General features: G+C 38.6%; 1 protein-coding gene across 2 annotated transcripts; it reads left to right on the plus strand.

The window, feature by feature from the left end:
- The first annotated feature begins 2,403 nt into the window (after nucleotides 1-2,403).
- On the plus strand, nucleotides 2,404-47,994 carry LOC131060214 (soluble starch synthase 1, chloroplastic/amyloplastic). 2 transcript variants are annotated; one of them, XM_057993374.2, is made up of 15 exons: nucleotides 2,404-2,822; nucleotides 13,927-14,285; nucleotides 20,279-20,356; nucleotides 20,447-20,571; nucleotides 20,813-20,894; nucleotides 21,041-21,250; nucleotides 21,683-21,764; nucleotides 21,871-21,962; nucleotides 22,075-22,137; nucleotides 22,216-22,305; nucleotides 46,609-46,733; nucleotides 46,823-46,931; nucleotides 47,027-47,082; nucleotides 47,408-47,447; nucleotides 47,564-47,994. In XM_057993374.2, the coding sequence occupies exons 1-15, from the start codon at nucleotides 2,609-2,611 to the stop codon at nucleotides 47,723-47,725; spliced, it is 1,887 nt and encodes a 628-aa protein (XP_057849357.2). In that variant the 5' UTR covers nucleotides 2,404-2,608; the 3' UTR covers nucleotides 47,726-47,994. The 2 variants fall into 2 exon arrangements, with proteins under 2 accessions (XP_057849357.2, XP_057849358.2); XM_057993375.2 differs by having other exon boundaries at nucleotides 2,405-2,822; nucleotides 21,077-21,250.
- Nucleotides 47,995-72,089: the final 24,095 nt, after the last annotated feature.

Raw genomic sequence — 72,089 nt, forward strand, 5'->3', positions numbered from 1 at the left:
AACACGTCTATTAAAAAAATATTTGTGTTGGACATATTTGATCGAACATGAGTTCGATTGAATGTCATAGGGTTCGATCAAACCCCCTTTGTTCGAAGTGGTGTTTGATCGAACACCCTTTCTATGAATCTCTCCCCCAATCTCTGCAAATTTTTGCAGTTTTTAAACTTTCAAACCTCTGGTTGAAGGCTCAAATGGAACAATATTGACAAACCACAATGCGGGATGGTAGTCCTCTAAGCAAGCTTTCCAATGACTATAATTTTATTACATATTGAGTTTATTATTAACTTGTTTTTTAATTTTACTAAACATAGGTTTTTCACCGAACATCAACTTCTTTGTTCAATGCATTTCAAAAAATAGTAAACTAATTTATAAAAATTCTAAAAATATCTATGCCCTAGATATTGATGTCCTCTTTCCAACCAAAATAAATAAATTAAATTTTGATATATACATAACAAGTTATGAGTTCAAACATACACCTATGTCTAAATTATAGTTAGTTTGACTTCAAAACTTATAAATAAAAAATATTCAACATATCATAATGAAACTAACTGCATGCCTTAGGTATCGATGTTACAAACCTAAATTCAAAAGAATCAAGTTTTTTATATCTTTAGAAAAAAAGTTATGCATTATGGGAAGCACATCACTCTTTAAAAATGTTGTTTGTTGTTAAAAACTAGTTATCGAAGGAGATGGAAAAATGAATACAAATTGATTCAATTTTTTTTGAAAAAAATATATTTAGAATATGCAGACAAAATGTCACAAATCACTAGTGTACATCGTCTTCAAATTCTTATCGATTTAGCAGTTATAGGTGTTAGAAAGTGAAGTTTTTTTTTTCAAAATGTTCATTTAAGTGTCAAAGTTTGTCAAAAAGTGTAACCCTACTATTGTGGAATACAATTTTTGCTAGTCTTAATGTTGGGTGTTCTCGCTCCTCATGAGACCCTTTCATGTGCCACCTGACTGTTATGTAAGGGTTTAGGCCCTCTCCCTCTTTATCTAATCAAAACATTATATGAATGATTCTCTAGTTTTTCTCACACAAACATTGCATATGACATCATGATAACTAAGCATGGCTCGTAATCGAAAGATATATGTCTCTTGATTGAGAGCCATGCTTAGCTATCATCATATAATCTCCAAAAGAAATGAGGTTAGCATCATACACGATCACAATAATTATTCCATTGCATACACCCACATAAAACATATACCCATTGAAAAGGGCCCTAAACATGCCAAGTCATAACATCATAATAAACCAAGATATGTCAAGAGCCATAGGATGGGGTGGCCCTTACAAAAAAAGAGTGTATAATTGAGAAGGAATATGCACAAATAATAGAAAAGGCTAATAATACTACAAGAGAAGTTTCAAGATGACTGAAATCAAGTTTTAGAAACATCACAAGCAAAAACATCTCATAATTTATAACAATGTCTAATAAATCTCTTAAGTGCCCTATAGTAGTATGGATGTGTCTTTTAGGTGCAAAAATCTATTTGCATGAAAATGCCTTGTATGCTTCTAAATGTATCCTCTATGTTTGTTGACATAAAAACTCATGATTGTCAACATTTGTATTACTTGCTATAATGCTTATCAGTTTGAAAAATAAGGAAAAAAGAATATTCATGCCACATTTATAAGCTTGCCTTCATCAAGACCCTAGCGAGTATGTTTCAACATAAAGTATTAGAAGAGTTGAAAATGTGTGACCCAAAATATTGATATATAAAGATATAAAAGTAAAGATAAAAGTGTATTTAATATCTTTGAAAGATAATTTTAGTAGTCTAGATACTTAAAAGGATTCCTAATTTTTATAATATATTTAAAACTTAAACATCGATTAAAATAAAATTTAAAGGGAAAATTTTTTTTTTTGATGAAAAAAACAAGTTTGAATTTGTAGGACATAGTGGCATTTAGGAGGAAACATCATAATCAGCTGAGATCATCATTTAAAAAAAAATGTAAACCAAGCTTAATATGGTGTTTAAGAGTAAACTTCATACTCAGCTGAGATCATCAAAATTAATTCAAATGAAGCTTAATTTAATAGTTTCACGAGATCCTACTTTTTTTTTTTCTTAACGTCATGTATTGCATTTAGGTTAAGAAGTGCTTGTTCTTAACGTCATGTATTGCATTTGGGTTAAGAAGTGCTCGTAGACATTTGGGTTAAGAAGTGCTCGTCTACAAGCACTTAACCCAAATGCAATACATGACGTTAAGAAAAAAGTAGGATCTCGTGAAACTATTAAAAAATGGTGAACGTGGCGTGCATCCAGCCCGGTAGGTCCCACACTGCGCTCGTCCCAACCAGGAGTTTCGATCACAGATTTATGTGGTTTCCGCGACGCGTATCTCAATAATATTATTTTTAATAATTAGAAGCGAGCAAATAAATCCGTAGCTGAGGAGATGCTTCACCGTCCTCCACGATAGTTGGAGGCAGAGCATGCAGGTGGGTGGTGGCAACTGGGAATCTCAATAGTTTTATCTGCTTCAAATCTAGTACTACTTTCATTCATCCTTTCACTCACAGAGCAGATAAGAGAGGAAGTCGTTTGTGTTTTCATGGCAAGTGCAGCCGCATGGGCCCTCTCTCACCCTTTTGCCTGTAAGGCAAGCTTCCATTGCTATGCACAACGTGCAAAACCCTATTCTCTAAACATTGGATGGTGTAGCCACAGGCGAAGGGGATCATGGACCCTTGCCTTTGCTCTTACTAAACCTGTAAACACACAGGAAAAGGAGGAGGCAGTGCCCTCTCCACTGCGCCTGCAAAAAGGTAACACCCATTTTATTACTATAATCATTGCTATTCACATACTCTTTTGTGTTTTTATGTTTGCACTTTCAAGAGGCGTCCCAAAAATAGAAATAAGTGTGACTTCTAATAAGGGCCTCCTTGGAACTGTAGTCCTTTACTTATGTGGAGAGATCTTTAAAAGTTTTTTATGAAGCGACGAGATTGAGTCCTATATTACAAAACATACAATTTCAGTCCTCTTTGATTTGAATGATGTTTGTGCTCAAATGCCATTTTGATTAATTTAAACTCTTTATAATTATGTCTGAAAATTGAAATAAATCATTAAATATCATGTGAAACATCCTCAGATGTGTTCTTGTTCTTGTGCATGTGTGCACACATCATTTAGCGTTTCTTCATTCTGATGATGTGTCATGATGCCTGAGTCGTCGCTTTTTTTGAGACTTCGAGTACATGGTTTTTAATAAGAATTTCTGGTCTTATGCAATGATGGAGGGTGGAAAGGTGAAGTATTTATGAAGGAAAATAAACTTTCCCTAAATTTTAGCTAGGCTAATCCACTAAGATGCATGCACTTAAGTATAAATTAACTTTGATTAAACATGTGGTAGCTGAATATGATAAATTAGATAATTGCAATTGCTATTTTGGGGAAGTAAATGAGGAGGAGAGATTTACTTAGTTCCTGGAATGATTGACGCCACATAAGCCTGCTAATGCACTGAAATCAGAATGCCTCGAGACTGGAAATGTTAGTCTCTACTTGTCCTTTACATGGGATTTTGTGCAGAAGATGTCACTTTTCTTGGGACAAGTTGCAGATTTGGATCGATTCCATGGATCTGTCCTCTGACATGTTGATCTGATCTTATAATTTGTCCACCTTTGCTTTCTGATTTTCCTGATCCTCTGCTGTCTGCTCTGTTGTAAAGACTGCTGGTATTTAAAAGTACCTCTAGAGGGTTGCTGGATCATAAAGGGGATGTGGTCTCCCACGTCAGCCTCCAGAAAAGGCTGGCTTTATGGTCAGATTAAGGTTTAGTAAGTTGCAAGCAAACATGCAAATGTCCTACATGATGATCATGCAGATTCGAATTCATCATTATGCACAAAATCGAAGTAATTTGTTAGTAATTGCTCCTTGAATGCTCTAATAATGTTAATGAGCTTGACTGAGAGAGGATGTAAGATGAATGGAATTTAATGCTTTTAAATACAAGTGCATAGCAATAATCATGCAAACATGTATTAAATCAGATCAGGGCAAAAAAGGAGTTGGTCCAATTTGGATTTTGGAAATCAGGGGTCAGATTTGCAGGCACAGGATTGATCATGGGTTTGTAGGATTGACCCGGGACAGGGAAATGGTAGGATCTAGGCAGGGAATAAATGCTCAGACATGGGATAAATAAAGGTGTGTGGATGCTAATAAATAAGAATAAAATGCATAGGAATGAGAGATGGAATGAATGTGTACAAGATTGAGGAATGAGCTCAATATTACACAAGATTGTTCCATTTGTTGATATGTTATTGCATTAAGATACTTTCTCAAAATGGGCTCAAAATAAATGGGAATAGGCATGGGTATGCAAATTTAGCATTATAGTATTTAATAGTTGAAAATAAATAAAATAGGCTCTTCTGAATTAGTTAGGGTACATAAATGCAATAAAGAAATAACGATCAGATCATTCTAACTTAAGGAGCTGAGTGTAGATACTAGACACACCATACAAACACATTAAAAAAATGGGCAAAGAGGATTATAGTATTGAGCTTTGTTTGTGATAGCAAGATATTTGGCTTTGACTTGCACTTAGTGATCCAACTTTGAACTCCGCTTTTAGATGTGAAACCATGAAGCTTGGACAGATTGATAAATGAACTATTCTCTGTCTTGTTCAATCCCACACCTACAGTTCTGGTCTGTGTGGCTGTGTTTTTGACCCTTTTTCTGTGTTATTTACCTTGGTTGATGACCTTAAAATCTGCACTTCTGATCTTTAGAATTTTGTTCATCTATGATACTTGAAATTTGTGGTCCCTGGAAACATCATTATAACTTGCTGAGCTAGGAGAGGAAGGTGACCAACTTCCCAGCTTTTGCTTCAGTCAATCCTTGGATTGATTTAATGATTTTGATCAAGTTGGAAGACACGCCAAGCAGAAAATGTAAACGTCTATCTTTCCTTATGGTTATGGTTTTCGATGTTGATGCAATGCTCTCTTGTCATGCCCCCAACCATAAGAAAATAATAATAATAGAAATATAAAATAATAAATATAACAGATCACCCTTATAATCAATACAAGTTCTGAATAAAGAAAGCAAAGGAATAATAATCATTATTGGTCTGCGTTTTTCCTTGAGAGATATTAATTGTCATTTATCCTTAGCGGTGATAATTATTGTATGCTAAGCAACAACCTCTTATTATCCTTAACAACAGTGATCAGGAAAGGGCAGCGATTGCAACGTGAAAGGGCAGCGATTGCATAAGTTGTATCTTTTCAAGACTAAGGGTTGTAACCCTTCCCACCTTGGAGGGTATAAAAGGAGGAAGCTTCATTTGAGGAAGGCATCAAGTGAGAATTGGAAAACAAAAAGGGAAATAAAGGTATAAGGCATAAGTAATATTTTGTTCAGCAATTATATTTTTTGAGATAAGTTTGAATATAATATTAGATTATGAATTAATAGATTTGTAGATGTACTTTGCAGAAATCAAGTAATTGCTATTTGTAAGTAATTTATTTGCTTTTCCTTTATGATTATTTACTAGCAAATGCATATAGCAAATTCCTATAGGAAATCAATTTTGAATTTATTAGAAATGGCTTGCAAATAGGAAGGACGACCAACTTCTTAAGTTCATTAGATATCAAGCACACCACCTCCAGATGGATGGATAAGAGATTTTGCCATCGGACCAGAAATCCAATCATGCCCCTAGGCTTGAGGATCTTGTCAAGCATGCCACCTCGAGATGGATGGATTGGAGATCTTGCCGTGCTCATGGATTGGGAGGCGAATGAGTGCTCTTTGGCTCAATCAAGGGGACGACCAACCTCCAAGGTGGATTGAGAGATGGAGTGGACCCAAGATCCTACCATGTCTGTGGGTTGGGAGACAAATGAGTGCTCTTGGGCTTGACGGTCTTCTCAAGTAGAATACCTCGAGATGGAGTGACGGGGAATTCGCCCATGCTCTCATAATACAAGGATAACCATCCTTGAGATTGTGGTTTGCAAACATTTCCAACAAATTCCTAATATGGTTACTATAGGAATATGCCTTGGAATAATTATTAAAGCTATTGATGTATTTTGGTTTAAATATTAATGATGTTTATATGGATTTATATGCTATCATGAAATCTTGATATTTAATATTAATGCTTGTAAATTTAGATGTTATCATATATTCTTACTTAATGATTATTAATATTATTGTAAGACCTAAACTAGGATTATCATGCATCACATTTGATAATATTTTATAAAGTAATGTTTTTAAATGAATTACCTCCTTAGACTTAAGCTGAATTGTTATTCTAGGGCAGAAATTGAGAAGATCCCAAGAAGAGACATTACAATTGGTATCAGAGCTTTGATCTTGCCACCTTGCTGATCAAAAGATAGTTTATGCAACTAAGCCAAAGAGCTCAAGGGCCTTGGAAAGAGAAAGAAGGAAAATTGCAGCAAGTGAAAATCCTACTCAAGCGAAAAAATGGGTGAACAACTAGGAAATGAATTGAGAGTCTTTATGGAGCAACAAGAAAAGACAACCCAATTGCTCCTCCAAATGCTCCAAAACATGAATAATTCAATTGACACTCTTAGACCCAACAAAACTTAATGGGAGGGGTTCAATATTAATCACTCGGAGAGTAACAATAGAACACCACTAGGGTCAACACCTAGGTTAGAAGACCCTCATTCTTATTACCTAGGGAAGGGCCAGCAAGAAAAGAAGAAGAAGAAACCAATCCACTAGTTAACGACATTGACGAATATGTTGAGGCCTAACCAAGAATTGGTCTTGAAATTAGAAGTATCCCATTTAGGGAATATTGTGATGCTAGGGCACAAAATACCCCTAGAAAGGAAAGAGGAAAACCTAATAAAGACTGATGTCAAATGGTGAGTAAAATGACTCTCCCCAATCTTGATGGATTGGGAAAAGTTACTGCGCATTCTTGGATCCAAAAGTTGGACGTAGCTAATCCCACAATAATGGGTTACAAACTTAGTACATCTTGATTGTTGCTTGAAAGCACATATTTAAAAAAATATATAATCATTTAAGTCTTGAGAGGTACCATTTGAAGGAATTAGTTGAAAAGGGCTCGATCAAACCCTCTTAGATTAAATCCCCTTGGATAGAACCTCTCTATTCTTAAATCATACCTACAATGGAGTCTCCTTTGGACTTATCAAAATGTTGACAAAAAACCAACTTTATATTACCTTTTGGGGGGTCAAATGAATTCATTTTAGAAGTTACATTTTATAAGTATGTAGTCTTTATTATAAGTTTTCCAAAAAGTATAAATTTGAATATATTTAATTTTTTTTCTTATTAATGTAGGTTTTTTGTTGAACATTAAGGTCTTTGTTTCACACATGTGAAAAAAAGGAAAAATAGATTAAAAATTATAAAAATATCTTTTCCTTAGGTTTTTTTTGATTGGTAAATGTTGCTTTTTTAATTTATATATTAATATTGGGATTTAAACCTGGCCCAAACCAGGTGGGGTTACAACAAGGGAACCCTCTTTCCAGACAACCAATGTACCTAGGTGCAAGACCCTTTAACAGGTCAGCCATTACAGATTGTTTTAGCTCCATTCATATCATGGGAACGAAGAATCATATTGAGCGGAATGTCCTCCCTGGCCCATTTATTTCTTTTCCTCTTCACCTCTGTCCATCCCTCCTCCTGGCCCCTAACTTCTTGAAACTCTTTTTTGAAACCCTCAACAGGAGCTGGCCAAAGCTCCGAGCTTCTTGCACAGTCTTGCTTCACCTTCTCCTTGCTTCCTTCTTCACAAACTATCTCTGGGCTATGATTTGTATTCACTCCTTGATTACTAGCTTGTTCTGTTGTGTCGATCCTGGAACCAACATCAACGCTGGCATTAGCCAAAGTACCTGAAACATCTTCCGGAATGGAAGAAGTGTCAACACACAAAGATGTGACTTGCTCAGCACCTATCTCCATAGGGGCTTGTGGGAGATCGTTTTGTTTTCTATTTCCCACCACATAATGGGAATCAGATACATCTTTCCACCATGAACCTTGTTGTTTTGATTTCTTTTGTTCACAACTAGCAGCTATGTGGCCCAACTAAAAACGACGACATCGAAAGGGAATGCCCTCATAATCCACTGATTGCAACCAATTTCCTGCTCCGTACTTCAAAACTAACTCAGTCGGAAAACCCTTTTTTATATCTATCTCTACCAAGATACGGGCAAAAGTTGTGTGTTGAAACCCCAAGGAACCCTCATCCACACCCAAGAATTTGCCCAATGAGTTTCCAATAGCCTGAAAAACAAGATTCAAACCAAAATTGCAAAGGAAGATGCAAAAGTCTTACCCACATTGGGACTTTGTCGAAGGATTCCGTGGTAGGATTGAAGGTCGGGTACCACGGTTTCAGTAGCAATAAAAATTTATCCTCCCAACTCCATTGGTAGTCATCGAGGATCTTCTTCCGGTCTGATTCATGATTAAAAACAACCACAAAATGGCCCCGTGCCCCTGGAAAAATCTGGACATCTCCCTCAAGAATGGGTTTCCAGAAAGTTGTGATCCATTTGTGAAGATCACACAAGCTTGGCCAAAAACCCTTGAATCTCCTGATTAGGCCCAGTTCAGAGCAATGCTTTTCATTTTCTTTTATTTCATGCTTAATCTCCGCCCCTAGGAGTATTGTCGGTCTATCTGCTATAGGAATATCCTGGAAAAGATCCTTGTGTTTCTCTTTATGCATACCGTTCACCAAAACCCCCCTCTGTAACTCTCACCGGCCTCCCTCGCCCCCACGCCATGACCCGCGGATCTGTTGTTGCCGTTTCTGAGTGCGTTTTTTCTCCTAGACGTCGTTCTCCTGAGGCAAATTTGTTGGTGACAAGCCTTGACTGGTTTGGGCCAGGGGGAGCACTCATATCCTCCATACACACTCTAGCCATAATGGGAATCAACTCCATCTACACACCGGCTGGGTTCGCCTCTGCAAACCCTAGCGAATGAAAGCCCCCGCAGTGCCATTCTCTTTCCCTAGGTGTTGATATCCTCATTTCAACACAAATAGAAGTTTATTCAAATGCACACAAAAAAAATTATGCATGACGACATACACCTGTATCCAAATTATAATTACTTTGATTAAAAAAATTAACTAAAAAAGTATATGCAACAAAAAAATATGAAAAATTATCCATACACTAGACATTGGTGTGACAAATCTTTATTTTAAAAATAAGATTATTCTTTCTATAAAAAAATGTTATGCATGATGTCATAAATGTCACTTCTGAAAAATGTTGATTACTGTAAAAAAATGATTTATCAAAAGTTACGTAAAAGTATGCATAATTTATTTCTATTTTTCTTTTAAATATATTGTTGGTGTTGGAAATAAGCCACACCCGGACCGATGATGGACTGGTCCAAGAGGGGCCAGTAGCTCAGTGGTAGAGCACTCCAGCAGCGTATGGAAGGTCCTAGGTTCGAGTCCTAGCTGGTCCATGTCTCAACATGGTATCAGAGCCAGGTCCAGGCTAGGAGCCCCAAGCACACGAGAGGTGTGGCTTAAGGGGGGGTGTTGGTGTTGGAAATAAGCTACACCCGGACCGATGATGGACTGGTCCAAGAGGGGCCAGTAGCTCAGTGGTAGAGCACTCCAGCAGCATATGGAAGGTCCTAGGTTCGAGTCCTAGTTGGTCCATGTCTCAACATATATATTTAGAATCTACTCAAAAAATCTCACAAACCAGTAGTTTGCTTCATCTTCAAATTCTTAATGGTTTAGCTGCTTTAAGTGTTAGAAAGTGAAGATTTGGTGCAAAAATACTGATTTCAATGTTAAGTTTGGCCAAAAAGTGTGACCCATTATTTCTCGCTTAGTCCCATTATAGAAGAGGATGCTATCAAATTTGCCACTTTACACTTGGAAGGGATTGCACATGATATTATTACTCAAGTGCACCAAAACGTAACAACCTACAATGGTTTTACACAAAAGCTTATAGATTGGTTGGATCAAAAGCATCCCAAAAGGCACTTCAAAGAACTAATACAATTGAAACAAGAAGGATCGGTAGAAAATTATGTGGCCAAGTTCCAGAAGGTCTCAGTCATGCTACCCAAAATTACTGAGCAAAGGCTAACATACTTATATATCGAAGGACTATCATAATCAATCCGTGGTTTTGTGGACGACCTTGACCCCACATCTCTTCAAGATGCAATCCAAAAGACCTTGAGATTAAAAATTACAACAAAAGAAAGGAGCTATTCAAAGAATATGCCTTCAAGGTCCATAATCAACCCTCCTATAAAAGAAACTCGAAACCAAGGACATTACCTCGTCAACCACACACAACAGAGGAAGACATGACAAAACTTTGAAAGAAGGGATTGTGCTTTTATTGTAAGGAGAAATGGGTGGTGGGACATAGGTGGTGCAAAAAGAGGACATTCGCACAACTTCAAAGCAATATTGGATGAAGAAATGAGTGAATAAGAATTTGAAATTCAAAGAAGGGAAAATATACAAGATGATGAAGAAAATGGAACATTATCCACACTCTTGGGGGTACCCAAATACCACCCTTTCTAAATCTGTAATGTTCTACGAGGATAGAAAGTGACTGCCCTAGTAGATAGTGGTGCTACCCATAAATTTATTGATGAAGAATTGGTGACAAGGATGAAATTATAAACTGAAAAATTTGAAGGATTCAAGGTGGTCATGGCAGATGGGTTCATTACGCCCTACACACAAAAGATCCAACAATTGAGCATCACATTAGGAAGACATCAAATTATGGAAGACTTCTAAGTGGTGAATATGGGTAATATCAATGTGGTATTGGGTATCCAATAGTTGCAATCTTTGGGGAGATATTAAAAAGACTTCCAAAAGATGGAACTTTGTTTCCAACACAACGGCTAGGAGGTAATCTAATAATGTTTATCTGATGGGACCCTGAGGGTACTATCATTCAAAAGAAGGGAGGGAGCCTTTAGACATGGACAAGCAGAATGAGCAGCACAATGTATGATACTAGACAAATCTTTGTCCAATGGAGACAAAACTGTACATGTTGTCATCCAACCTATCCCAAACAAAGATAAGAAGGTTTTTAGTAACATTCCACGAAGACTTCCTCTAAAAGGGGGTTTTGAACATACTATTTCACTTGAAGAAGGGGCAAAACCCATTATTACCACACCCTACTAAGACCCAAGAAAATATAAAGAAGAATTTGAGAAAACCATTAAAGAAGGTTTTTATTAGAAATGGGCAATATTCAACCTAGTTCTAGCACTTTTTCTTCCTTCGTAGTGTTAGTAAAAAAGAAAGATGGTACCATGAGGATGTGTATTGACTATAGTACCCTTGATATGAAAACCGTTAAGTACCTTTACCCCATCCTTAGGGTAGATAAGTTAATTGATGAACTTCATGGGGCAGTGTACTTTTCGAAAATAGACCAATGTTCTAGGTATCATCAAATTAGGATGAGGAAAGAGGATGTCCCCAAAATAGCCTTTAGATGTCATTTTGGGCACTTTGAATTCGTAGTTTTACCATTTGGATAAACCAAGGTCCTTTCTACTTTTCAATCTGGCATGAGCCACCTGTTTAGCAAACAATTAAGAAAATTCCTCTACTTGGGAAGACCACTTAAGACACATTGATGAAGTATTGGGAATACTTGAGCAGCAGTCACTATTTGCTAAAATGTCCAAGTGTGAACTTGGAATGGATAAGAATTTATTATATCTAGGGCACAAAATCAATGCCCAAGGAGTTAGCATTGATTAAGAAGAGATTGAAGCTATAAGAGATTGGCCAAGACTAAGAATCTTAACTTGTATAAGGGGATTTCTAGGGCTCTACAACTATTACAGAAGATTTGTTAAAGGTTTCTCAGAGCTAATTGCCCCACTAATAGACCTAACTAAGAAAGGTGCTTTCTCATGGAGTATAGAGGCCCAACAAGCCTTTGAAAACTAAAAGAAACAATGACCTCCTGTCTAGTGTTAGCCATTCTAGACTTCTCAATACTGTATGAGCTAGAGTGTGACGCTTCCCTGGGAAGGTGTTGGGGTAGTACTGATGCAAAAAAAACCCCTATAGCTTTTGAAAGCTGCAAACTTAAGGAGACTGAAAAGAACTTTATGATAAGGAAATGTTAGCAATTATGCATGCCCTAGCCAAGTTTAGACAATACTTAGTTTGTGGAAGGTTTGTTGTAAAAACTGATCATAATAGCCTAAGTTAATGTCATGTAATATTAGATTAACATTTCCTTATTTTAAAGTGGCATCTTGTTGTTTATTACAGCTATAAACCAGAGAACAATGGGTATTCCTGTATTGTGTGTGTGTGGGTGCATGGTTACATGCATGCAGGTAGTTGCATGTGTGCACGAGTGTGGGTGGGTGGGCAAGTGTGTGCGCATGGGTGTGCACACACATACACTTGCATCTTATATTACTTAAAGAAATTTTCCTTGTAATTTTATGTCTTAGGTGATGTAAATCATTTCTTCTATAATTATAAGGAAGTCTTTCCAATCCTAGGCAAGAAAAAAAAGCACTTGGGCCTGTGCTGCAACCGGAAAATAATTCACATCCATCTGGAACCAATCAATCTTAGCTTGAATGATCAAAGCCAATACATGTCTGCAAACTCACAACTTACCCAAGTAATGTGCATGTCTGTGCAAATGCATCTTATATCATTTCAAAGACTCTCCTTGGAATTATAATTCTTAGCTGATGTAAATCATTTCTATTATAATTACAAGGAAACCTTTCCAATCTTAGGCAAGGAAAAAAACATTTGGGCCTGAGCTGCAACGGGAAAATAATTCACATTCTTCTGGAACCACTCAAGCTTAGCTTGAATGATCAAACCCAAATTGTGTTGACAAAGTCATAACTTCCCCAAGTGATAAATAATCTTACATTCAAAGATTATTATCATTTTAAATTTTAATGATTTTAAATTTTATCCCTCCTACCCTCAAAGGGTTCTTAGGTAGGAGTTCGTTCCTCTCAAAATGAGCATAAATCTGTTAATGGTTTTATTCTCAAATTGTCTAGATCTTCCCAAGGCATTGTACAGCAGCAGCATGTCAGAAACTGGTTTTCTCCAAATACAATGTAATAAAACAATGATAGAACCGAGAATGAAATTTAAATGCTTTTCACGTGAAAGAGTCAATAGAAAGTTAAAATGCTCAGAAATATGAAAATTATATACTATAGAGATTGATATCTTTGTTGGAAAAGAATCTTCTTGCAGTACACATATCAAATCTGGGTTTGCCTAGCCAAAAATTCCTCAACTTTTTTTTGTGTGTTTCCAGTATGGTATTTTTTTTTTATCATATGTGATATGTAGATTAGATGGAGGGCCTGGAATATAAAATAACACAGTAAATACATTGGTTACTGCAGCTATTTATGAATTCCAAACAGGTGGCACTGCCAAAGTTACTCACAGACATGTATTTTATACATAATAAGTTCTTTTCTTCCCTTTTTCATACCTTTTGGGGTGGGTAGGTGCCATGTTCTCTAGACCCTTAAGTACACTATTAGCTCATTGGAAATATTTCTTAAATGATTGAGGGGGCAGTATGTCTGGATATAATTTATTAGAACTCCATTTTACATTGGAAATGGTAGGCATATTTCTTTAGAAGAAGAGGATTAAACCAAGTGTTAAATTTACATATAATAGATTGTATTACAGGATTGTTGATAAAAATATTTGTTTCCAGTCTTTGATATGGTACCTCACATTAGGTTAAAGTATATTGTGTGGTTGGATTAAAAATGAACTCCTGATATTCTGAAATAATGCAGACATACAGGGAAGTGATGAGGGAGAGAAGCATAGAGTGCTCAGAGGAGGAAAAATTGCTCACAATGACATTGCAGAAGGAGATGACCGCGTCAAACATTCATTCAATGTTGTTTTCGCAGCAGCAGAAGCTGCTCCATACTCAAAAACTGGAGGGCTTGGGGATGTTTGTGGATCTTTACCTATTGCCCTTGCATCTCGAGGTCATCGTGTCATGGTCATATCTCCAAGATACATGAATGGTGTAACAGATGAGAAATATAGTGGTGCTTTTGATGTTCAATGTCGCATTAAAATATCTTGTTTTGGTGGGCAGCATGAAGTTGCATTTTTTCATGAATATAGGGCAGGTGTGGATTGGGTAATCTCTCTCTCTCTCTCTCTAGAAATTCTGTATCATTACATCTTCTCTCTTATCAGCTTAAGCACACATTTTCCTTAGTTATTGTTCGTATTTTTTTTAATGGGTTGAATTGTGCTTTTCTGTTTCCTGTTTTTTAAAGTTCGATGTAAAGATAAATTGCTTTGAATTTTAATTGTTTCAAAAAAAATGAAACAATGGAATATAAGAAATTTTCATCAGTGAGTATGAGGATCAAAGATGAAAAACTCTTAATCAACAATAAATCTTTTGGCCGAATTTCTTTTAAAAATTGTGAATCGGGAAAAAATTGGGCAATAAATCGGCAAATTTATCAAACATTTGAAAATATATTTCTTAAAATATTCTAAAAAAAAATACATATACACTAAATTTATAGAACGCAATAACATATTACTGGTTTCCATCATATATAAATCATAGTTTGAGTCAAATACATACCACATACCAAAAAACAAGTTCAAGTTCTAAATAAGTTTGAGTCAAATTCATATCGTAGAGAATGTGAGTCATTGATTAGTGTATGTTTTTTTTTTCTATTTTTGAGATGGTTTATATTAAGAAATGCATATAGAAAAAAGGTCTATTCTGAAACAAAAAAATAAAATAATGAGAAATAAAGGTAATATGTAATAGTTTCATATGAGAAAACCCTTATGAAAGAAAAAGTTAACATAAGAAAATCCTTCACCAATACAAAAATTCAGTCGTTGTCTAGTAGATAATGGTTCTCTCTTACTTCAACCTTCAATATATACATATACAGATATATGCATACAAAAATAATTTTACAAATTATATAAAAAATTTAAATATAAATCCATAAATGAAAATAAAAAATCCACTCACTATTCATCATAAAAACTATACAAAGACTTCAAACAATCATACTAATTCTCTCTTAGTTTGGGACAGACAAAATGGACTGCGTATATATATGGGTGTGGGAGCCACAGATAGTGATGGGCAACCATTCAATCTGCTAGGATTACAGGAAACTTCGCGTATAGAGTTAAAACGACGCTGTCATAGATTTTTCTTATTCAAATTCATTGTTTTGGGTCAAATCTTTATCGATCCATATTTTATTAGCTAGTCCTTCTCAGCATTTGCTATGGAAGAAGACGTGCCAAAAAAATGAAACATTCACTTTTTTTACGTGATTTTTAACATTTAACACGCGATTTTATCACGATTTTTGAAAAAAAAATCTTTTGCGATTTTTTGGCCGATTAAATCAGCGGGGCAAATGACTTGCGATTAATCGTGATTTGAACGATTTTTACCCGATTTTTTCATCACTGATAAGGATTATTATATAGTAAAATATCTATTACCCAATCAAACTTATTATGCAAGAGTTGATCTCCTCTATGCATTTGAAATAAAAGAATTATTTTAATCATTCAAGATCATGGTAGGAGCCTTTAACGCTTCATGATTTATGCTTCTTTTAGTGCCATGACAAAGAAAGAGAATTATGAGGCTTCAAGCGCTCTTCAGAGGCATCTCCATTATGCAAAACTGTTTGGAGAGTATTTACATCTAGTGAAATAATTTCCTGGCAGCATAAAGCCGAAAACACCCAATTCCTTTATTCTGTGTGTTGAATGGGTTTCCTTCATAAAGTTAATGCGTGGGTTTCGGATAAAGTATTAGGAGTTTTTGTAAGACCATGAACACTAAGTAAGGGAGGTTTTGTTAAAGGTTGATTCATATTAGACAATATTATCTCCGTCTAAGAGGCCAATGGGCTAATGAATCAAAAGAGAAGGCTCCATACTTGGATTTTGACTAAAATAAAGCATGTGAAAGGATCGTGTGGGTTTTTATTCTTGAAGCCCAAATCATGATGTTGGGAGATTTCATTGAATTCCTCTTGGAATTGATGTCTCCACTAAAGATGTGAAGTAGATGCTCGCCAGGACTGAAACAAAATTAAAATCTACACTGAAATTTCAGTTTCTCATATACTTCTTGTTTTGTTTGGAAGATACCCATGTTTGCCGTTAATGGATTCACTCTAGTGTCTTGGGTTCTAAAAGCTTGGAGAATTCTTTGAAATTACCTTTGGGATAAAAAGTTATGCATAGAAGAGCATTGCTCTTAGTATCATGGGAAATAAGACCTGGTATTGTAAGAAAATATATCAGTAAAATCCTTTGCCAGTTATGCATGATTAGAGCATTTAATCAGACATTAAGTTCAATCAGCTAATGACATCTTGGTATCAACAGTGCTTCTTCTCTTCTGAATGTTATTTGCAATGCTTCTAATATAAAGCTTAGGGATCTGTCGTAATGAAAGGAATCTTGAAATCTGCAAAAGAAGTCATTTTGCATCTAATTTGGAAGGATTTGGTGTTTAACTGTAACTTTTGATCTTAAATTGATTTGGCTCTCTTTGGTTCTTCTCTAATGAAGAGGACATTCTTATCAGGGAAAGGATTTGTTGTGGGCATTGGTTTTTCTAGAAGAATTTTTCTAGGAACTTTGCTTTCATACCTAGATTTAACGAAGGTAACTAATGCCAATGAGGAAATTGGAACAAAAATTCAATTAAGTTCAACTGAGGTTGAGGGATCATGCTTTTGACGAAAGATTAAATTAATTTGAAGTTATGGGTTCACTTGCTGTATTCAGTTTTGTTAGACCAAAATTTAGCATTAATTTGAAAATGGATTAATGGTGGTTGGCTATAGATAATGTGGTGGATTGATTGAGGATAATTGATTGATAATGGCCTACACCATTTTCTAGGGTGAGGGGTCTTGAGCTTCTTCTAGTTAAAGGTTCTCCCAAGAATAAAAGATGGCCATGAAAAAGCTTTTTGTTAGGTAAATACCAATTCCTCCTCCACATGTGTACTTGAACATGTCACACCACACTAGAACAATGCATAACAATAATGAGAAAATGGATTAATGGTGGTTGACTATAGATGATGTAGTGGATTGATTGAGGAGGATCAAATATGTTTTACGGTCTTGAACTTGTTCTAGCTAAAGGCACTGTCAACAAGAAGAGATGGCCATGAAAAACTATTTTGTTAGAAAAATGCGGATCCTACTTTCATGTGTGTACTTGAACATCTAATACCATGTTAGGAAAATGCTCAATGCACAAGCAAAAAACCTATGTTGTTGAAGAATAGGACACACAATAGAACACACAAATATTCAAAATATTTACGTTAGGTACCTTTGCTTCATTTGTCACTTGAAAACTTGACGTTTGCAACTTGTACAACCACCTCCTTAGGTGTCACCAGCTAGTGACCTTAAAAGGACAACTAATGTGGGATAAATCCACACACGTATATGTTCACACAATGTACTATTACAAAATTATGTTATGTGTAGCCAACATACAATGCCCTTATAATGTTTTGTTAATATGGTTGTATTCAACTATGTATTAATTGTTTGTTGACTTTCGGGTTGTTATCAAAGTTAGCTGATAGACAGTTGTGTTCTCATGGCAATTTTAAATAGCATTGTACAGTAAAGGAAATGAGTCTAATCCTTGGTTGACCATCTTTGATCTATTTTTAAATAACTTCATTTGTGAATAAAGATATACTTTCACTACTCTTTCTAGTATGCATTTTTTTATTTTTTTCATTAATTCAAGTATTAGTTTTATCAGATAGAATATAAAACATTTGGCATCATTGTCTTAAGAGAAGCTGAGTTTGACTTAATATATTTATGCCTTTAGACCCCAATAAAGATGAGAGGAGACCACAACTTGGTTAGGATCAAGAGGTCAGATGGTCCTTAAAGGTAGTAGAACAAAGAGAATGGAGGAGACGACTAAGGCAAGAAAACCTAGTTGTACAAATCTAAAGTTAGAGCTCATCTTGAAACAGAGCTGAAATCAAAGTGAGTCAAAGTTGGGAGTTGGAGTTGTAGTTAGATAAACGAAAACATTTTCACTACAAAGAAGCATACAAGGCCAAGTTGACGAAGTGTGGGTTGATATTTTGGACCAAGTGGAAAAGTTAGTAGAATCACCATTAGACAATTAGTACGATCATTGTTAGACAAGGAGATGTGCTTAGCATTGGTAATCAATTGGTAAGGGCTATGGCCTGAATGAATAAATCTCTTGATAGAAGCTAAGGGGACTAGGGCGTAAAAGCAATTGTTTGGGTGTACAAGAAATCTCTTGAAGAGTGAAATTTTTGACAAATGCAAACAAAAATGGTGATCCAAGAATGGGAGGCATTGTTTGTAGAAGTACAAGCAAAGTCTTTTGAGACCTTATCCAAGATAGATAAGTAGATAGTGCTAGAGAAATTTGGGCACCAAAAGTATGCCATTGCCAAGATACTTGCTGCCAATGTTTGAGGAGGATATGATGATCACAAGTAGGTTATGAAACTAATATGGAAGACTGTTGAAGAAAGGTTAGGGTTAGGTGGGTTGAGGATCAAAATGGCAAAGGATAGTGGAGGGCAACTAGATCCCCAGTTAAAACCCCTATGCTAGTTATTGCAGATTTGCAGCCATGTGGCTAACCTAGGAGGATAGGTATCACTAAAGGGTAATGTCTAGTTATGTGGGTGGTTGAACCTTACGTGGGGGTAAGCCTATAAAACTATAAACATTGTATGGGTATTCATATAACATTAGTTAATTCCTTGATAGGAATTGAAGACATTGGTGCATAGGAGGCAACAAGCTATTGAAGGCCTTGGAGTCATGTGTTAGTCTATTCTAGGCCAAGGGAGGGGATTAATTGCCCGTTGGTAAATGGTTTGCAAGTCTAAGGTAAAGGGTTGAGGAAGTAGACTAAGGAATTGTAACCATTGATGGAAAATAGCAATATTTACTTTGTAATTTAGTGTTATATGATACAATGGAATTCTTGTGCCCATTGTCTCTTGTGTGTGTCTTGGTTGTGTATTTAGGAATATTGGTGATTTTCACTTAGATGGCTAGCTCCAAGCTTGGATCTTGGCAATAGGATAGGATGACTAGCCGGGACAATTAGTAGTTCTAGGTTAACTAGTTGAGAGCTGACAGAAAGTCATTCTTTTGGACCACTATAGTTTTTTTTTTTTTTGATATGAGGGATGCACACATTGAGAACTTAGCAGATGAAATATAATATTGATTGTTTCAAAATAAGGTGAGATATGATAGTGCATTGTAGAAGAGCAGTGCACTATTTACTCTTAAAATTTATCATAATTTTGTACTGATTACCTTGTATATAAATGTTTTCTACCATTTATATGAGCTTGCTAAATCTGGAAGAATTGAAATTGCTAGAAACAAATTGCAATATGTCTGATCTTAACACCAAATTCCTACAGTAAAAGGTAGTGGTGTGATCTTAACATCTTTCAAAATTTTCTTGGCACAATTGTGTAATGAGATAAGAAATAAAAGTTGCTTTATGTGTCTGGCTATGTGTGGAGTTTCTTTTTTCTTGTTTCGATGTGAACAACCTCTCATGAATTCTGTGCTGCCTCTCTCACTCAAATTTGTGCGTAAGGTTTTATCTTTTATTCTCTTGATAGGTGTTTGTTGACCATCCTTCTTATCTTTCAAAATAAGGTGAGATATGATAGCGCTTTTTAGAAGAGCAGTGCACTATTTACTCTTAAAACTTATCATAATTTTGTACTGATTACCTTGTATATAAATGTATTCTACCATTTATATTCAGAATTATATGAGCTTGCTAAATCTGGAAGAATTCAAATTGCTAGAAACAAATTGCAATATGTCTGATCTTAACAACTTATTCCTACAGTAAAAGGTAGTGGTGTGATCTTAACACCTTTCAAAATTCTCATTGCACAATTGTGTAATGAGATAATAAATAAAAGTTGCTTTATGTGCCTGGCTATGTGTGGAGTTTCTTTTTTCTTGTTTCGATGTGAATAACCTCTCATGAATTCTGTGTTGCATCTCTCACTCAAATTTGTGCATAAGGTTTTATCTTTTATTCTCTTGATAGGTGTTTGTTGACCATCCTTCTTATCATCGACCTGGGAATCCATATGGTGATAATTTTGGTGCCTTTGGGGATAATCAGGTATCATTTAAGTTGATTAATAATTTTGTAACATTATATATACCATGATATGTTTTAGTGCCAATACTGTGATGGATTTGTGTCTTGCAGTTCCGTTTCACACTTTTATGCCATGCGGCTTGTGAGGCTCCTTTAGTGCTTCCTCTAGGAGGATTTACTTATGGAGAAAAGTGCTTATTTATAGCAAATGATTGGCATGCAAGCCTTGTGCCTGTGTAAGTTATCCTTGTTCTACATTTAATAATGTCTTATTTTGCATATGACTCTTTTTCAAAGGGTTCTTAAATCAATGTTTGTTTTGATTAATTTATCTGGTTATTTTGGGCTGTTCCAACCAATTTATTTACAGATTATAAACCTTGTGTAAGCATCTTTTACTAGCAAGTTAGCCCTTTTCCCAATCATGGTAAGCTTTGTTTAGTTAGTTAGTTAGTTATCTTGTGTTCTTTTTTCCAGTATAATTGCAGCTAAGTATCGCCCATATGGAGTTTATCATGATGCTCGCAGTATTCTTGCAATACACAATCTTGCACATCAGGTAGTAATACTAGACAGATACAGTCACATTTTCATTTATTTTTTCTGCATGTTATATGCTTAATTTTAGAAGACATCTTTTGCAATTTGCTTAACATTTTTAAGGTTTATTTTAGATACTCTGAAACTATGATTGAAATATCCCAGCATTGCTTTTTCTTGTTCTTTTCCTTTAACAACAAGGGTGTTGAACCTGCAACAACCTATGGGAATTTAGGATTACCTCCTGATTGGTATGGTGCATTGGAATGGGTATATCCAACATGGGCAAGAAAGCATGCTCTTGACAGAGGTGAAGCTGTTAGTCATTTGAAAGGTGCAATTGTTACAGCAGATAGAATTCTGACTGTTAGTGAGGTTAGTTTCTCATCATCCCAATGCTATGTAAAAATATTGTCTTGTGACAATTTTTGGATTTCAAACAGAGTGTGCCTATGCTGTTACAGTCTTAGATATCCAGAAGCACTGAGAACATATAGTTTTTGTTTATGTTTGTAAGTTGAGATCTCTGGCTTCTGGAAATAATCTTTCACAAACATCTCAAATAATGTTTCATCCATTTCAAAGATAATGCTTGTAAAGAAGCTTATTTCTACCAAAGGCATTTGTACATTTATAGATGGGTAAAAATAAATGTCTATAACTTTTTTCTTTTCCTCAAGGCACTAATATGCACACTCCTTTTGAAGTATTCCTGATGCTAAAACGAGGAATATCCTCATCATCTGCACCCTAATTGTCTTTTTAGTTTTATTAACCATCCTACTCTCTTCTGCTTTCTTTGGTCAGGGGTATGCTTGGGAAATAACAACAAGTGAAGGTGGATGGGGTCTTGATGAGCTTTTACATAGCAGAAAATCTGTAATTAATGGTGTGATGAATATTAATTTTTGCATTTACAAAAAATTTAAAGCTCTTCAAATGTAACATGGTATTGCTTTTTAACAGTATCTATTTTCTTTTGTTGAGTGAAACAGGCATAACAAATGGTATAGATGTTGATGACTGGAATCCAGCTACCGACAAATACATTGCACATCAATATTGTGCAGAGGATCTTTCAGGGAAGGTAGCTTTTGACCCTTATTTCTGATTGATAATTGTAACCTTGTATATCATTCTAAATTAAACAGTCATTTTTGCCTACTTTTTTCTAAATGTTGTATAGCTTTTCCATGCAGGCTGAATGCAAAGCTGCTTTGCAGAAAGAACTTGGACTTTCTGTTAAACCAGATGTACCATTGGTGAGCTTGACAAAGTTACTTGTTTTCAGTTAGGGTTATTAGGTATTTTTGTAACAGTATGCATAAATTTTTGTGTAGATTGGCTTCATTGGAAGATTGGACTACCAAAAAGGACTCGATCTAATTCAGTCATCTCTTCCAGAATTAATACAAGAGAACATACAGTTTGTAAGTATTTTTTTGCTCAGGAATTACATCTTAATTATAAATCATATTTTAATGTCATAAAATAATTGCAAGTGCAATATCAAAATTAAGTCGCGCTTCATATTGGTAATAGTTAGTATGTGGTCAGTTTGAATTTTGAGGACTTAAATTGAATCGTAGTACAATGGTACAGTTTCTCAACTCTCTAGAAGAATTCAAGAATACAATTATCTCTCTATTCAAATTATCTGACTTTGTGTATCACTGAAAGATGGATTTCAGTGATATAGCTCGTAAACATTGTTCTTTTTGTGTTCAGTAGTATGAAATGTGTAAACTCTTGGGTTTTATTAAGTTAACCCTCAAAAACCATACCTTTTTTTTACAAGAGAGTTGGTTCAAGAGGCTATTATGTGCTCATATGATTGCATTCTAACATTAGATCTCTAACCATATTGCTTGTTCACATTAGCAACTAGGTTCATATCTTCATAAGTATCTTAACCCTTTTAGGTTTGTTGCTGTAATGTCCCCTTTCTGGATTACCTTATATTTTGCCCTAAATTCACAAATCCAAATGAAACAAAGAATATAAGATAGTTAGAGCTATAGTTCTCACCCAATAATAAGATAAGTCTGGTTTGGAAACCTGCAATCAAGTTAGATAACATTGAAGATATAATTCATGAGATAAATCCATTACTAGGGTTAAAGGAAACATATATTCACAGCATATAACAAATATAAACTATTATGTGGAATTCAACCATAATGGGGGATGAGATAAGGAGACATGATAAGGTGCCCAAAATATCCCTTACCTGTTGTGACGTTTTCACACATCACCTCATTGCAAATGGGGATCCCCTACTTCTTGGTCTTTTGGTTTTGGTTCTTTGGGTCTTTTCGTGGCAGTCCTTCTGATCTCCTCAGTTTGCAAGTGTTTTGGGGTGAATTTGATCAAGTCTGCAAGTCGTTTGAGTAAATCTGGCTAAGTTTGGAACCTGTTTTGCCTATTTTAGGGTTTTGCCCTTCAGACTTAGATTTGAGAACTTTTCCTTAGGATTTTGAAAAAAACGAGCATTGCATTGGAATCAAAGCCCTCCAAGGAACCTGCCAGTGAAATTTGAGCGAATTCTGAGCAACTTTCTATTTTTAGAAAGTTCCTATTTTTTTGGGGATTTCATTGCCTCCCGGATTGTCCTTATTTCACCAAAAATCAAACTTACTATTTTTAGCAGTTTCTATTTTTAGTAAGTGTCATCTTGTCCTGTTTTACCCTAATCTTAACATTTGGAAGTACTTACGGTTTATAGTAAGTCTATTCTTGGCAGGTTTCTCACAGGTAGGGGTCATGGCTCTAAAAACTGAGCATTGCTAAATACTTGTCTAAATCTGGAAAGTTTGAAAAGCAGGCCTCTAAGCGAAAAATGGCTGTGTGTGGAAATCATTCCAAAAATGGAAAGGCATTGAAAATCCTCCTAAGACACAAAAATCACTTCGATCCAAAATGACATCTTGACTTGGAAAGTGCAAAAAAGGCTAAGTTTAGATAAAAACCGAGCAATAATCCATCATTCCATGACCATATCGAAATGGCGCCCAAGGATAGAGCATAGCGCCAAAGCAAGGAAGAGAAGGAATTTTCCTTCCAAAGAAAATTCCTCCACAAGGTCATTCCAGCGCCCAAGATTGAAGGTTGAATTCCAAGGCATGGAAATTTGAAGTCAAGGAATTTTCCTTCCAAAGAAAATTCCTCCACAGGGTCATTCCAACACCCAAGATTGAAGGGTTGAATTCCAAGGCATGGAAATTTGAAGTCAAGGATAAGAATGAGAAAGGAAAGTCCCTTCGGGGAAAATTTCATAAAATCCTCTTTCCGGCATGAAAACTCATCCAAATTTCGAGGCGATGACAAAACTGGCCAAGGGAGAGAATTTTCTCTCTCCTGGCCCCTGAACTCAAATTTGAATTTTTTTCTAAAATATAGGAAATGTGGAAAATTGATCAAAAATTTCTTTCAAGATAGAATTGTTGGAAACAAGTGAAAAATTGACTGTGTTGGAAATTCCTTCCGTCAGGATAGAATTCCAGGAAAGTGAAAAATTGACTAAGTGTTGGAAATTCCTTCCTTCAGGATAAAATCCCAGGAAAGTGAAAAAATTGACTAGTGTTGGAAATTCCTTCTTTCAGGACAAAATTTCAGGAAAGTGAAAAATTGACTATGTTGGAAATTCCTTCCTTCAAGAGAGAATTCCTGGAAAATGTGAAATTTGGCTAAGGAATAAAGAAATTCCTTCCTCAGGGCTAAAGTAGAATCAAGGTCAAGAATGAGCACCAAATGAAGGGTATGGAGGATTTTTCCTCCTCAAGCAAAATTCCTTCACCATGTATTTTCAGTGCCCAAGTTGGAGATGAAGTGCTGGATAGGGGTAAGGAAGAAATTTCTTTTCGGATGAAGAATTCCTCCACAACATAAAATTGACATTGGAAGAGAAGTGTTGAAATCCTAGTCAAGGAAGAAATATCAAAATTCTTTCTCAGAGAAGAAAATTCGCCTAGAATGAAGAAATTTCGAGGCAATGTAAAAAGTTGGTCAAGAGAGAGAATTCTCTCTCCTGGATTCCGGAGTTTAGAAATGAAAAATTCCTAAAAAATAGGAACAGTGATAAATTGACATTAGCAACTTACTATTCTTCCAAGGGCTTTTCTAAATTCTATGTTCAACATGGCAACTCTTTTTGTACTATTTATCATTGGAAATTCATTTCTTATATGTCCTTTTCTGCTACAATAGGTACACTAGATGTTGTTCCTTTCATGTTATGGGGGAAGTCTCTTTTCTCCCCCCTTTCACAAAAATCTCCAATTGTACTTTTAATTTCTCCAATTGTAAATTTAATTTCTCAAGCTCTTCATTTTAATTGAATTATTTCCTCCAAGATTAGACTTTTACCTTTTAGTTGCTAGCTCCGTTGCTTCATGATGCAGTGTGTCTAAGAAGGTCAACAACACAACCAAGGTTCAGGTTTCAAGTTATAAACACAAGGTTACTCAACTCAAGGTTCTCAACTTTTGACTATGTCTCACAACATGGCAACTTGGGACAACACTACAAAAACAACTTGCAAGGTCAGGGGCAGGAATTCCATAATGTCCACAAACTCAAATGGACCCAACCTAACCAAAAACTCCTTTGGAACAAATTTTTTTTACCCACCACACACCATTGGCTCTCTAGGGGTGACTAGGTCCTAGTAGCCTTACTCAGAGAGAATTTTGGCCATATCTTTTGACACCGTGACCATAGACACAAAACGAGAACATTCTTAGATACCCTTTTGGAAGTTATTTAACATATCCCAAAATGACCATAGAGTGTTATGGGCCAGCTTGACCAAAAATGGACTAATAATGTACAGCCTATATGCTTTTTAGAACAGGAAACTGAGTATTTTGGCAATAACTTTTCACATAGAGGTCATAACCCAGAACTAAAACCATTTTTGGATGCCCATTTCGGTTTTACACAACATATGTCAAAAGCAGACTATGGTGTTTTGGAGCAAAGTGTTCAAAATTTGACTGTTACAGTCCTTCAAGAGCCCTATTAGGCCTCCAAATGCATTAGAGACACCCCTTGGACACTCCACCAACTTCCCCACTCAACTTGGAATGCAAGAACATAGAAAACATGAAAGGATTTAACAGGTTTTAAGGTCACTTTGATTGTTTTGGTACCAAAACACTTTTAACTCTTCTTCAAATCCCCTTCAACCGGCTTAAAACGAGGATGTTAAGCCCTCAAGTGCTCAAAACTCCACTCAAACTCCTCTGCAAAAACTGTTGAAAACCCATCTGTAACACTACCATATCCACCATTCCACCAAGTCTTGAGGCAAGCCGTCAATAGAATGGAGAGTTCTACATTTTTCTTTGACAAAACCCCAAAACCTAGGTTATCAGACCAGTTTTGGTAAATCCGCTTGTAGAAGGATCAAAACTCAATGAAATTGAACCAAACTGGTCCCAAATGAAAGGTAACACATATATCTTTCCAACAAGTCCACTCTTACGTGTTAATTCATCCAAATAAGAAAGTTATGAAGCAAAGTGCAGCTTTTTAACAGAAAATTGTAGAGAAAATGATCATCAAATTGCTTTCAAACTGAGTTCTCCATACAAAATCACCATCCAACCTCCTTTTGGTCGTGGGAAGGGCCTATTTGAATTCCTCCAAGGCCTCCCAACGGATATAACCACCTTTTGAACCAACATGACTAACAAACACCTAATTACCTTCTCAAACACAAAAAGTTGCTTTTGACAATTTTTGACAATATGAGCAACTTTTGCCTAAAACTTGATCCTAGACCACACCATGACTCAAACTCACTTAGATAAGTCCAAATAGATCCAAAAAACCCTTACATACCATTAAACATCAATTTTGACCCATTGAGACCTATTTCTCACAAAATGACAACTTTTGACAATTTGACAATTTTAGAGCATTATTAACAATATGACCCTAATAAGACTTGACCTAACATCCAATGGTCTCAATGACCTAATTACATCACATATGGTCTTAAAGACCTTATACCTTTATCCTTCAAAACACACACAAAAACTTCATAATTTGCCTCATAGAGGCCTGATGGTGCCTTGGGTGCTCCTGCACCACTTCATTATAGGTAGTAAATTATTTTCCATCTACAGAAACTCTGATTTGGTTTCAAACCGTATTTAAACCATTCAATTTTTTGTTTTTCTAATAGTGGTTCTTCCAATTTATGGAGTATACTTCAAATATCTAAACATATTGTTTTAACTTTCACCAACTCATTCTCTTGTATCATCTCTCTTATTTTACTTGCAATTTTGGTAGGGTCTTTAAAGAAATAAAAATTAGCCAAAAATTGTTTGCTTATGTCCTCCCACTTTTTTTATCATGTTTTGGCTAGACCTTGAGCCATTAAAATTATTCTGGAAAAAATAAGTGAAGAAGCTCTGCTATTTTAATCATGGTCAAGCTTGTGCATGCCAAATCTGGAAATTGTAACGAGTTCTCATTGTTGCTTCTTTATTTGCTTTTACTGTATGTATATGCAAAACTGTTTCATTTTTTTTGCATAGTTAACTGTTTCATCTTGCTTTCTCTATTAATTTAGATAGGTTCTTTTCCTTACTATTTGTACTAACACATCTATTGCTAAATATTTGTTGAAGTTTCTCTTTCTATGATTATGTCTTTCAGCAAGTATGATTTGAATTTCCTCTCAATTCGATTTTTGCAAATTATCTTTTCCCTTGAATGTACTCTCTCCTCATATTTAAAACCAATTTTATATGTTTCGTAATTCCTATATTGGTAATTGATTCTTTCCCCCCATAGTGCTATTTGATAAAATCTAGATGTATTAGGTTTAGAAGATTAAAGAGGATATTTTGCTTAGATCGATTTTTAAAATATCAAAGGAAATTGTTAAATTCACTTGTGGTTTCCTCTTGTAAATTATTGAAGAAATGGTTGTTAAGGAATGCTTAATTTTTAGTTCACAAAATTTCTGATATTCAATTATAATGGTCTAGGGAAAAAATAACTTTTCCGGTTTCCTTTTGTAATTTATTGAATAAATACTTCTCAAGTAGTAATTAATTTTCGTACATAAATTGTTTCTGTGTTGACTCATAATTGTTGAGGCCCACGGGCACAAATAACTTGCATAAATGATTTTTATTTATTTAAATTCTTAGTGACTATGATGATTGCTTTTGCTACAAGATTAAAGTATTTCAGAGATGTTAGAAATTTGGAAACATAAAGAAATACAAATATATTTCAGTAATTATCGGAAAATAGAAGATTTTTTGTAGCAGAAACAAAATACAAAATAATGGTTGCTAAATACTTGCAAACACATTCATGAGATTTATGTTGAATGTTTTATAACAATGGTTGCCTTTTTTCCTTCACCACAAAATAATATAGGATAGCCTTACAGGGTAAGCTTTTATGCAACAGTGATTAAATAATTATGATAACAATGGAAACTTTATAATCACAAAATAACTCATCAATTTATGCAATATTTTTAGCTGTGGAGAAAAATAGGTTCTTGTCCCGTGTGAGACGCAGCTCGGCTGGCCTGAAAACTATGTTTCGAACCAAATTTGTATAGGGGTGGGTTTAGCTGCAGGTATAGAAGCAGATGCGGCACAATCAAGTAAATATGTATGCCTCTACTCTTCTCACTGTAACTGGAGCAACTAACTAGTCAGGCAGAATGTAAGAGGAGTGCTTTCAACCCTCCCTCTTCTATATACATACACACATCATTTTAATGTAAATCCCAATTCTTATGGTTAGTACTCCTCAGATTGTTAAAATTTTCTCATCCAACTCCATATTCAGCTATATCAACTGTTTGTTAAGGGAAAACAACATTAGTTTCATATTATCCTATAAGAAAACACATTTTGCAAAGCTTCAAACAACATTAGTATCTTGGGTCAGGCATTATGAAGACATTATTATTTGCATGAAGTAAAGATGTGATTGTTTCGGTTTTAGGCAGTCTGGAGCAATAAACAATATTAAATATAATGCAAAATAAAAGAGGCAAAAATAAGAATTCACAATAACACAAATGTAATGTGGTTCACCCAATATGAGCTACACCCATAGAGAAACAACTGTCCACTTTATTTTTATTATTCAATGAAGAGAAAATTACAATCTGATGTTTTTTCACATTACATAGCCACTTATTTATCAAGTACTATTTGGCGGTTTACAAAGGCCCCCCTGCACTCCCTCGTTAATTAATGGGGGGGGGGAAAGGGAGGGTGGGCTGGGGCGGTTGCGAAGGGGGTGGAACACTGTTGTCAAAGTCACCAAAATTTAAGCCCAGCAGCATGATCAATCATTATATACCAACAATCTCGCACTTGGAGACTATTCCTGTAGCAACATTGTTGCACTTAAAGCTTCCATTGGATTGACAAACCTGGACTTGGTTTGTTTCTCATTTCCACTATTATCTTGCTTAAAGGCCGACAAAAACTAAGCAGGAAGTCAATTTCTCTCGAGTTACTACCTTTGTTAACATATCTGCAGGATTTTGGCTAGTGTGTATCTTTTTCAGCATTAATTGTCCATCCTCTAAAATTGGTCCTATGAAATGGTACTTGAATTGTATATGTTTAGTTGTCTTAGAATGAAGGGCTGAGTTCTTTGCAAGATGAATGACACTTTGACCATCATTGTACAATCTACTATACTCCTGCTGCTTTTCCAATCCCTCCATAAACCTCTGTAACCAAATCATCTCCTTACTAGCCTCTATAGCAGCAACATACTCTACTTCTGTTGTTGAAAGTGAAACAACCTTTTGCAATTGTGAAATCCAATTAACTGTTGTTCCACTTATAGTAAACACATACCTTGTGGTGCTTGTACAACTATCAATATTTCTTGCTAGTTCTAAATCAACATATCCTTGTAGAGTAGAGTTGGAACCTCCTAAACACAATGCATGAGTAGTAGTATCTCTCAAATATGAGAATCCACTTTACTGCATTCCAATGCTCTTTTCCAAGATTGTTCCTATACATGCTCACAACTCCCACTGCACGTGCAATATCTGACCTAGTACACACCATGGCATACATCAAGCTGCCAACTATTGAAGAGTGTGGAACCTTAATGTATTCCATCTCCTCTTGTGTCTTGGGGCATATCTCCTTAGTCAATTTAAATGACTGAGCAAAGGTGTGCTAACTGGTTTTGCATCCTATATTTGAAATCTTTTCAACACCTTCTCTATGTATTCACTTTGAGACAATGTTAATGTGTGATTTTTTCTGTTTCTTGTTATTCTCATACCAAGGATTTGTTTTTTGGTACCCAAATCCTTCATAGCAAATGACTTTGCTAATTTCTGTTTAATCTCATTTATATGTTGCATATTAGATCCAACAACAAGGATGTTGACGTGGGAAAAGTAGGCGCTAATTATTTGTCAACATAGAATAGAATGCCGAGTATCCTATCCTCTCTTAAGTAAGGAAGTTCCTAATGCTGCTAAGGACGATCATAAGAAGACAACCTCAAGGTTCCAACTGTTAGGTCTTGACTGCTCAGGATAACTCAACGGTAATGTGTTTTGCTAGCAAACACGAGGGGACTTACAAATATTGCAACTAGCTGGTCTGCATTTTATGATTCTTTGAGTCTCAAATTGGGAAAATAAATAACAAAAGGGATAGGGTTTAGGAATCCTAAGGACAATGATAGCAACGGTTGATGCTTCGGCTAGATAGATTTCAAATAAACTAATTCCTGCTTAGCTAGAGATACACTCACAACTCCACATGAATAGTGCAAACTCCAAGGGATAAAATGATTTTAAGACTACGGATATTCATTTAGACACCCAATTTTGGTGTAGCCTGAGACAAATACCCACAGTTGAACTAAAGAGAAATATTGGGTTCAAACTAACCATGCACAAAGATCGACAATCAACAAGCCCTCAATGGTATGAACTTGAAATCACATCAAATACCCTCGCACATCACCATTAAAATCACTGAACATTAACTAATCAGATGAAGAGAAACCATGCAAATAGAAGAAAACAAAATGACAAACACCATACTTCAATTTTTATTTTTTTGTTTAACTGCCATTACAACAATTTTTGTCCAACAGTCCTATTCTACTTCTACTCCTAATCTGCAAATTGTCTTGCTCTAAAATTCTAACTATCTAACCCCTTACAAAGAGAGAGGCTCTAGCCTTTTATAGATTTTACATTTTAGATCAATGGCCAAGATTGAAATCATTCAATGGTTGTGATTCTGCCTTCTAGAAGCTTGACAACTTTAGCCCATGCCTAGTAATTCTCATAACTTCCTAGCTGGCCCTTTCCAACCACTTCTTCAGCTACTTGCAACTGTTCTCAATCAATTTTGCAAATCAGGTAGTTGATAAATAACTAACCTGTGCCCCCTTTGTTTTAAATTGCATTAAATGGGGCCCACAGGTAGCCATCTTACAATAAAGCACTTGTTTTACAAATAGATTCAATTTTTGCTATTTCCAGCTGTGCATGTCTAATTCAGCATACTTCCTGTAGCATCACTTTGAGCTCTACAACGTTCCAGAGATTTAGAATGGTATCATTTCGGTCCTGACTCGACACGTTTGAGCTCTACAGCCTTCCAGAGATTTAGCATGGCATCATTTCGGTCCTGACTTTGCGACACGTTCTTCACTGCTCTATGATCACCATTTTGATCTTGCATGCTACATCCTCACCCTCTGGTTCACATCTTCAATTCGCGCTCTGGACTTCCTCCGAATCCAGCACCATGCTGTTGCCTCTTGGTGCTAGTCGATCCCCACGTGGTGCCATTCATCCTGCACAAACAAGCAATTCAAGGATTAATCACCTATTCATTTCATCATTCACTTAAAGACCCAGGCTGAGGAAACCTTTGAAATAGGCCTATTCATTCTTGTAGTGCCGCTCTTTGTATACTCTTCTGTGAATCAAATGCGGCCTGATGTTGGCTTATGTTCAAGTCACAAGGCCCTTTGATGACTTGTCACCACTCGATTTTTTGAAATTGCGTCATGGTCTTGGTGACAAAACAACAACCAATGGCACAAAAATAGAGCCCGAAACTTGCTTTTTATCATCATCTCTTGACACTCTAAGCTTGGCATTTTCTCGGTGAAAATAAGAGGCTCAACACATATATTTTGCCTTCTAGTGTTTTTTTTTCTTTAGCCTAAAAAAGGTTCAACCTTTATTTTTGATTTATTTCTTTTTAAAACACCACTCAACACATGATATTTTTGGACATTTGTTCGGTATTTTGGAGCATGATGATAAGAGTGCTGTTGAAGACATATGAATTTCATTTTAGCGACTCCCCTTTTTTTATATTACTTTGCTTGTGTTTTTTGAGATTTAGGTGTATTTTTTGGTATATTACCCGACATATGCAAGACGTTAAGCTCTTAAAATAGACGGATGTCATTTTTTATTTGCTTTACTTTGAGTTTGGTCTCATTTCGGTATAATCCTTGGCGTTTTTGAGGGGTGATGTTAGAGAGGCGCTTTGATTTTAAAACATGCGATCTTTATTTTGAACCAACTCCCTTTGTTATTTCATTAACACTTTGAAGGAGACTTCGGCGTTTTGTTTGGCCTTGTGAGGCACGATGGTAAAAAGGCATATTGTTTTCAAAACATTCGAACTTGTTTCTATTTGCCTCAACCAAGTCATAACTTCATTTGGGTATAATTTTCGGCCTTTATAAGGCGAAATGACAAAAGTGTTTTGCTTTTAAAAATCATACGAACTCTTCCTTTTATTATTCTTTCGTTGGCTCTTTGGCGTTTGGAAGGGGACTTAGATAGAAACTTCGGCATAAACACGGGGATTTTCAAAGCGAGATAGAACCGAGCGCACAAAATGAAGCCCTAAAAAAACGAACTTTCATTGCCCTCGACATCACACCATGTTCAGTATTTTCGTCAGATTCGGCAAGGGCAGCGACTGAAAAGAACGACCTCATTGCCTCCTACACCTAAAACACAGATTTGTGTCATTTCGAAAATGGTTATGGGTGCCTTGATGTTTTTTAGATGCAATGTTGGGGTTTTCTTTGGCATTTCCAGGCAAAGAAAAAAATTCGATTTTGTTGACAGAGTTTCCTTCTCTCTCGCGCGAGCAACTATAGGAAAGGGTGTTCCCTTCAGAAAAGATGGGGAGGTGTGTGCATCGCACAATAAAGCATAGTCATCAACATATAATAACAAGATATTATAGTTACCATTATCCAACTTCTTAAAATAAACGCAATGATCATAATGAGATTTGTTGTAACCTTGATCAGCCATAAAGCTATCAAATTTCAAATACCATTGTTAGGATGTTTGCTTTAGGCCATACAACTCTTCCTTAACCTACACACTAATTCTTCCTTACCTTTGACCTAATATCCTTGTGGTTGTTTTATATAAATCTCTTCCTCCAAATCCCCATGGAGAAAATTTGTCTTTACATCTAATTGTTCAATATGCAAGTCTTCTGTAGCCACAATATTTAGAATAGTTTTGATTGAAGTCATTTTTACAATAGGACAAAATATCTCATCAAAATCTATACTTTCATTTTATGCCAAACATTTTACCACAAGTATGGTCCTATATCTTTTCTTGCCTCTATGTTCTTCCTTCAGCCTGTAAACTCATTTGTTTGGCAATTCTCTTTTACCTTCAAGCAATTGAACTAAGTCCTAGTCTAGTTTTGTATCAAAGAGTCCATTTCCTCTTTCATTTCTTGCTCCCACTTCTTTCTGGTTTCTACTTGCATTGCTTCTTCATAACTTTCTGGTTCACCAAAATCAGTCAATAATACATAATATAATGAAGGGGAGTCATTCAAGGGATCTACTTATCCTAGTAGATCTTCTTGTAAGAGTTTGAGGTACATGCTATTGCTTTGGTTGTCGAATATTTTTTTTTTTATTGCGCCTTGGGAACTACTTTTTTTTGGGATTTCATCAAGCATTGTATATTACGTGTTTTTCTTATCCTTTTTTTTTTTGCTTGCAGTTGATCTTTGTACATGACTTTATCATTTAATATGACATCGCTACTCCTAATGATTTTGTGATTTTCATAATCCCATAAACAACAACCAAAATCATTAACCTCATATCCAATATAAATACACTTCTTGGATTGTGCCTCAAGCTTTGTTCTATTTTCTATGTCAAAATGGACAAATGTTTCACAATCAACAATTTTAAAAAATGAGTACTTTACCTTTCTACCCATCCATGCTTCTGGAATACCACCATCTAAGGAACGTGAAGGTCATTTGTTTATAAGTAAACAACATCTACAACATCTGCCCAAAATTGTAATGGCAATCCTATATGCAATCTCATTCTCCTTGCATGCTCCATGATTATTCTATTCATTCTTTTAGAAACCATTTTCTTGTGATCTTCTTGGAACACTCATCTGTCTATGGATCCCATGGTATGAATAGTAACTATCCAATTCCTTGCTGCAATATTCATCTCCATTATTTGATCTGAGACACTCCAACTTATTTCCTATCTCAATCTCAATCAAGACTTTCCATTTCTTAAAGATATCAAATACATCAGGTTTTTTGAGAATGAAACAAATACAAGTTTTTTTAGTTGCATCAATAATAGAAGTAACATAATAATAAGAGCCAACAAGAGATGATACTTGAGCCGGTCCTCATACATTTAAATACAAAAGCTCTAACTTGCTACTCTTCTTTTCCCAATGGAGAAATCTGACTCTCTTTTGTTTTCTATAAGCACAGTTTTCATAGAAATCCAAACAACTTACTTCTAACTTGAAAATAAATTCCTCGAATGGAGAATCTTCCTATTGTGCCATAATGATGTATATGTTCCTGTGGAAGTTAAGGAAATAGAAAAATTAGAATTATCAGTACATAAAATACAATGTACCTACCTTTTCTCCTTTTGTTATTATCAATGATTCTTTAGCAACCTTCCACGAATTGTCTGTAAATGTGTGCAACCTTCCTAGCTGTCCTACTAAAATTAGATTTCTTCTCAAATTAGGAACATTTCTCACCTCTTTCAGCAAACCATTGATTTCCATTTGGTAATTCTATTTGTGTGCCCTTTCCAACAATTTTACATGGTTCATCATCACCCAAATATTTTCAAAATCGCCTTGAATATTGTCTAGAAAATATTTCCTATGGTGTGTAGTATGAAATGAAGCCCCTAAATACCCAAGAATCAGTAATGTTATCTAACAAAAGGATTAAAGCATTTTGCAACAAATCATTTGATATATTTGTTTCCTTGTTATTTTATTGTTGTCCATCTCTTTTTTTTTTCCTTTTTGAGATCAACAATCTTTTTCTGGGTTCTTCCCACAATGCCAACACTTCTTTGCTCTAGATTTGGATCTACTCTTCTTAGATTTCTCACGGTTTGCTGGGCTCTTTTCTCTTTCCCTTTGTCTTCCTCTATTCTCAACTGTCAAAGCATTACTTGATGTCTGACCTGTGTTTTTAAATTGCATTTCCTCGCTAAGGATAACACCAACAAAATCATCAAACTTTAAAGTCTTCGAACCAAAGAGAAATACTTGCAACCATGACCAAGCTCTTCCAGCTGTCTAGCAATGAGCACAGAATCAAGAGAGCTCTAAGCTCATCATCAAGGTTACTTTTATAGAAGTTAATTGACTAGTGAATGTGTTAACTCATTTAAATGATTAGTAACAGACCCACCTTCTGACATCTTCATATTAAATAAATGTGTTATAAGAAATATCTTGTTCAAAGCTGAGGGTCTTTCATATAGTTTGTCCAATGCCAACATTAGGTCCATTGTCGTATCTTTTGATATGTTGAAAGCCATTGTTGCTGCCAAACATAGCCATATTGTTCCTTGTGCCTTTCTATCGAGCACCTCCCATTCTGGGTCTATTATATTTGTTGGCTTTTTTGCTTTTCCACCCAATGGTAAGAAAAGATCCTTTTGATATGGATAATCTTCCATTGGCATCTTCTATAGCTGATACTTTTGGCTGTTGAACTTCTCAACCTTAAACGTGCCTTCTTTCGCCATTGTTCCCACTCAAATTTGAAATTTCTTGCCAAATGACTGAAATACAAGGCCCTGATACTAGTTGTTAAGTTTTAGGTAGACCAGAGCAATAAACAATATTAAATATAATGCAGATTAAAAGAGGTAAATGTTGTCGGGTAATTATGTCATATTGTAATTAGAACGTTACGAGTGTTAAGGGTCGGTGGTTACGTGACGGTTGTCGGTAGTTGGCACCGGACAACCTACACCGACACCTATATATATGTACTTGGTTTCCTATTTCATCGTGAAGTTATTGTGGGACAAAGTGATGTTGTGAATGTACTGGCATTTGACATTAATGAATACATACATCCGAGTTCTTCTATTTACTTGCATTGTTGTATGCTGTCATATTTACTACATTTATGTACTGTTATGCACTATTGAAACACACACACCCCTTGGGGGAAAACATCTGGCGCCTTTGCCAAATTGAACTTGGAATGACGGGAACCTACTACATGGCACAACGATAATGGGGCAACTAGTGAGTGAGGGAACCGGCAGCAATCCCGAGGAAGAGCCGACGGAGTTGTTTGAAGGAGAGGGAGCATTAACAAGGGATTTCACCTACATTCTCCAGGCATCCATCAAAACGTACATACGGAGGGAGGCCACGATCGAGGACGTCCCTGAGAACGCAGTGTGGAGTGCCCTTGGCGTAAGTCCTGCCGTAAATCAGTTGATGAACAACTTGCCAAACTTGCTGGCACAAGCGTTCCTTGCTCTCCAAACTCGCCGGGAAGAAACCTACTGCGAGACCCGTCGACAACAAATTCTGCAACAATTTGAAGAAAGGAGTCGCCGAGAGGAGGAACATGACGAAAGCCGTCGACGAACCTTCAACCCCACGAAAAGAAGGAATTGATGCCCGTGACGCTAAATAAGGATAGAAATCGTGTGCCGAGGGAGGAAGAAGATGCGCACAAGGCAGCAACAAGGATGCTGAGGTTAGAACAACAAGCAGAATGTCGGCGACTACTGAAGAAACTTGCCGAAGAAAACACAACTGGCAATGATGGCTCGGGTGCTGAGGGCCAAGTTTCCGTACTAATAGAAACAACCAGGAAACGCTTGGGGGACCCTTCCCTAACATTGGAAGAGATTGGTGATGGGAGTACGGTAGAGCTGTACACGCCATACAGAGGTGCCCAGACTAGGAGGGAAGAGGAGACAGAGACCGAGAATAGAGAGGCGAAGGATACCGGTGTGACCGAAGGTGTCGGAAGGACATAAGGTCACGGTAGTAGAAGCAATTTGTTCGGTGCAGGCTCATCACATCCTGATAGTCAGGGCAACCTGGTGGGACCCAACGGACCAAATCTCGGTGGAGTACCTTCGGGAGGACCAGTGCCTGGAGGAGGAGTTCCTGGAGGGTCAAGTTCGAGTTCCGGAGGGCAGACTGGGCCGCTACCAAGGAATGTGATGGCAAATCGACAAAAGTTGCCTAAGTTCACCGGAGACGGGAAAGAAGACCCTGTACGGCATTGCCGTACATGTGAGACAATCTGGTCGGCCAATGGCGTGGCCGACATGGCGGATTGGGTGGTGCAATTCCCCGCCACCCTACGAGTAGCCGTCATCGATTGGTACTCGGATGTTGATAAAACCAAACTGACAACTTGGGATGAATTGCACAAAGCCTTCAAAACAAAGTTTCGACTCCTCAAAGACGATAATGAAATTGTGGCAGAAATCTCGAGCACCAAGTAAGGGAAAAGTGAGACCATCCGAGCATATAGCCGACGCCTGAAGGAATTGCTCGGAAGAATGGACAACCAGCCTGACGATGGATTGAAGAAAAGGTGGTTTGTGGAGGGTTTAAAGTCGTCACTCAGAAGGAAAATGAAAATTTTACCCCCCACATCCTACGAAGATGCCTATAACCGAGCAATGGACCTGGAGAGTGAAGGGAAGACATCTAGGAAAAAGAAAGACAGATCCTCTGGAGAGGACTCCTCCGACGGAAGTAGCAGCGACGAGGGGTCGAGTAAAAAGGTGCAAGCCCTTCAGAAGGATATGCATCGCATGGTGAAGGAATTCAAAAGCATGAAGGGAAGCACAAGCAAAAATGAGGAAATGTGGTGCGCGGAATGTAAGGAGGAAGGTCACACAAAAGGCTCCTGTCCAAAAAAGGCCTTCTGCGATATTTGCCAAGTGTTGGGACACTCCACCAAAGAATGTCCCTACAACATGAACACACGGGGAAACCAAGTGCTCTTCACCCAGGAGTAGCCGTCAGTGACAGCAGGCACATCGCAGCCTCAAGCCAACACCACGACATCATCTGGCGGTTACAGAGGTAACCGAAGGGGAGGAAGAGGCAACAATAATAATAGCAATAATCGGAGTCGAATGCAGTATGATGCCAAGGGATGACCGATGATTCAATGTCAGGCATGCAACTAGTGGGGACACTTTGCGTGGGATTGCTAGAAAGAGGAGACACCCCAAAACTTGTGCAGATGGTGTGGTCCTGGAGACCACGATGAGACAAATTGCCCCAAGCCAGGGGTTAATCTTCTCAATATTGAGAAGACTGGTGATAAAGAAGTACTGGCAATCACTCGAGCTCAGACCAAAAAGGCCACTTATCTCGACCCCCATACGGAGAAGGAGAGATTACGGGAGGCAAAAGCCAACATTGAGCGCGAGATGACGGCAGAACGACGGAACAATGCAGAGGTGGTGAGTACATCATCCCGTACTGAAGCCGAAAAAAACATAATTGGGCAAGTCTTGTAGATGGAGGTGCCGATAAGGGTGAAGGACCTTCTAGACACAATGCCACAACTGAGAACCGCCATTTTCAGTTCCGTACAAACCACTACACACGCACCTTCGGGTGTGACACAGGCAGAAGTTCCGATCAGCCCCTCGACTGACCCAATGTTGTTGGCCTTAAATAGTGGTTGGCATCCTGCGGTAGTGGAAATGGGAATCCTCGGGGCTATCCTCAAGGACACCATCATGGACGGAGGTTCGAGGGTAAATGTGCTGCCGAAGGATACATGGAAGAAGCTCGGGAAGCCAACACTATGGCCACCCACATTCAACTTGGTGGGAGCAGACCAACACGACATCAAGCCACTCGACACCTTGATGGCTCAACCGGTGACTATTGGCACACAACCCTTCCTACTAGATTTTGTGGTAATCCCACTTAAGAAGAAGGGGTATGACGCCATCTTAGGGAGAGGGTGGCTGGTAACAACAAAGGTGAAATACAACTGGAAGAAGAACACCCTTTCCATGGAGAAAGGTGGGCGGAAGTACATCATTGACCTAAGGACCCAGGTTGTCGGCGAGGAGCTTGCATCATCTGACTCGGATTCAGAGGACTCAAACAGATGGGAGTGGGATTCCTATGAAGGTAAAGACGAGAGGGAACCAAACGATGAAGGAGTGCTTGAACTTGATGGTTGCTTAGAAGATGACATTTCCTCATTGAATGGACTCTTCCACTAGCAAATGGAAGGTTATGAAGTGTTTCACCTTGCTTGTCACATGCTGCAAATTGAGGACAAGCCAGGCGAGAAGGAGGAGTTTCCACCAGAATACACGGAGTATAAGGAGGGAGACGCCAAAGTAAATGATGTTCCGACGTACAAATTTTCAAAGGACTGACCAATGCGGGACGAAGACCCCACCGTGAAGGAGACAAACTTAGGAGACACTGCTACCCCTCGAAATATCTGGGTAGGTGACGATTGGAGCCCGGTGCTGAAGGCCGCAGCATTCAAAATCTTCATGGAATAGAAGGACGTATTCGCTTGGTCCTACAAGGATTTGAAGGGGGTTCTGCCAAAATTGTGCGTCCATCAGATACCATTGGTCCCGGGAGCCCAGCCGGTACGAAGGAGGCTGTACTGAATGAATAAGAACTATGCTGCCAAGGTGAATGAAGAGATTGAACGGATGCTGGAGGCCGACATCATATTTCGGGTGGAGACAAGTGAGTGGGTCTCGCCGATTGTGATCTCACTAAAGAAGGAGGCCAACCAGATCCGCATCTGCGTGGATTTTCAGTGCCTCAACGCAGTCACCATTAAGGATCTGTTCCCTATACCTTTCACAGACAACATCCTAGAGGTGGCTGGCCATGAAATGTACTCATTTCTGGACGGCTTTTCCGGATACAATTAGATTTCAATAGCTGAGGAGGACAAGTTGAAGACCACCTTTGTGGTGGAGGACGGAGTCTATGCATACAACTGGATGCCGTTCGGGTTGTGCAATGCTCCGACAACATTCTAGAGGATAGTCCTTCACATCTTCGATAAGATGTCTGTGGGAAATTTTAAAGCCTTTTTGGATGACTGGTCAATTTTCAGTAGCGAACACGCTCACTTGGTGGCACTGAGAGAGTGCATGGAGAGATGCCAAAGGGCCAAACTTGCCTTGAATCTGCGGAAATGCAGATTTATGGTACCACAAAGAAAGTTGCTGGGCCATATCGTTTGTAAAGTTGGACTGAAAATTGACCCGGATAAGGTACAGGTAATTGTAGAAATGGAGTCGCCCATTGATGTGATGGGAGTCAAGTCCTTCTTGGGACATATAGGATACTACCGGAAGTTCATCAAGAGCTTTGCCTAACTTTCATTCACACTGGACAAACTGACAAGAAAGGGCGAACCATACATATGGGAATCGGCACAAGGGGAAGCATTCGAGGAACTCAAGAGGAGACTGGTGGTAGCACCCATTCTGGCCTATCCAAATTGGGACTGAGAATTCCACGTACACATGGATGCCTCGAACTATGCCATTGGGTCTACACTAGCACAAGAAGGGGGACATGGGTTGGATCATCTCATCTGTTTTGCCAGTCGGTTGATGTCGAAAGCCGAGAAGAACTACAATACCACTGAGAGGGAAGCCCTCAGAATGGTCTATGCCGTACAGAAATTTCGGCACTACTTGCTGGCGACACCCTTCACTTTCTATGTGGATCACTAGGTGTTGATGTACCTCGTAAATAAACCCATTATCCAAGGTAGGATAAGCAGGTGGCTACTGCTCCTTCAGGAGTTCACGTTCACAATAATTGTATGGCTAGGGAAGAGCCATGTCATTGCTGATCAGTTGTCCCGGATTAGGTCAGGAGAGCCACCAAAGGGGGTGAATGATGAATTTCCAGATGCTCACCTATTTAAGATCGCAGTACTGCCATCATGGTATACTGCCATCGGGGAATATCTCTCCACCTCCGTGTTTCTGCAAGGTATGCCACCTGGAGAACGGAGGAAACTCGTGTTGAGAAGCCGCACGTTTCAGTTGATTAATGGATTGTTGTATAAAATGGGACCCGACCAGGTGTTGCGTCGGTTTGTGATGGAGGAAGAGGTACCAAGCGTTCTGAGGGAGGCACATGAGGGGCCCGCGGGAGGTCATATGGGACGAGACACTACGGAAAGAAAGGTGTTGCTAGTGGGCCTATGGTGGCCCACATTGTATAATGATGTCAGAGAATGGGTAGTAGGTTGTGATATGTGCTGAAGAGCGGGGAAGCTGCTGAAGAGGGATTTCATGCCCCTCCACCCTTTGCATGCTCAGGAACTATTCGAGTGCTGGGGGTTGGATTTTATTGGACCACTCAAGGCCAGCCATGCCAAGAGGTGCTGCTACATTGTGGTAGCCACATAATATTTAACCAAATGGGTTGAAGCGCAAGCCCTGCTTGATAACTCGGCCATAAGTACAACAAGATTCATTTATGAGCAGATCATTACACGGTATGGTATCCCTATGCAGTTGACCAGCGACAGGGGTGGACATTTTGTGAACCACGTCATCAAACTCCTCACTACTGAATTCAAAATTTTTCATTCATTGTCCAACCCCTATTACGTGCGAGCCAATGGGCAGGCGGAGGCTACCAACAAGATTCTCATGGGAGTGATTTACAAGTCTTGTGGTGTCGAGGGAGAAGACTGGGAAGAAAAATTACCTTCGGTCTTGTGGGCCTACCGCACAACCTACAAGGTGACCACCGACCAAGCTTCATTCCAATTGATGTACGGACATGAAGCTGTTGTGCTAGCGGAATTCATGGTGCCAAGCCTTCGCATTGCAATCGAGAACAGATTGGGGGATATGGAGAGCCTGAGGGAGAGGCTGTATGTCTTGAACGAGTTGGATGAGAAAAGAATGATGGCCCAGTGGGCTACGGAGGCAGCCCAACAAAGGAGGAAGCTGTGGCACGACAAGCACTTAAAACGAATGAGGTGTGCTCCAGGACAATTGGTACTGAAATATAATGGGCGTAATGAGATTAAACCAGGCAAATTCAAGGTAAGATGGTTAGGACCATAGAAAGTCCGCAAGGTGGCAGAGAACAGGGCAGTGAAGTTGTGGACATTGGATGGACGGGAGGTTGTAGGCAGCATCAATGGGTTGAAATTAAAACTATATCTTGAGCAGAGCCGATCGACCGACCCCAAATCCTCTCGAAGAAATACTTTAAAAAAAAAGAAAAAAGGTACGACTGTACGGAAAAAAAAGCACGTGCATCCGTACAGACCGAAAAAATAAAATAAAATAATCCGTACGGCCTTATGGAAATGGGAAAAGGACCGTACAAATTAAAATCTGTATGGTTAAGAGCATACGAATCCATACGACAACACAAGAGAAGAGACCACGCCTAATCCGTACAGCCAGGCGATCTTCTTAAGTCCGTACTTGAAATCTGTACGATAACAAGCAAAAGCATTCATCCAAGGAAATAATCTGTACAATCAATAGGAAGGGTCCGTACGGCCAAGAAGGTGACAAAGGGCGAAGGATTGAGACCGTACGAAGACATTAAATTGGGCCGTACATTATTAGTAGTGCCAGACAGGAATTTCAAACAAACATCCGTACATGTGGTCAGTGAAGGGAATCGAATATGAAGGCAAGGGTTCCGTACAGTCCAGGAGAAAGTACAACGCCGTATGCTATAGCTGGATACAAAAAAAAAAGAAAAAAAGGGGAAGTAACGGTATTTGAAAATATTAAAGTATTGGTGCCAACACTTAAATCATTCAAATGGAATTAGGAAAACAAAAATTAGGAAAGCTAGACTGGAGAAAACGGTTGCAGCAGTTAGACCAACCGTCACAATCAAGGAAAATGGTAGAGGGAAGCATGGCAGCCAAGGACAAGGGGAAGCGAGTGTTGCAGTCGGGAGTAAAAATTGCAGGGTCAGTGGATACAGGAAAAGCCAAGAAGAAGGCAATGCTGGAGAAAATCACACCTGACACTATTACATTTGAAGGATTGAGCGGAAATGTGTGCAGGACCCGGTGGCTGGAAACCCCAGATAATTATGTAATTAAAGAATCTCTCAGGAAGGCCTGGGTACATTGGGCAATTCAAATGCCCATCTTCGCCATTAGAGATTTCGTATCGTGTTTGCGGATGATTGTGGCTACATATGACAGTGCTACAGGGCATCTACTTTCTCGTACCAGCAGAGCACTGTGACCGTCTCCTTTGTACCCGACGATTTTGCTAGGGTATTTGGCATCCTAGACGAGGGCACGAAAATAGACAAGAATGCCACGAAGATGTCGCCAGTAAGGAAAGAACAACTGTTGCGGTTAATTTGCCGAAGTGATTTCTCAGATCGGGAATGAGCTGCGATCAAGGCACCCAAGGGTAGAGGGTTGAAGAAGTCCTACATTGTTCCAGGAGATTGGCAGTGTCTGCTGGGTTATGAAGAGTAGACTTACAGGAGCGAACAGGGCATCGGACACGGCGGTACCCATGATTGCATTGATGATCGATCTGAGGAACGGGACGGTGTATAACTGGGCAACAGTTTTGTTTGACAGAATCCACGACTTCTTGATGCTGCGACACAAGGCTTTCTATATGCCATTTCACGCCATTGGGTTGTTCCTCGACGTCGTACGCACACAAGTGACACTGGAGAAGCACATATGGAAACCAAGGGAGACGAGAGACCCTTCACAACCCTTCATTTTTTATTGGACCCACTAGGATACCATGGCAGGTAGCGGGGAAGCCCATTCTAGCAGGAAGCGACGGAGACCCCCACAGGTGGACACAGAATAGGAGACGAAGACAGTTGACGAGGACGCAGACGAAGAGGCTGCAGAAGAAGCGGATAGTATTGTGGGGGAAGGGGACGACTCCGAGGGCACTTCTTCTTAGAGTAGCCAGAGTCATGATACATTCCACCTTGCCAGGAAGGAAGTAGCGGAAGCCCCGAGTACGAAGGAGAGTAGTGGCCACGCAATGTCTTTTGGGCACATGACGAGAGGGATCCGTGGATTACCGGCAGGTGGAGTGCGACCGACGGAAGTGGGCCGATTGGTGTATGCACCAGTAGCATTGACTCAGGATGGCAGACTGACACCTCTCCAGACTTCGGGGGTGATGGTAGGAGCCATACCAGCCGTACCCATCCCAGGATTCAGGCAGTTGAGACCCCGACCCTCATTGCTTACACCCTCTAGGGTCGCCACAACAGTTCTAGTCGAGGATGTTCCAGCAGTGTCATTGATTCCTAGCGAGCCTCCTTGCATTGGGTCTAACGTACGGAAGGAGCAGGTACATACAAAGGTCTCTGTAGTAGAGGGTACGATGACCGAAGATGATGATGCCACCATGGATGCGTGGCTGGATCGCTATGCGATGCCCCCCATGACACCACTGGGACCCCCGCCTACCTCACCCCAGCCATGTCCTTTTCCAGAGATTGTGGACCTCGATGAGGGTAGATCTCATCAAGAGGCCGGACAACAGGAGTTGGCGATGGATTTCCTGCAGGACACCGTTGGGTTTGAGGAGGAGATGGCGAGATGCAGTAGCAGGAGCAAGCCACTATGGAGAGCTAGCCGACGGACATAGAGGTATTTTTGGCAGAGATGGGAGCCAGTGCGTAGAGGATGGCAACAAAGGTTGAGGCCAGCGCACGGAGATTGGTAGTCTCTCTCCAGGAGCGTACCATCGGGTAGTCTGCCGTCGAGGGACTCCTCGCCTTTGCCACTGGTGGGTGTGCTGAGGAGTTTGGGAGATGTTTTGAGGCCAGGGGTTGGCCTGCTGTGGAGACTTCCGAGATGTTGGTAGATTGGAGGCGTGGGGAGACGACTAAGGTTGGTGGAGTACACTTGCTGCTACAGCGGGTAGAGCAAGCTTTCAGGGACGGGTACTACCAGCTCAGACGTACCCAGCATGGTGCCTCGACAGCAGAAACAGAGCGGGTGGCGGCCATTACAACTCGGGAGGAGCTAGCCACTCGCCTGCATACGATGGAGATGGAGCTAGCACAATAGAGAGCCCGAGTGACCAGCCTAGAGGAGGAGTTGGCTCGTGCTAGGACAGACTTGGCCCAGGAGACGGCGGGGTGTGCACATGAGGTAGCAGAACGGGCAGCCCTTGAGACCCTTCTCACATCTACTTTGGAGGCGTTGGATGGTAAACAAAAGGAGCTGATGGAGGCATTTTTTATGGTGAAACGATCCAGGGAGAGGCAGTTGGTAGCTGAGCGAGATCTCCAGCATAAGACACAACAGTTTCACTAGTTGAGGGAGCAGTTGGCAGCAGCAGCACCACCGGCCCCTTCTTCATTAGGGATGCCCTCTGTACCCCCTCAGCTTTGATTTTCATGTTTGGTCTTAGTGTCATTTCCCATTTTGTTGTATGTCGTCAGGAGACGACCTTCTTTTTTGGGGGGGATGATGATGTTGGGTAATTATGTTATATTGTAATTAGAACGTTATGAGTGTTAAGGGTCGGTGGTTACGTGACGGTTGTCGACAGTTGGCATCGGACAACCTACACCGACACCTATATATATGTACTTGGTTTCCTATTTCATCGTGAAGTTATTGTGGGACAAAGTGATGTTGTGAATGTACTGGCATTTGACATTAATGAATACATACATCTGAGTTCTTCTGTTTACTTGCATTGCTGTATGCTGTCATATTTACTACATTTATGTACTGTTATGCACTATTGAAACACACACACCCCTTGGGGGAAAACAGTAAAAATAACAATTTACAATAACACACAAATTTAACATAGTTCACCCAATGTGGGCGACAAGCCTACATCCATAGAGAAACAGCCATCCACTTTCTTTATCTTCTAATGAAGAGCAAATTACAATTTGATGATTTTTCACATTACACATCCACTTATTTATCAAATCCTTTTTGGCGGATTGCTAAGGCCCCCCTTGCACTCCCTGGTTAATTAATTTTGGGGGAAACATGGCTGACAATTTCACCAAAATTTAAGCCCAACAGCATGATCAGTCACCACATACCAACAATGACAGTCACCACATACCAACAATGATTGCATGTCATGCTTCTTGACACCATACTTCACTCTATCCACCTTTTCATCTCTTCGGTGTGTAAGATGAAGATGGGCAGCTCAGCCTTGATTTTGAATTGCGTAGGAACTAACTGCAATCCAAAAGATCATTTAGAGTTTGTTACTTTCCCTTTGCATATGATAATTCACAGACTGCAGCTGACACTTGTTGTAGAATGCCCAACTGATCTGTCCTGTTCTGTTTCATGTTGTTATATTATTTTTAAAGTTATTCAGAGAGAGGTCGGTCTCCAATGTAAAAAAAATCATTTCAGGTTATGCTTGGTTCTGGAGATGAATACATCGAGTCCTGGATGAAAACATCAGAGTCTTCTTATAAAGACAAGTTCAGAGGTTGGGTTGGGTTCAGTATTCCAGTTTCTCACAGAATAACTGCAGGGTAAAGTAATCATCTTTCCAATTATCATATTTTGTTGTCAATTTCTATGCAACAATTAAAAGCAATTAATCTGATTGTTTTTGCTGTAGATGTGACATATTATTAATGCCATCAAGATTTGAACCATGTGGTCTCAACCAACTTTATGCAATGAGATATGGGACAGTTCCAGTTGTGCATTGTACTGGGGGCCTCAGGGTAAGAAAGGCACATGAATTTGGAATTTGAGAATTTTGATGCCATGTCAAAGTGCTTTCTATTTCACTAATAGTTTTTTCACGAGTTTCTTGTAGGATACTGTGGAGGACTTCAATCCTTTCGATAATGATGGTGCAGGTTCTGGGACAGGGTATGATCTATGAGCTTTAATGCCCGAAGAGGCTTAGTAAATATATATTCTAGAGATTTCATAGTTTGGTTGCTCATTTGACTAAACCTGTGAACATTAGTTTACAGATAGAAGGTTTCTTGAAAGCCCTGCAATTATTTAAGGCCATGAAACTGGGTAAATGGTGAATAATTATGGAGGCTGGTGTATACGTTACTAATAAGTTTGAAAACTTGCATAAATGAATCTTCTAGAACTTCTGAGTCTCTTTTAAAGATTGCATTTTCTGGATGACTTAAGAGTGTATTTCTACGACTGATATTGTTTTCCATGTATTCCTTTTTAGGTGGAGATTTTCTCCCTTGTCCAAGGAAGCTATGGTTGGGGTATGATCCTTTACTCATTTGATTGTGAGAATGCTTGTTTGATATACATCTGTTTATTCTCTTCGGTCCTTAGGATATCCAATGCAACTGATAATCAATTGTGGTTGAATTACTAGACGCTGAAGATAGCAATCGAAACATACCATCAACATAAATCTTCATGGAAGGGGATCATGAAAAGAGGAATGCTACAAGACTATACATGGGAAAATGCTGCATCACAATACGAACAAGCATTTGAATGGGCTTCAATTGATCCACCTTATGTCAGACCTTGATGCTAATCGTTCTAATGCAGTTAGTGCTCTATTGCTGAAAGTTTCAATACAATCTATGTACTCAACTACTTGTAGGATAGAACCTGAATAGATCTTGAAGTTGAGATCTTGTATGTACAAGCTGCCTGAACACATCACTTGTGCATGTTTGCTTCAACTGAAAACAGTTTGTTCTGTAGTTTACATTCTTAAAGGAGGAAAGGCTAAATTACTTTTAAGATATTTTACTTTTCAACAAACAATAAAGCATTGTACTCTTTTTCTTTTTATCATCATTTGAATTTTGAGCTACTCTATTTATCCAGTCGTAATACACACACTTTGGCCAATGCTCACTCAATAATTTTAAACAGATGTTTTTCAATTTTATTTCAACTTCCCTGGATGTTGGTAGCAGTTTACATATGATGTTTTTTTTCACAAGTAATCACATATGATATCCGGCCTGATATCGGGAACTGATGCGAATACTAAAATGAGGGTGTGTAGATAGTTGACTTGTGTTAGAAATAGATTGTGCATGGAAAAGGAGCTAGGCCCTTTTTGCTGATACAAGGAACAAAAGAAATTCATTCCATTGCTGCAAGCCTATTTATTCCAATTTCAAGCCATTTTCGCGGTGTAATTCTTCCCCTCCGTACAAGATGATGTTCTGGGCATGCCATTTCCATTATATTCTACAAGGTTCAAAGTTATCGGTAAGAGCGGTTAAAGATATTCTCTTGCAACCAGAGGCAATTAGGAGTGACCATGACAGATCCCTCAAGAGGCACAGCCAAAGAGATAGTTTCTATGAAGATCAGTATGTCGAAGTCGGAAGACTGTGAGCATCTATTACGTGGCATAATTGCCAACACAGTAGTTCTTAATCACAAATACATACATAAACAAAGCTTATTTATATGCTACTCCATAGTCAGCAACAAATTACAATGATATACATAAATTGATCATGGAAAGGGGGTTGCAAATTTGCAGCAGTAAACTTCCAATCAATAGTATTAAAATAAACTTGGATACTGAAACACCAAATGTAAACTAATTACAGGACATTGGCATATCCCGATAGTTGAAATTTTCCTTTCACTATAATTATTCTAGTGGCAAATCTTTATCTTTGTGAAATTAATATCTAGAATACATGGAGATAAATAAATAATTGTGAAGCAGGAGCAATGGTAAAGTAGAAGCAAACACTATTCCGTTAATCGCATTAATGAATACATATTTTATAGAGTAAACCTTTTTGTTTTAATAATTGTTTTAACAGTTGTAAATTGCTGCTTCTGGAATTGATTGTGTGTGAGTTTGTTTATCAGGATGCAAGATAACTAAGAGTAATGGTAATAATAATTTTTATATTCAGTTGAATGTTTTATTTTATTTTTAAATTATTTTTCTTGGTTTGGTTTGAATTATTTAGTCCTTTTTCTTTTAAGTAATGGAAAAGAGTATAGACAATTTTATAATATATGAAACAGCGAGAACATATTGCTGTCGATAAATTGTTCGTGGTGCCTCTACCACAATCAATAGTATACAATTTACAAATATAATACGTTAAACACCAAGAATTATTTATTTCGTCCTTTTATATATCTTTGCACCTTCTTAGGTAATACTGTTGTCATTGTTGTCATCTAACATTACACGAGTAACCGAGCATGCAGCTCTCTTGCTTTGCAAGGTTTTTGAATTTTGAACTCTTTCTGTTCATGGTGGCTTCTTTGGGTGAGGGCCATCTCCCCTTGCCAGCTGAACCCCCTTCGGACTTTAGGGTGTTGACAATTTCTGTCACTGCTCTTGCCCTTTCGAAGGATGTCAATCCTGAAGGGGCCTCACCGGTTCGGTTGAGTTGAAGGAAGTGACTACTGGCAGTCTTGAAACCGTGGTGTGTCTGGACATGATTGTGGACTCCATCCCTAACTCCAAGGAATCTGTGTTCGGTTGAGTTTTGGGAAGTGACTACTGGCAGTCTTGAAACCGTGGTGTGTCTGGACAGGATTGTGGACTCCATCCCTAACTCCAAGGAATCTGCCGCTCATGATGAGGGCAAGGACAAAGGCTGTTGATAGCACTGGTCAAAGGCTGGAAAAATGTGTTGGTTGGAAATTCTATAGGGGAGGTGGACCTCAACTTGATCCATGTTTGTATACAAACTGAGGAAGGCACGACTATTGAGCTCCCTGACAAAATAATGGACCGCATTGTGCTCAACATGAGTAATACTTTGGTGGAGAAATTTTTTTCTCTCCGTTTCATTGTTGAGATGGTTAGGAAATGGGTATTGGACAAATGGAAACTAAATGGGAGTGTCTCTATTAGTGCTATGCCTAGGGCTCTCTTCCTTTTTTAAATTTACTGCTGAAGAGGATGTTGTTATGGTACTCTTTGGTTGTTGGACCTATGGTAAATGCAACCTATCCCTCTGTAGGTGGAATATTGGTTTTGACCCGGTTGCTAACCTTCATAAGTCTACTCTGGTTTGGGTCCGCCTTCCTGGACTCCCACTTGAATATTGGGATGACTCTGTCTTCAGATGGATTGGTAACACCTTCAGGCACTTTGTGGGTGTAGATGAGATCACCAGAACCAAATCCTAACTGGTTTATGCGCGCTTTTGCATTTAGGCAACGGTTAGTAAGAACCTGCCTAACTTCATTACGCATAAGGCTAAGTTGGGAAGCTGGACTCGAGCGTTGGTCTATGAAGATGCCACCCTCTTTTGTCTGAAATGTTGCAAGGCGAGTCATATTATCTTTGAGTGTAAAGGTCAGGACCCTAAGCCCCTCAAGGTCAAAGGCCCTGCAGTTGATGAGGGGTCTAGTAAAGAATTTGCTTCCGCAGCGTGCCCTAGGATTGACTGCGAGGACTACCCCTTTACGGAGAGTATCAACAAACTCCTATGCTCACCTGCCAAGGTGGCTGACGAGTTGCTGGTTTTAGATGGCAAGTTGGCCCCTTAGGAAGCTGCTTTATTGACTAATGGACTCTTCTGTAGAGTTATTGGTCTCCACCCCCTCAAAGGTGTTGACTCCTCTGGAGGATGGATAGATTGCGGTTGGTTCCTCAACCCTGATTGCTCCTGGGTCTGTTGGGACCCCCCCAAGACTTCGCTCCTGAATCATCCTTCAAGCTTGACAGGTGCTCTGGACCCCCCCGCCCCTGGTAAGAGCCTCTTCTCTCCTGGGGCTTCCTCTAGTGGTTGTCAACGCCCTGAAGATGTGGGCTAGATCACACAAAGGCACAAAACAAGAAATGTGAAGACTGATGTTGGGATTGCCCAAAAGATGGGTCGACCATCACAGAGACTCTCTCAGGGAAAGGAAGCAACAATGAATGTCACCAATGGCAGACAACGAACCTTGGAAACATCTATCAAAGGTAAGAAATGAAGGTTCTATCATGGAATATGAGGGGTCTAAACAACCCTCAGAAGCAGTACGCCCTAAAGAATTGTATTTTTGAAAACAAAATAGAGGTCCTTCTCTAGGAGGTTAAAATGAATGAAACCTCCTTTGCTATTATTGTTGGTAAAATTTGGCTAGGTTCTTAGTTTCTTATTAGTGATGCCACTGGGGCCTTTGGTGGTTTGGTTACTATGTGGGACCCCTCGGGGTTTTTCGACAGCCTAATCTCTTCCTCGACCAACTTTCTTGTTTCCTTGTTCTCTTTTGCCTTGGGATCTTGGTTCCTAATCAATGTTTACGCCCCTAACATTAGATTGGGCCGTCTCTCTCTTTGGAAGGATATTTCTTGCCTTCTCCAGAATGATATCAATGCCCATTGGATGATTGCGGGGGATTTTAATTCCCCTCTTCCCCTCTGAGAAATTGGGAGGACTTCAGGAGTACTCTGACAGCATGACAGATTCGACAGACTTCATAAATAGGAATGGTTTACTTGATGTGGACTTGATTGGACACAGATTCACCTGGTCCAATCTTAGAAAAGGAAATGACCTCATATAGGTCAAATTGGACCGATTCTTCATCTTTGGCAACTGGGGTATCGGTTTTAATGTGAAGCTCTCTACCCTTCCCAGAACGGTTTCTGACCGCAATCCTCTTCTTCTTATGAGCATCCCTCAACGTGTCAAGAAAAGTTATCCCTTTAGATATGAAGTCATGTGGAATACTCACCCTGAGTTCAAAGATTGTATCAAAAGTTGGTGGAACACTCACATCTCTGGCACACCTATGTATCGGGTTGCTCAAAAATTAGACTTAGTCAAATGAAATGTTCATCGATGGAACAAAAGCACCTTCGGTGATATTTTTGTTCATAAAAAGGAGCTCAACACCAAACTTGCAGCCATTTAGGAGCAAATTGACAAAGGGGACCTCCTTGAAGCTTCTCATCATGGAGAGGCGAATCTAAGGAGGAAATGGAAGGAGAACTCAACTAGGGAGGAGCTGTTTTGGAAACAAAAATCTTGAGTCCAATGGTTGAAAGGAGATAAAAATACGGTTTTCTTCCATAGATCAACCAATATTCACAGGAGAAGAAATCACATCTCTTGTCTAAGGAATGATCAGAATCAAGATGTCAAGGACGAAGCTGGTCTTGGAAACCTGGCTACTGACTACTTCTCTTCTTTGTTTAGGGAGGATTGCAGAACTAGGGACCCGAACTTGGATGGGAACCTCCTTCATTGCCTTCCTTCCCCCCTCACTAAGGAAGACAATGATCTCATTATGTCCCTAGTTACTGACGACGAGGTGAGGAATGCAGTGTTCTCTATGGGGGCTTTCAAAGCTCTGGGCCCGGATGGCTTCCCTCCAGCTTTCTTCCATGACTTTTGGGATGTGGTTGGTGCCGATGTGGTTCTTGCTACTAAGGACTTCTTCAGATCTGGAAAACTGCTCAAGAAGTAAAACAACACTTTCATTGCTTTGGTTCCTAAAATTCAGGAGCCGACTCTCCTAAGGGACTTTCGGCCTATTAGCCTCTATAACACTCTCTATAAGATCTTCACCAAAGTCTTGGTGAATAGGCTTAAACCCTTTCTGGATTCTCTGATTAGCCCAAGTTAGAAGGGGTTCGTCCCAGGTAGACAAATTTTGGATGCGGTCATCTCCACTCACGAAGTCATCCACTCTATGGATAGAAGTCGCAAACCTGGTATGGTTCTGAAACTTGATATCTCTAAGGCTTATGATAGAGTGAATTGGAGCTTTCTTTTTAAAGTCCTGCAAAAGTTAGGTGTTAGGGGGAAGTTGCTTAACCTCATTAGGGAATGCATAACCACTGTCAATTATTCAGTCCTCATGAATGGTATGGCTCAGGAGCCCTTCAGAGCGTCCAGGGGTCTTTGACAGGGCGAACCTCTGTCACCCTACCTCTTCATTATTCTAGCAGAGGTTTTAGCCAAAAATTTCAGCTCCCTCATTAATAGAGGAGTCCTCATGGGAATTAAACATGCTTCCACTGTTCCCCCTACTATCCTGCAGCAGTTTGTTAATGACACCATTCTTTTTGGGATTTCTTTGGTGGTTGAGGCTAAGGGATGGAAGTCCTTCCTCAATCTTTATGCGAATGCCTCGGGTTAGCACATCAATTATGATAAAAACATCTATTTCTTTCACACGGAGGATAAACTTCAAGCTAAAATATAAGGGATACTTGGCTGTCAAATTGCCTCTCTCCTTGGCACTTACCTTGGGCTACCACTTACTATCAAGGATGTCTCCAATTCCTTTTGGGTTTCTATTCTCGAGAGAATGCAAAAAAAGATGGTAGGGTGGAAAGGAAGGTTTCTCAGTAGTGCAGGGAAGCTTCAACTGCTGGCCTCTTCATTGCAGGGAATTCTAGTGTACTTCCTCTCCCTTTTAAAAATATTTGCCACCATGGCTGACAAGCTGGAAAACATCCAAAGAACTTTCCTTAGGACATGACTGGAAGAAAAAGGAAGGCTTGCTCTTGTTAGCTGGGATAAAGTCTGCTACCCGAAATTGAAGGGGGGCCTGGGATTCCGCAAAATCACCCACTTCAACAGGGCTCTAATGACTAAAATGGCTTGGAAGCTAATCCACAAGGACTTGGACTGGGGTCATATTATGAGGGCTAAATACCTTGGCCAAGACAACTTTCTTTCTGCTTTGAATGAAAGGGACTCCCCAAAGGGTCCAAAATATGGAATAATATTCTCAACTACAGAGAGCCCATATCCCAAGGTATGAAGTGGCTCATTGGTAATGGCAGAAAGATTTTATTCTGGGAAGATTGCTGGCTTGGGGAAAAGCCTTTGATTTCTTCCCCCTCCCTTAGAAGGATTAAAGATGTTGCCAAGGGTTTCTCTGGTGTCAGGGTCTCCATTTATTTCTTCAACAACACTTGGAAGGCTATTTCTGATTGTTATTTTGATCAGTCGCTCTTGCTACTTGTTGTTATGGAACTGCAGAATTTGCTAGATAGGATAAGATTCCCACTCTTTCCTAGGGAGGACAAATTTATTTGGAAATGAAACCCCACCGGGGAATTCTCTGTGAAGACTGCTTACCATAGCATGCTTCAGGTCCCTACCTCTCTGGTTAAGTGGAATGAAGTTTGGAATCCTCAAGTTATCCCCAAGATCAATTTTTTCTGGCGGACTTCTCTACACAACAAAATCCTCACTCACGATAACTTGACTAAGTGTGGATTTTCGTTCCCTAATAGATATGTTCTTTGCAAAATGGATTTGGAAAGCCCCCTCCATATTTTGCTCCATTGTTCCTTTGCCAAAGCCCTTTGGGGGATGGTCTGTAGTAAGCTCAACCTTTGTTGGACTATAAATGAAAATTTGATACATTTGCTGCAGGAGTTGAGGGGCCCCACTTCCAACTCCCTGGTCCATCAATTTTGGAGACAAATTCCCCCTCACCTCTGCTGGAGCATTTGGAAGGAGAGGAACAACAGGATCTTCAAGGATTAGGAGGCCTCTCTAGAAAGCGTCTTTGCCTGTTTCCTTAAGCTCATCTTGGAAAATATCTCTGTCACTAGGGTTAGGAAGCCTCCTAATCCACCCTCCAACATGGATTGGGAGATTGCTCTTGGTTGGAACGTTCCTAGCTCCTTTGCTCACAGAGACAGATCCAAGCATCTCCTGAGACAGAATACTAAGTGTTCCCCCCCGATCCTGAGCTGCTTCAAACTGAACTTTGATGAGGTTGCTAGACATGGCCTGGTTGTAGGGGGCGATGTCATTAGAACTCATAGCGGGGCCCTGGTTGCAGCCTATACGAGGAACCTGGACGATCACTCCAACAATCAAGCAGAAGCTATGGCCTTGGCTTGGGGGGTCCATTTCGCCCTCTCCATGGGCATAAGAACTATGAACATTGAAGGGGACTCTAAGCTTATAATTGATGCTATTAAAGGGCGAAACAAACTCAATTGGTCGATTGAAGGTATCGTCAGAGATATCCTTAGACTCATTTCAGGGCTTGACTCCTTCCGCATCATGCATATCTATAGAGAAGGAAATGGGGTTGTTGATGCTCTTGCAACACTCAGATGAATGGACTCAAGCCTAAAATGCTGGAGGAATCCACACCCTTGCCTCCTAATGTTAACTCCCTCTTGAAGGGAGAGTGCACCAAGCTTTCTCCTCATGATTAAGCTCTCCTTTGGTCTCTGCTGCATTCTCCTCTTGACTTTCTGGGGCCTCTAGAGGAATTATTTTTCAAATTTGAATAAGTGCAATCCTTTGATGACTAGCACCAACAGTCTGTTGAGGTGGACTCATCATGGCTACTAAGGGTGAGGTGTATGCCACAATTATTTTTTGGTACACTTTCCTTGGGTATTTCCTTATGATGGATCTAAAGTGTGATCGCACGCAAATCAACTGGCCTGGTTGGACAAATTTGATTGGTTGCTGCATGTAAATTGCACTATGTGCTCCTTGCATTCATGATTATTGATATTGTTTTGATTTCATGATGATTTTCTACATCCCAAGGTCATATCTCAAGAGGTGATTAATGGCTCACAAACTTCCTACTCCCAAGGACAATTATGGTAATAATTTCGCTGCAAGGTGCCTTGATCACCAAATCATTATTAAAATCTCTTGCGAAAAACTAGTTTCTATTTTCGCTAAGTTCTATATTCTCGACACTTCCTGTGTGTTGCTACTCATTTCTACAGTTGAAAACACTCTCTCTGCTATACTATGGGGGGAGATAGAGTGCGTTACAAAACAGACAAACCGAAGGATTTCAAAAAGGACGCCGTTGTGTGGAACTACTGTGTCGAAGGCGGGGTGGCAGATTTCATGGAAAGCCTCGTCGACCATGATGAACAACTCTCGGCCCAGTTTGTGGCCTCTTGGTTTGGCAGAAGGGTTACTGTTAGGGGGGTCTCTTTTGATGTCTCTGTGGAATCTATTGCTCAGGTGACAAGCCTTTCCTTGGATGGGAGAAGATGGAAGAGAACCAATCATGTCACCAACAGTGAGGGGCTGAAAATATTTTTCAAGGGCAAGGAGGAACTGGTGAAAATGCAAGGTGGGTTCGCCAGAGAAGAGTTGAAATACCCTTGGAACCATATTTGTATGATGATTATGAAGTATTTGATGTTGGAAGGTCGTTAGAAGGTATTTTATTACTATCGCTTGCCCTTGCTTAACCATTTTCACAATAATGATCTTCTTTGCTTGCCATTTTTTCTGCTGCATTCTTTGGAGGTTTCGATTAAGGAAGCCCTAGACCCTAGAAATGGGGATAAGCCACCCATCCCTCTGCATCAAGGCCTCATTTACAGGTTATACAACTTCCACCTGTCCCTCTGCCCCCTAGGAACCTCATGATCTTCGAACCCCCATTGGTTGCTTCACACTCCGTTTTGGCCTTCTCTAGTGGCCTTGCTCTCCCCAAAATTTTTCAATTTGTGAATGAAGCCTTCGCTTCCCCTTAGTTCCCCTGCTCTTTTTCTATCATGGATATTGCACCACACTTTGTGCCCTCTTCCTCGACTAGGAAAGATAAAAGCCACACTCCTACCAAGGGCAAAGGGAAATCCCCTTCAAAACGTATGAGAATTGTCATCAACAATTCTTCCTCTGATGATTTGGAGGATGAAAACCCTACCCTGGATATTGAAGGAAGGAGGAGGTCCTTCCAAGGGTTCCTCGGAGAAGAAGATGAATTCCCAAAATGTCTCTGACTCTAAGGAGGATGACGTTCATGGCAAGGATGGGGGTGTTCTGTATGGGTCGACGGGTGGTGAGGATATTAAGGTGTCTATGCATGGGATCGAGGAAGGTATTTTTGGGCCCACTACTGATGTTGGGAATGTTAAGTCTGTTGAGGAACCTGTGGACAAAATTAACCTTGTGGACCCTGATGAGGTTATGAATATGGTGGACTCGTACACTAACAATACTGGAGCCTAGACTATTATTGTCCCTAGGGACGATGTGGCTAAGGCAGTAGCGACTACCAAGGATGACAAGGAGAATTTGGGTGTTGATAGTTTGATTAATCCGAGGGAGAATAAGGAGGATAACAGGGAGGAGGAAGAGATTCCCAAGGGGATCCTTACCATTGAGTAACTCCAGAACATTAGCAGTGAGGTTTGTGACCTTTTGAAACGTATTGACAGCTTGGGCTTGCTCCTGGATGCTAAGGCCATCAAAGAAGAGATATAGGAGATCAAACGCAGGATGGATGATCATGATAATCAAATTGTTAGCATTAACAAGTTTTGTCTGCAGGTGCTACATAGATCAACGTTAACTCTCTCCCTCCTGTGGGAGCGCACTGTTGCTGATGATGTGGATAAGGAGGAGGCCAGGGAGCTTTAAAATTTTTTGTACAATGACTGCAATAGGATCATTGAGATGATTGGGGTCCGCAAGTCGGCCCCTTAGTTCTTTTCTTTCTAGTCTTTGTTTTGGTTGAGGTCCCCTTGTTTTGTTATTTCAAACTCTTCATATGTTTTTGATCTTTGGATGACTGTTGTTCTAGTGCTGCTAAAGTGTTGTTTTAGTGTTGTTATGGTGTTGCTTATAGTTCTTGCTATGTAAAGGGTCAGTGCCTTGGTTAACACTGCTTTCTTAATAAAAAACATTACACGAGTCGAAGCAATACATTTTCAATTCATTAAACAACAATAATTATTTATAATATCCTTTTATATATCTTTGCACCTTCATAGGTAATCTTGTTGTCATTGCTTCATCTAACATAAGCAATACAATTTCATTCAAGTGCTTTGCACCCCTGCAACACCTCAACTATTGCAATTCCTTTGTAATGATACCTCAAACAATGTTTCTTCTAGAATGCATAGACACTATTGTTGAAGATGACATAAGTGTTCCCTCAATTGTTTAGGAGAAGGAATTCTTCCAACATTATATAGTATCAAAAGTTTCAATCATTTGTAATTATGCACAACCATTGAGCCACTAACAATTAACCATTAATTTTTGAAGTTTTTTTGGATACATGCATAAATTACAAGCACAATACATAATAAGTAATAATTTCATATAATGCTCGTCCTTGATTTCAACCATATAATGTTATCAATATAACTATCATATTCAAATTTCATACATTTTTTATAAGCTCACATTTTTTACTTCACGACATAGACATGACCATGGGTTTTTTAAAAATTCCATAGCATGATACACTATTCAATTGCGAAATTCAGCTCATTCTACTGCGGGTTATTAAAAAAAGGGAATCTAAGTTATGATATTCCAAACCAATTTTTTTAATAAATATTTCTTATTAAATTTTATATTAATGAAAAAGTAAATAGTGTAATATTCAAATAAAAAGGAGGATGATGATAGACAACACACCCACAAGTGTAACAAATGGACAACTATAAAGAGGCCAAGTTCAAATTTTTTGTAGTCATGACTATCCAGGTAGAGGAGGGTCTTGATCATTAGGTTTACCCCAAGCATTATCGAGGATGGTATTTTTCATTCACTCCCAGCTAGTGAGAGAAGCAACACATTATTCATTCTCCTTGGAAGGTTGTTGAGTGTGAACTAGAGAGACGGTGAATAGAACATGGGCGAACTTTCCAATGTTAGGTTAGCTAGATTCCTGTCCCGGAGATGGGGGATAAGAATGTTAAGGCCACCCTTCACGAATAGAAAAAGTCCTTGGGATTCTAGAGCATAGGACCATGGGAGTGAGAACCATCATCTCCATGACTTTCTTGATCTTTTCAAGATGAGTGATTGCACATGCCAATTCTCTCAAGAGATCGTGGAGGTGGAATCATGAACTTGAGCAATAGTGCAAGGGGCATTACTTTAGTGGTCCAACAACTCTTGGAGATGTGCAACTTCAAGTGCAACCTTGTTGGCTTGCACCTGAATATGCATTGCATCCATGCTAGTGCTCTTGTTAACACCCCTCCATTTTTCAAAATTCACAAATGCCCACTTATGTTTTATTGGCTGCACCTTAATTGATAAAACCTTAATACCTCGGAACCATGTTTCCAACTTCCTAATTTCCAATTTGATCTTATACCGCTATTCCAAAGAATCGTTGTCTATCGGGCAGCAATAACAAATCAGCACCGTTCGAGATTCCTGTTTCTTCCTGATGGTCGATACTGCCTAACAGACCGATGTCGGGTATCGAGGAATTTAAATTTTTTTTTTTTGTGCTCCGTAAGCTCCTAGGTCAACCAATTATTATATATTTCACAATTCCCAATGGACAAATCAAATGAACATTTGCAAGTGCCCTCATTAATGGTTGATTAAACAGCTGAAGGTATGTAAATGTGGCAACATGAGTCATAGCATTTACTATTGTCACCTTTTGTAGATGAAATTTAATAAACCATTCTTAAAAGTTGGCCTAAGTAACCCATGCTATCATGAGTTTCTTTTGTCAAGATGGTTTTTCGTTGTGATAATCAGTTGTTGGTTGTAGATCCTGACCTAAATTGGCTGGAAAGCGAGCAAGGAAATATTATCCAAGGGTTGCATGCCCTTGCATGGAAGCAACAGACTGATTTTGCAGGATACAAAAAGACAATTGCCTTACTACGTAAAATTGTGGAGCAAGTTGAAAATCACGAACAACGATTACAAGAAGAAATAATTGTGAGAAGAAACCTTGGTAATTAACCCTTTAGACGACAAAGGAAGATGGTCCTCAAAGGGAAGATTCCAGTGATACAGCCTGATGTTGAAGACATGCAAGAGGACATCCTTTCCAGTTTGACTGATTTTGCTCGAGAATGGATACAGGATGAAGAAGAATTTGTAGCAGTTCTCTGGGTGTTGATTGAAGAAGAAACAAAAGATGAGATGATCGAAAATCAAATTACAGGCATAAATCCAGTACCCGATGAAGGAATAGAAAATTAGGATTATTTATGGTATGAGTTTAATGTTAATAATACTTTTTGGCAAGTTCTACTTTATCTAGGGTAATCTTTGAAATGGTCATTTTCAAGACCGTTACCCTCTCAGAAACCGTTACTATGAAATGACAAATGGATTTTAGTTATAAAAGGGGTGGGAAAGTAGAGTAATGTGGGGGGAATTTTGGAAAAGCAGACTTTGTGTTATTTTTTGAAAGACAAATGGAATTTGAAGTTAATTTAGCTACTTTAATACCAGGTAAGGGAATTTTCAAACAATTTATCTAGATTAGAGTTTGTGCTACAGTGGACAAATTTGCATTCTTCTTATGTGGATGTTTTTCTGTTCAAGTTTCTATGCTTTGAGGTATTGAATTACTTGTTCTTCCTCCATTAATCATTGTTATATGGTTTTTATCTTTGCATAAATATTGTGTAATAGTGGCTTTGTTAGTGGTTAATTGGGGAAGTTATTTCATTATTTGCATGTTACTTCTTTCCTTTTCCTTTTCCTTTAAAGCTTTCTTGTTAAAAGTCTGACCTTTCTTGCTTTCTGGTTAAAAGTATACCCAAAAAAACCTAGATTTATATCATAAGAGGGAGTTGTACCTCTCAAATTTAGAGGAAAGTTGCATAAACAGTTGCAATTTATCCAATTGTTGTTAATAGTTTGTTCTCTTTCTTGGGCTAGGGGTCAATATTGTTATATTTTGGAGTGAACAAAATATGTTAACCAACAAATTTTTGGTGACTCTACTGGGGAAAGAAAGAAGTTTGGATTTAAAAGAAAAATCTTAGGTAAGAAAGATTAAATGTCGCCTTATCTAGGGAATCAAATGATTGGTGCCTTTTTTATTCTATTATCCATATTGCCTCACCTATAATGGGGGCTGACGACTCTTTTTAATTTGGAATCATAGAAAATGGTTCAATACCGAACTAATCAAAGAAATTAGTTCGAACTAATCAAAGAAATTAGTTCGAACCCAAAAGAAGACCTGCACTAACAATTGAAGAGATATGGGTTTAAGATGATAATTTACTCCAATCATTGTGGAGAGATTTAAGAGAAAGCATAACTAAAGTTGAAAAGAAAATATTACATCCATCAGAATATTATAGATCTATACTGTTATTAAGAAGAGTGCATCACACATTTCATACACTAAAGGATCTTGTAGGTAAAAATCATCAGTTGCAAAAGGGATTCGAGAAGTTAAGATTGTTCAAAGAAAGCCCAAAACATGAAGATCACGTCTCTTACAATTTTTCTGTTCTTGGTGAGCAAGATTTTGTGCAAACGTGGACTGAACCCAACAACTCATTGATACCGTGGAATAATAACCAAGCTGAAGATAAAAGATTAAAACCTCCCTTGACATGCACGCGAACCAGTGAAATTGAGTCATCATTCATGTCTGCTGAAGAAGAAGCATTGCCAAGCCAACACAATATTGCCTTTATTCCAAATTGGCACCTGAAGGGTTTGTATGATGACTTCCAATGTGGAGTTATAGACAAAAATAGTCACATTATTGAAATTGAAGTAAATGCATTCAATGGTGATTTTGGTAACATAGAAAAAAGTATAGATGACACTATATCTACACTTTCTTGTTCTCCTAAACTTGAAGCTTTTACCTTTGATACCAATGAAGTGGTTCAAAAGGTAGAAGATGTTGAAAAATGGTTTTGGAATCATGATTCAGACATTGAAATTTTTTGTTTTTTATGATCCAATGATTGATGACATTAACTTCCGTACAAGGAAGTTGAAAAAGATCCACGAGCTCCAGTAAGCATGGGGGAAGTGGAACAATCAAATCTTTGCACTATGGCAGATATGTGACCTGGATATTCATCTTTTAGATTTTTTGATAAGGAACATGAGAAGTGGTAGGGAGAGGTAAATCCATTTTCTAGAAGAGATGTCATACAATCCTACACATTTTCTTCTCAAAATCCTGTTACCTGTGATGTTAATTCAACAAATAAAGCATGCATGCATGGAAATGAAATTGAAGAAGTTGATAGTTTAGTGTTCGGACCTAACGAAACTGTTGGTGAACTGCTCCCTCAATGTATTATTATTCCCAGTGATGATTTTATTTGTGCAAACAAAGAAGAAGCCATTTTTACCAAATTTGACCCTATGCTTGAAGAAGGCAGTGTTCAAAAACCACAATCATCAGTCATATGGTCAAAAGTTGACTCAACCTGCAATCTGCAAGAAGAGTGTTTGATTTTAGATACTTTCTTTTCAAAGGAAGAAAAAAAAAGGGTTACTAGTAATGAGCCAATTTTTCTCGCTGGTCCTGAAGAAATGGTGTACAATTCAAAGGTTTTTGGTGAAGAATGGATTTTGGGCACCTGTGTGTTTTCAAAACCTTATTGCATTCCATTAGTTTAAAATTCAAATTCCCAGTAGTCACGATGTGGCTATCATTTTCATGCTTGTTACAAGGCCATATCTCACTTTTCTGTACCGGGTCATATTTCTCCCAACCCGTTAATGGTTTTGCATGATTCAACTGCGACTTTCTTGAGGTAAGGGGCTCTTACCCTTGTACATTTTTATAAATAGTTTTGGGGTTCTCTTTTACTTTTGTCTCTTGCCTTGTTTTCCTCCGCTCCTCTATTCTCTTGTTATTCCTTTGACTCTTTGGTCCAATGGATAATGCACTAGCCTTGCTTAAGATTCCAAGTCCTTTGCTTCCTCCTTCACAGTCCTTGTCCCTAGTCAGAGCCAGTTGTTAGCACCCCTCTATTTTTTAAAATTCACAAATGCCCACTTATGTTTTTATCGGTTGCACCTTAATCGGTAAAAACTTAATACCTTGGAACCATGTTTCCAACTTCCTAATTTCCAATTTGATCCGATATTGTGATTCCAAAGAAGAACCATTGTTTATTGGGCGATCGGACGGTAATAAAAAATCAGCACTATTTTTTGAAATTTTTAATTCTTCTCGATGGCCGATACTGCCTAACAGATTGATGTCGGGTATCGGGGAATTTAAAATTTTATTTTCCGTGCTTCGCAAGCTCCCAGGTCAACCAGTTATCATATATTTCACAATTCACAATGGACAAATCAAATGAAGATTTGCAAGTACCCTCATTAATGGTTGATTAAACGGCTGAAGGCACGTAAAGGTGGCGACATGAGTCATAGCATTTACTATTGTCACCTTTTGCAGATCAAATTTAATAAACCATTCTTAGAAGCTGACCTAAGTAGCACATGCTATCATGAGTTTCCTTTGTTAGGATGGTTTTGCCTTGTGATAATCAGTTGCCGGTTGTTGATCTTGACCTATATTGGCCGGAAAGTGAGCAAGGGAATATTATCCAAGGGTTGTATGCCCTTGCATGGAAGCAACATAACGATTTTGCAGGATACATAAAGACAATTGCCTTATTAGGTAGAATTGCAGAGCAAGCTGAAAATCACAAACACCAATTACTAGAAAAAATAATTGTGAGAAGAAACCCTGGTAATTAACCCTTCAGACGACAAAGGAAGATAGTGCTCAAAGGGAAGGCTCCAGTGATACAACTTGATGTTGAAGACATGTAAGTGGACATCCTTTTCAGTCTGACTAATTTTTCTCAAGAATGGATACATGATGAATACTAATTTGTAGTGGTTCTCTGGGTGTTGATTGAAGAAGAAATGAAAGATGAGATGATCGAAAATGAAATTGCAGGCAAAAATCCAGTACCCGATGAAGGAATAGAAAATTAGGATTATTTATGGTATGAGTTTAATGTTAATAATACTTTTTGGTAAGTTCCACTTTATCTAGGGTAATCTTTGAAATGGTCATTTTCAAGACCGTTACCCTCTCAGAAACCGTTACTCTGAAATGACAAATGGATTTTAGTTATAAAAGGGGTGGGAAATTAGAGTAATGTGGGGGAAATTTTGGAAGAGTAGACTTTGGGTTGTTCTCAGAAAGAAATGAAATTTGAAGTTAATTTAACTACTTTAATACCAAGTAAGGGAATTTTTGAACAATTTATCTAATATGATTAGACTTTGTGCTACAGTGGATAAATTTGTATTCTTCTTATGTGGATGCTTTTCTGTTCAAGTTTCTATGCTTTGAGGTATCGAAGTACTTGTTCTTCCTCCATTAATCATTGTTAGATGGTGTTTATCTTTGCATAAATATTGTGTGATAGTGGCGTTGTCAGTGGTTATTTGGGAAAGTTCTTTCATTATTTGCATGTTACTTCTTTCCCTTTCCTTTTCCTTTAAGGATTTTCGATTAAAAGTTTGACCTTTCTTGCTTTCTGGTTAAATGCACACCCAAAAAAACCTAAATTTATATCATAAGAGGGAGCTGTACCTCTGAAATTCAGATGAAAGTTGCAGAAACAGTTGCAACTTCTCCAACTGTTGTTAATAGTTTGTTCTTTTGCTTGGGCTAGGGGTCAATATTGTTGTATTTTGGAGAGAACAAAATCTGTTAACCAACAACTCTGAAGGGGAGGTGGTGGTAGAATCATGAACTTGAGCAATGGTGTGAGGGACATTACTTTAGTGGTCCAATAGATATTGGAGATGTGCAACTTCGAGTGCAACCTTGTTGGCTTGCACTTGAATATGCTTAACAAAAAATGGTCATTTTAGTATACAAAAAAAATCTTATCAACAACACAATTGAAAAAAGAGTAATATTCATATATTTTTGAATATCGAAGAGAATTTTCACATTGAAAGTACTCCAAATTTGGGTATACTTGTGCCAGAGACAAGGCTAGTCTCCAAGAAAAACCATTTGCCATGAGAAGGGGGAAACTCTAAAAGGTCTAAAGAAATCATGAATGCAATTCCTAAGCTTGGGGATAAAACCAGATGAGATGCTTGAGGGATTCAAGTTGACCACAAAAAAGAAATTAGGACTAGAAATTCCCATGTGAGCAAGACAAGTCCACAAAGGAAGGCCTTGGAACAATAAGCACCAAGAAAAGTGAGCCAAATTAGGTTTTATCATCGTAGATCAAATGCCTTCATTTTCCCCCCCACATTCTTGGAGAAAATTGTAGTTGCCAATGAAGATTGAGCTAATCCACCATATGCACATGTTAAAAAACTAGGTATAACCTCTAGAGGGCTTTTAATTTTGAAAGGGAGTATTTGGATACCACTATTATTCTTTCCACCAAGGTTTGAGACATCTCATGCCATTTTTGTGACACGCCTAAGGAGGGATTGTTGGACGTTAGAGTTGTTGGAATGTGTGGTTGCCATTGATGTCAACATATTCCTGTGTTGCAAAGAGTTGTTTGGGCGATCTGTTGCAGATGTCCTGATGCGGTTTAATGGGTTTTGAGATACTTATCTCTAGTTGTTTTAGTATGAGTTTCATGATGTGATGAGGTGATTTGATTGAGTAATGTGATCCGGTGTGATGGTTGGTTTTTCAGTATTCTGTGTTACAGAGTTGTGGTATTTGATCCATATTGCTCCGGAATGATTATATCTTGAGTTGCGGATTTTGGAGAGTGTTTGGGATGTTCATGTGTGTCCTCAGATCGAGTTGTTCATGATTTGGAACTTCACAAGCATATCTTTCTGTTTGTCAGTTGGTGTTCTTGTGCTCCGGTGATGCAATAATGATAATTCTCGGTATTCGAGTTGTTGTGGTGATTGCAATGGAATTCACATTGCTTGTTTGAGCCAACAATCACCGATAAATGTAAAGAAATTGGGAGGTGTGAGTTACTACATCATTCCACCAAGTAACCAACCCAATATTGTGTGAAGGACATTAATCCAAATTCTTGCTACATTATATACACATTGTTGTGGCCTTGTATTGAAGAAGATATGGGTTGAAGAAGAAAATATTCTTTAGAACTTTGTGAGAAAAAAATTGCCACTCAATATGAAACCGTATGGGAAAGTGGTCAGATAAGACAATATTTACTAATGATTCAACTAGCAGAGAATAACAACTAGCAAAAGTAATGAATGATTGAGCCGAAATCACGACTTGATCATGCCCTTTTAAGACACTATTAGGATTAAAGAATGAGTTGCTCCATGTGAACCAAGTTGTATGATCATCGTGGAAATCAAAGGGGGGATGAAAAACCCAATTTATTATGTATAAAAAATGAAGCTTCTCTTTTGCCAATTCTTCAGTGTATTGGAAATAATCTACATTTATCATGTGGCATATCAATCATGTTAAAATATTCACAAAGACCCAAGTGGTGGCAAACATCAAATTGGTGATCCAATGCCAAAGAGATTTCTCAACAACATCATTGGAAGCATAAACCTTAATCACCCTAAATGAGTGATTATTAACATTGAAAAGAGCCAACAATAATTGGTTAGTAGGGCCATATCCATGATGAACCAAAAGTTGATGCCATGTGGGCAAGATAAATGAGATAACTCCACCGCAACCAACCTCATGATTAGTACAAAGAAAAAAATTGGATGGCCAAATAACTTGACATGCTACAAAAAATAAAAAAACTCAACACTTTAACGTTTTGGTGGCAAATGATGTTTAAATTTGAAAACTTAGAACAAACATCAAGAACAAAGTATATTTTAGGGAGGTCAATGAGAGCCCTCACATTCTAGGAAACATACTTCATTTAATAATCAAGAGTCATTTCCTTGTTATCTATCTCATCAAGGGATAACTATTCTAAATCTCTATTTTAGGTGCTTCATAGCTCCCTATTTTAATGTTGAGTGATCCTAGTTGCCTCTATCATTGCACACGATCACCTTCTTCCTAATCTCCTTTGATCCACCAGAGATGAGGAAGTATGTTAGACATTCCCATCACTTAGTTGTGAAGCAACCAACATTGGCTAAGATTTGGAAGCTATCACCATGCCCGATATGTTTGTGTTGTCAGGATTTTAAACATTTAGAGCTGAGACCCCTTGACCTATGTATTTAGGATGGTCTTGGAAGAGCCAAGGTTCTTGGCTTACGATTAACCATGATAGACCAAATTTCCTCCTCTTTTGTTTGAGGTGTTGATGTAGCAAAGGGTTTGTTGAGCATCAAATCTGAATTAAGTAAAATACATTGATTTGTGGAATTAAATCATAGAAGCCATCTATCTTTGGAAGAAATCATCATTTTCATTGATACCATAATAACACATAAGTTATTGAGCAAGTGTAATGGCATCCTATAGAAATATCCAAATTCAGATGGTATCGATGAGACCCAACGATGTCTCATCGATATAGAAGGGCTATCAAAGAAAGGGAACACCGATGAACTCTAGAAAGGACTCACTGAAAGCAATGATTCCATCGACAGAGGATATCGAAGAAAGCAGAGATGGTTTTCATCGATGGGAAAAGGTTTTCGAGGAAACAATACCATCGGTGAAACATGAAGGAGACTTACTGAAAGAAACGTTCTTATCGAAAGAACGATATCGATCAGACAAAAGGAAGCTACATCGATAAAAGATATCGATAAGGATGAGTTTCGAGGAAGCTAAAAGGCATGTTACCGATATGCATGATTTTGCCGATGCAACTTTATCGATGAAGATTACTAATGAGCTCATCGATGAAAGATGATAACGGAAGCAAGTCATCAAAGTAAAGAAGGCTTCGATGAGACGATAAACCCATTCATAGATGAGGTGTAGTGATGTCGATAGAAAAGGTGCTTTGATGGAAAGATAAAGGAAGTCACCGAAGCCCAAGGTTTCTACGACATGAAACCCGATGGACATCAGATATATATCGATGAGGAGACGACCATAATAATCCAATGCAACATTTTGATGAAGGGAGAAAATACCTAATCAAAGTAATATTCAAAACAAAAGTATTGTCAATAGAAACAAAGAGATCGATGGACTAAAAAAAAAGTGATCGAAAGACATATTCTCATAAAAATGATTATTGATTGCCGCAAAAATCAGAAACGAATCCCAAGCAAGGTCACATCGCCATTAAATTCAATCAGGCCCAAGTAACCGTTGTTAAAACCGCCATTATTAACTGATTAAATACGCCATAAGTAATGAATCGACACCAACGAACACAACATTAAGGAATTCACAGGTGATGAACTAGAAGCAAAAATTGAGCGAATTCACAGACAAAGCTCAGTGATTCCAAGTAAGTTATCTACACACAGACCCCCTTTGTAAATTCAAATGGAATCATCATCTAAGGCTAGTAAGACCAAGAAGGGAAACAAACCTCTTGCAGCAGAAGAAAAACCCAAGAGACAGAAAAGGGAAGGGCGTTCCTTGGCCCAGGACCTGATTGACCAGTGGCCATCATCCAGTCTAAGGTCCAAAAAGATTAGAGCTGATGAGGAAGGCCTGGAGGACCGGTTTGAGGATCTTGGAGACATATGGAAAGAGTTGAGGAGGTATGAATTATTCATATATGAGTACAACAGAAGAGTTGCCCCTCAATCTATCAACAATTTATGGCGACTGAACTTAGGTAGGCTAGCTGTGGCCAATGTCTTCGTGAATGTGGAGCTCATGAAGGCATTGGCAAACAACTATGACCCTAAAACCAGAACCATATATAACTATATGGGTGAGCCAATTCTTGCGATTACAAAAGAGGTTATTGACATTGTGTTTGAATTGGACTGGGGGTTCGAAGAATTGATTGACCTCAAGAAATTGACAAGTGAATATTTTAACCTAGAGCATATTTACAAAACATAGAGACTCCCCATACATAGACCTAGAAATGCAGGGTCCTTAGTGCCACTAGGCCAGGATGACAAGGCCCCCTATGATGTCAACTCTTTCCATCCATATTTAAAATATACTTATTACTGTGTTGCTCAAGTTCTAGGGATAAAAGCTCATCCTTTGATGGAAATTGCAGCCATGGTCATTTGTGCCAATTTGCAGTCTAAGGACCCCCACTTTTTTGATTTTGCTGCTTATTTGGTTGAAGTTTTGAATCATGGGTTAGAAAAGTTAAAAAGGGATGTTGTTAACGTGCATTTCAAGCATTATTACTTGCTTATGCATATGCTATTATATATGGGCCAAGATGAAGGGTTATGGCCAGAAGAGTTATGTGTCAGGACATATGACAATGTTGGGATGAGAAAACCAGTGCAGCTATGGGTTTCTTCATGGGACCATAGTTATGCGAATAATCAATATTGGCACTTTGAGGAGTTCTTTGTCAAGCCATTATATAAACTATTGGGTTGCCCGTGTGATCATGCCCTTGCACCAGAGATTCAAAGATTCTTGAGACCAAAAGATTTTGCTGAAGATTCCTCAATTGAACACAATTGGGGAGATTGGTATTGTTTTTCAGACTGCACACAAGTAAGGGTATACGGGTTTGAAGGGAGACCATACCTATTGCCACTTATAGTCCCTAACAGAGTGGCTTGTCTGGAGATTGTGAGGCAACTACCAATAGTGAGTACAAAACATCTGACAAGCCATGGGAAACAATCAATTGTACCTGGGTTGTTAGTCTTTTTAGATTTCATTGTGAAAAGCTCCAAGAGCTATAGATTGCTACAGACAAAGTTGGATTATTATGGCATGGCTATGGGGGATCCAAGGCCAAATTTTTATCCTGAAAGATACATAAGGACAGCCCGGTCATCACAAAAGTTGAAGGCTAGAGAGCATAAATCTTACTTGCCAGATGATCTCATTAAGAACATTGGCAGAGAAGAGGCCAGATCAAAGAGAATAAAGTTTGAGAAAGTAATGCAGACTTATAAATGGAAGCTTTTCAGAAGGAAAGTGGATGAGAATGTATTACAAAGGATTTATACAGAGGATACACAAATAGACTTGACAACAGGACAATTGAATGTCCGAGAAGTTGCTGATATCAGATTCCTGGAGCATGAGGATTTCATTGCTGATAGTGACTTTATTGCTTCCAAGGAGTTTATTGCATTCCTCTATTAGCATAAAGGATTGCAGATCAGAAACAACATGAAAGATAATAATGAAGAACAACAAGTTCAAAAGCTACAAGAGGAGATGGATCTCGTGATGAAAGAAATGACACCTGAAAAGGGGAGACAATTGCTGAAGGAGGCTGGTGTGTTATTGTACTCTAGATGGGACATGAAATCTGCCCCGTTGTTTGATGGATTCCTTAAGAAACAAGATCCAAATAAGCAGATGATTCCGGATGAGATTGATAAACTCTTCAGGGGGTCAGGATATGATCCAGATCAAAAAGCTCTTCTAGAGTGGGCTATTTATCCCAAAGATAAAAGACCTACATTGGTTGACACAGAAGAAGCTTTCGAGCATCTGATGGTACAACAAGTTGGGAAGAGTGACCCTAGGACCACTGCCAAACTGAATTTGGATGTGGCTAAACTGAACCAAGATCAAAAAGAGTTTCTTGTCAGAAAGAACTCTACGTATAAAAGTCTGTATAAAAAGGCCGATGAAGAAAAACAAATGCTGCAAGTGAGATTAATTTAGATTGATACATGCATTAGTCAAACAGGGATGACATACGGTGTTGATAGAGATGCCATGGATGCTTTGACAGATGCAATATATTGGAGGAACAGGGCCGAAAAGACATCTCGGCAAGTAGAAAAGATACAACAAAAGATGGACAAGTTAATTCTTGAGATGACTGAACATAGATTCAGGAGTATGTTGCAGGTTGCAGAGAACTATTGGAAGACATACACTGGAACAACTAGAGCTTTGAAAGAGCACGAAAGGCTCAGGTCACGGTTGCAGGACATGATGAAAGATAACAGTTTGATGAGTCCAGGTGAGAGAGTTGAAGCCGAGGCTTACTTGAAATCCCATGATGAATTTGCAAATCAATTAAGGAAAGAGCTTCAGAGGTTGGACGATGGGAATACCCCTAGGGTGCCCTCTTTTTATAGTGATGGTAAGTTGGCATCGTTAGAACAATGGAAACAAGAGTTCGTTAATGAGAAGAATCGAGCAGTGGCAGAGTTAGATCGGGACAAAGACTTGTCGCCTTATGTGAATCATATTCTATCCAAGTATTTCCTGATGGAAAACAACATGAGAATGCTAAACAATGATATTGTAATGTATAAAGATGACAAGTACATTGAACACATAGGGGTGCTGAATTTGTTTATCTTCTAGTTTGTTAACAAAAGTCTTAGTTAATAGTTATGTGTTGAAAAGCCACGATGCTTGGTGACAATGTATCATATAAATGAGGGAAATTTTGTAATATGGAGAATTATTAGAGAAAGGAGTAGATTATAGCCTTAGGCTTACCACTGTACTATTTTGGCAAATATATAATATAATTAGTCCTAAAAGAGCGCAGAAAGGGAAGTTCCCTCCTAGCTTCGAGAATCACTGTCCAAATTCAAGGACAGGAGCTTCAAGTTCCTCAGGCTCAAGTAAGATGGATGCATCAGACCGTATGATAGACTTGATGAAACAAATGATGGAAGCAGCCATTGAAATGAAAGATGAGGGAAGAGTAAAATAATGTGTAGAATTATGTGCTAAATTGGGTATAAATGTCAATGAAGATGATATTGATCATGACTTGGAAAGATATAGGGCAATATGTGAACATGCAGCCCAAGGATCATATAGAGGGAGAAGCAATACAGATAAAACCAATGCAAAAAACACTACTTACAAGGTGTCTGAAAACCCTCTATATGATCCTAGGCCAAATGACCTTCTGCATAATAATATACCTCCTGAGCACCAACACAATCACTTCAACAACTTCCCATACCCCAACTTACCTCCTGAATATCAGCATAACCAATCCAATGCCTTTAGATATCAAAACCACTTTCAACCACAAAACCAATTTCCTCCTAGTAATAGTAATATGAGACAAAATTATGGAAACTTATTCCAAGGTGGATATGGGTTAATGAATATAGAACGCATCAGGCAGTTCGAATTTTCAGGGATGATGGTGTATGCTCATCCTATTCCTATTGAAATTAGGAATGCAATACCGAAATTCACTAGAAGTAATGCCATCTCAGGGGAAGCACATTGTGAAGCCTTTGACACAGTCATGGAGGATT

The sequence above is a fragment of the Cryptomeria japonica genome, chromosome 3 (assembly GCF_030272615.1).
Source record: "Cryptomeria japonica chromosome 3, Sugi_1.0, whole genome shotgun sequence".
NCBI classification, from domain to species: domain Eukaryota; kingdom Viridiplantae; phylum Streptophyta; class Pinopsida; order Cupressales; family Cupressaceae; genus Cryptomeria; species Cryptomeria japonica.

What these genes read in the sequence shown, in the direction of transcription:
- LOC131060214 (XM_057993374.2), top strand. Translation starts at nt 2,609, where the DNA reads ATGGCAAGTGCAGCCGCATGGGCCCTCTCTCACCCTTTTGCCTGTAAG. An exon ending in TCCACTGCGCCTGCAAAAAG is followed by an intron (nt 2,823 to 13,926) that starts GTAACACCCATT and finishes GAAATAATGCAG; the next exon opens with ACATACAGGGAAGTGATGAG. An exon ending in TACACAATCTTGCACATCAG is followed by an intron (nt 20,895 to 21,040) that starts GTAGTAATACTA and finishes GAAATATCCCAG; the next exon opens with CATTGCTTTTTCTTGTTCTT.